The 72,089-nt window shown below is 39.1% G+C and overlaps 1 protein-coding gene across 1 annotated transcript; it reads left to right on the top strand.

The window, feature by feature from the left end:
- The first annotated feature begins 21,204 nt into the window (after window positions 1-21,204).
- On the top strand, window positions 21,205-45,455 carry Tmem168 (transmembrane protein 168). Its single transcript, XM_051175694.1, has 4 exons — window positions 21,205-22,454; window positions 30,563-30,705; window positions 32,384-32,658; window positions 43,477-45,455. The coding sequence occupies exons 1-4, from the start codon at window positions 21,327-21,329 to the stop codon at window positions 44,022-44,024; spliced, it is 2,094 nt and encodes a 697-aa protein (XP_051031651.1). The 5' UTR covers window positions 21,205-21,326; the 3' UTR covers window positions 44,025-45,455.
- The last annotated feature ends 26,634 nt before the right edge of the window (window positions 45,456-72,089 follow it).

Genomic DNA, 72,089 nt, shown 5'->3' with positions numbered 1-72,089 from the left:
TGGTTGTGATTTTCTGTAATGGGATCTAGCTGCTGCAAAAAGATGTTGCCTTGATGGGGACTCAGAACATAGTTAGGGATTATGCGGGTTTAGTAAAGTGGTTCTGCAAGGCACACATATGTGTGTGAAACAACAAAGCAAAATGAGGCCAAAGAGAGCAAAGGATATATGGGGACTGGGCAGGGGGTGGAGTATGGGGGGGGAGTTACTTGGTGACATTTGCTTGTAGGAAAGAGAAGGGGAATATGATGTAATTGTATTATAATCTCAGAAAGCTTACATGAACCATCAATCAAATAAACTTAGCAGATACATAAATGACACTCTACCCAACAGAGGATGTGCACATTCTCCTCAGTGGCATATAGTAACCTCTCCAAAATTGTTCATGCCATGGCATTAAATCAAGGTTAAGCAAATATTTTTGAATCAATAGTGGATCATTAAAGAAATCTAAAATTCCCTAGTGTGAAACAAAAAGGAAAATACAACTTACAAGAAGCTCTCCAACATAAGCAAGGCAGTCCATAAGAAGACAGGCCAGGTGTGGTGGCTCACACCTTTGATCCCAGCACTTGGGAGGCAAAGGAAGGCTTATCTCTGTGAGTTCAAGACCAGCCTGGTCTACAAAATGAGTTCTGAGACAGCTAGAGCTGTTTCACAGAAAAACCCTGTCTTAAAAAAACACAAAACAACCCTACATCTGACAGAGGACTGATCTCCAAAACATACAAAGAATTCAAGAAAGTAGTCAATAAAACACCAAATAACCCTATTAAAAAATGGGGTACAGAACTGAAGAAAGAATTCTCAATAGAGGAAATCAAAAAGGCTGAAAGACACTTAAGAAAATGCTCCACATCCTTAGTAATCAGGGAAACGTAAATCAAAACAACTCTGAGATACCATCTTAGTCCTGCCAGAATGGCTAAAATTAGAAACACCAATGTCAACTTATGCTGGAGAGGATGTGGAGAAAGGGGAACACTCCTCCACTGCTGGTGGGAGTACAAACTTGTACAGCCATTTTGGAGATCAGTATGGCAGTTCCTCAGGAAAATGGGAATCAGTCTACCACAGGACCCAGCAATCCCACCTTAGGCATATACCCAAAAGATTTACATCCATGCAACAAAAGATATGTGTTCAACTATGTTTGTAGCAGCATTATTTGTAATAGCAAGAACCTGGAAGCAACCTAGATGCCCCTCAACTGAAGAATGGATAAAGAAGATGTGGCACATTTACACAATGGAATACTACTCTGTGGAAAAAACCAATGGAATTTTGAAATTCGCAGGCAAATTGATGGAACTTGAATAAACCATCCTGAATGAGGTAACCCAGTCACAAAAGGAGGAACATGGTATATACTCACTCGTATATGGATTTTTAGACATAGAGCAAAAGATCACCAGCCTATAATTCACGCCGCCAGAGAAAATACGATACAAGGAGGAATCTAAGAGATCCATACAAGGTCCTTCACAGAAGGGGAAAGGGACAAGATCTCCTGAACATATTGGGAGGAGTGGGGGGGGGAGGAGTGAGTGGAGAGGGAACTAGGAAAAAGAGAAGGGAAGGAGAGAAAAGCACATGGGACTAGAAGATTGAGTTGGGAGGAATAGATGAGAGAGAGAGAGATACCATAAAAGAGGGAGCCATTATAGGTTTGAAGAGAAAACTGACTCTAGAGAAATGTCCTCAGACCTACGAGACTGACCCCAACTAACAATTTGAGCAACAGTGGAAAAGCTACCATAAATTCCCTTCCCTGATAATGAGATTAATGACTAACTTATCCACCATCATGGAGCCCTCATCTAGTAGCTGATGGAAACAGAAGCAAACACCCACAGCTAAACACTGAGCTGAACTGGAATCCAGACACAGAGAGGGAGGACAAGATCAGGCTACAGAAACCCACAGAGACAGCCGACCCAAACAAGAAGAAGCTAATGGCCCCCCCAGAATGATAGCTGGGAATCCAGCATGGGACTGACTCAGACCCCCTGAATATGGGTCTCAGTTAGGCCTAGGCAGTGTAAGGGACCTCAGACAGTAGAACCAGGATGTATCCCTGGTACATAAAAAGACTTTGGGAGCATATTCCCCATGGACGGATAATCCCTTAACCTAGAGGCAAGAGCGCAGGGCCTAGTCCCCACTCCAAATGACTTGTTTGCCCCTCCTGGAAAGCATCACCCTCCCTGTGGAGTGGGGGAGAGGGGGGAAAATGGGATGGGAGGATGGTCGGGGTGGGGGTGGGGGTGGGGAGGGCATGGGAGGGTTGGAGAGAGGGAGGGAGGAAGAGGGAGAGGGAACTGAGATCTATATGTACAATAAGAAAACTTAATAAAAAATTAAAAAAATACAATTTAAAAATGAAAAAAAAGCAAAACAAAACACAAAAGACAAATACACACATTCATGCCAAAACAGGCATCTCAAGTATACACCCTGATGATCTGATGATGCATCAAGGCTCTGGAACACAAGAAACCAATAATAATAATAATATATGAGGAAGAGGATGTTATAAATCTGGGAAGAAATTAATGAAATACACAAAAATCAATATATAAGGTCAACCAAAGTCTAGAGCTTTGGTTATCTGAAAAAGGTGATAAGATTGACAATTCCTTAGCCAAACTGGCAAAAGGGAGAAGGAGAAAGAGAAATTTAAAGAAGTTATAGGTGAGAAGAGCATTGTTACAACAGACTCCAATGAAATTTAGAACATCAGCAGGGAAAACTTACACACCAAAAGAGCCGGAAAACCCTATGAAAAGCATACAAATTCCTAAATACACAAGACCTGTCATAATTAAAGCCAGATGTTATAAATGAGCTGGCTCGTTAGAACAATTAAGATGATGGCTGTAATTAAGTCTCCTTGAAAAGAAAAAGAAAAGCCTAGAACCTGATTAATTCAGTTTTTATTTGTTTGTTTTGTTTGTTTGTTTTCTGGGATTTCCAGATAGGGTTACTCTGTGTAGCCCTGGCTGCCCTGGAACTAACTCAGAGATCAGCCTGCATCTGCCTTTGAGTACTGGGATTAAAGGTATGTGCTACCTCTGCCCAGCCTCACTGTTGAATTTTATCAAACTTTATTTTGTTTGGTTTTTGGTCTTTCTTTCTTTCTTTCTTCCTTTCTTTCTTTCTTTCTTTCTTTCTTCTTTTTTTGGGACAGAATATATCTATGTAGCTAGCCCTAGCTGGCCTGGAACTGAACTTTCTCTTCTGTATAAATCAGGCTGGTCTCAAACTCACAGAGACCCACCTGCTTCTGCATCCCGAGTGCTATGACTAAAAGTATTCACATACCTGACTACTATCAAACGACTAAGGAAGATTTAATAGAATTTAATACACTAATCCATAAAATTGAATGGAAGGAAACTAACAAATTTGTTCTATAAAGGCAGTAGTATCCTGATTGTAAAGTTGGATAAAGATACTACCCAAAAAGAAAGCTGTCAACCAGTTTTACTGATGAACACTGATACAAAAAATTCCCAATAAGGGGATGGAGAGATGGTTTGGTGGTGGTTAGGAATGCTTCCTGCTCTTCCAGGGACATAAATTTGGTTCCCAGAACTCACATGGGGTAATTCACAACCACCTCTAACTCCAGCTCCAATGCACCCAACACCCTCTTCTGGACTCCCCAGGTGCACGCACGCACACGCACACACACACACACACACACACACACACACACACACACACGAAGGCAATTGCATATTTGAAAAATAAGAGGGAAAAATAAGATGGAGTGATCATATCATCAAAAAAAATTATCATCTTGTTCAAATTACTACAAACCTTTCACTAGGAAGCCAGGAGTACTGTTTCCCAAGGCCCAGCTTTCAATCCCTGGAAATTGAGTAGATGAGTGATTACTGGAAAAATGCGACGTTTATGAAGAGGCCAAATCCAAGAGTCTACAAGAAAAAAACTACTTATGTGTGGTCCCTACTCCTCCCTGCTGAACTACTGGGTACTGGTGGGTTCCTTCTGTCCTGGATGAGCCTAGCAGGCCCCAATGGTCAGTTCTAAACCCATAGTCATACAAATGACTACATTTAACCTCAATGGGTCACAAAACAAGACACAAAGGTGAAAAAGGAAGGGGGGAGGGGTTTGATGGGTGGGAGGAAGAGGGGGTGATGGGGGTGTGAGCAATCAGAATGCATTATACACTCATATGTAATCATCAACAAATTTAATGGGAATTACATCCTTTAAAAAAGATGCAGAAATGGCTTACCTGGAAAGGGAGCTTTATAATCCGACTCACTGAACTGTTAGCACAGAAAAAGTTCCAGGAGCAGGGGCCTGAGAAGACAGTAGGAACCTGGGTTTGTGAAAGATAGAAAATACATGTTTAATGGGGAGGAAAGGGAGTGGTCTGGAATTTGTGTAACCAAAAGTATAAGCAAGGTAGTCTCCTTTGGTCATGAAGAATGTTGACGCCTGGAATGAAGGGATGCAAAATGAGACTGAGGTGTCCCACACCATCTTCTCAATTTTACTTCTAAGATCCACTAAACTGTTAGCATCTGTTTCTCACTTCAAAAAGTCAAGTACTTTAAAGTTAGGGACAAATGTTTTATTCCTCAAATGTTGCAATATAAGAAGCAGCATTTCATGTAGCTGGTGAGGGCTAGAGTTAAATATGGCTGCACAGTGATAATGCCATGTATGTGCTTCATTTCTAACTCAAAGTGGGGCTTGAAAAAGACAGTGTATGTGCCTGAGACATCATTTTAGATTGCTAGGTACCATTTCTTAGAACTTAAGGACTTATTTCCAGCAATCATTTTATCTTCTACATCTTCTTTTCCTGTTCTGTAAATATGAGTGCTAAATGCCCCATTAAAAGAGATGGGTCAAATGTTAAGAGTACTTGCTGCTCTTGCAGAGGTCCTGGGTTCAATTTCATAGGCACTGCACACATGTGGTACACATACAGGCAAGCGGGCGTACAAACATGCACATTAAAGAAAAGATTAAAAAGCCAATGACCTACAGTCTAAATTTAGATATGAAAGAGTGGCTACACTGGGATTTAACTGTGGACTAGCTAACTTCAAAGATCATATTCAGGGAAGGACAAGACAAGTGTCCTCCATAACCACTTAAAGTAAGCATTTTGAGGGGCATACTGGAAATTAGCAAGGAGACAGGAACCTTGGAGGACTCGGAAAACTAAAGTGGCTGTGATAAAAACAAACAAACAAGGACTCAGGAGCCTCAGCCTTGTCTCCACAGCCTGGACACTTCTAAGTGTTAGTGTGCCAATCTTCACTATAGTAACTTGAAATCTGTACAAGAGCCCTTGCTTTGGAAAGGGATCTTACATCATCTCTCTATGAAGATGCTGCAGCCCAGCAGTCTTTCTGAGAACATGGGCCTGTCTCTGTCAAAATGTTCTTGGGATCAGAAAGTGCCAAGTGAGCATTTTGTGACTCACACTTATTCCCCTGCACTGGACCAGAGGGTAGCCAACTTATAAACCCAACATGGTGAAGATGAATGACTATGACCCAAGCCCTGTGGGTACTCAGCCATAGAAAAAGGAGGCAGGACAATTTGTAGAGTGTCATAGTCAAGGGCTGTAAGGAGATTCTTCCAAGTGTCAGGACTAAAAATGGTCATCCAAAGGGTTAATGCCATCACCTTCCTCCCTGTGCTGCCCTCAGGGACCAATTACTGAGAGTGCATGCAAGGTACAGCATGACTCCAGCTAAGTGGGATCTAATAAATCTGAAGCTGCAGGCTTTGCCTCAGCCTTCCTGATCAGAGGCAAAGGGAACCCCCTGAAACAGTGGCTCTCAACTGTTCTAAAGCTGCAACCTCTTCATTATTTTTGCTGCCACTTCTTAACTGTAACTTTGCTGCTGCTGTGAATTGTAATGTAAATATTTTTGGAGAAAGAGGTTTGCCAAAGTTCCCGTGACCCACAGGTTGACAACCACTGGTCTAAAGGAGCTTTGCCCAGCAATCTTACTCCTGAGAAGGTGCTGATGGGGAAGAGAACAAAAAGAATTGTTAGTAGCCATAAATGTACGGAATATCTGGGAGAGTGCTTCAAGGGTGCTCTTTTATTTGGTATCACTAAGCAAGCTGGGGCCGCTAGGGGAGGGTCCCGGGAAAAGGGTTAGTCTGCAAGAGCTTGTTTTCGGTCTTCCGAAAGTCAGGTTGAGGCACATTGTGCTGTCTTTCTCCTAACCCACTGGAATTGGTTACAAATGGTGGCAGAAGCCAAAAGTCACCAGCAAGTGCTGATAGCTGTTAGGCTTCTCCACAGGACCTCTGCAATGCTGCTTTAACATGCATGGGATGACTTCTGTTTGCCATATTTTCTTGTTGAATTAGGGTCCTCGGAATGCTTGCTTATACATATGGATCTTACATTGAGCATGTGCAGGAATGAACCGGCCCCAAAGTGCCTCCCCCCATGTGAAGATGTATAGGTATCCCTAATAAATTTCTCACTTCTTATTTATTAGAGAGAGCATGTACTCTCCTTTCTGAGGCGGGGTTTAAATGAATTCACCAGACCCAAGATAAATGATACATAGGTGTTTTTTAGGGAAAAAAAGTACACAGATAAGAGTAAATAACCACCGCAGCTTTCCTGCTCCAGAAGATGCAGTCTCTGCTTTTCCCTTGCTCTCTGTGACCCAAGAGAGCATGTGCCCACAGCTCCTCTACCTTAAAATAGTCAGGTCTGCACCTGAAACCAAGCCCAAAGGGTGTGGCCACTATTACAAGTTCCCTGGCAAGGCAAGATGCCATTATACCTTTCTACAGATAATAACATACTCTTCATTCTTCCATGCTAGCTGTGAATTTTGGCTTTTCACTTACAGTTGTGAACCCATTGTGTTCCCTTAGAAAATTATAGTTCTTGCTGCTCGCCACATACAGTTCTACTACAGTTCTGTTTTCACCTTGTCTGACAATGCACAGTTGTCCTGCCTGGGCAGGACACCTCAAAAGGGGATCCTGAAATGTCAACTTATATATTAGGCCTATGCTGTGCATTCTTGGAACCCTTCTGATGACCAGTTCCGCCTGTGCCAAAGGTCCTGCCAGGAACATCAAGCATACCTCTATAGAGCCTGCAGAGATGCTTCAGTCTAAGCTCATACATTGCCCTTGCAGAGAACCAGTTTTAGTTCCTAACACCCAAGCTGTGTAGCTCATAACTCTATAACTCCAGCTCCAGGAACCCAATGTCTTCTTCTATTCTCCTTGTGCATACTAACACACGTATGCACAGATATAGACATAAATAAAATACCTTAAATCAATACCTGAGTAAATTCTGTTGTACCATCTCTCCTATCTTAGGAGCAGGCTATACACAAAGCCATCATTTTGCTGTCTGTACCACATCTGTGGAAACCAAGGATGGTGGTACTTTCTAGTCTTGACAGTAAGTGCCATGTCCAGGATCATTAATTGCAACTAAAGACTTTATTGAAAGGCTTCCCTGCAGGATCCAGCTCAAATTAAAACCAATGTTGCAGGACAAATAAACACCTCAAGACATATCTTCAAGACAAAGATACTTACTAAGAAGGCCATGTACAAGTGATAACACATTGTACAAGTCTCAGCATACCACATAAGAAACATTTAAAAATTGATGTCTTCAAAATAACATAACTCTCTAGTGATAGATTCCAAAGCAGCAGAAATGGATGAAAGGGCTGGTGAAGAATGTATCCAGTAGATATCATGGATCACACTTGTCAGCCTAGCAGGCTGCAGAGGAAGGCTTCAAGGCCAAACTCTGATCTCTAGTAAGTTTGAGAGCATCCTTTGGCACAAAGCAAGATCCTGTTTTAAGTAGATAAATCAGGGCTCAGAGAAATGACTCTGACTCAAGGCCCTTGCTACCAAGCCTGATGGCATTAATTTGAGTTCTAGGCTCACATGGTGGAAAGAAAGCACCTAGCTGTCCTTTTACTTCGACTCACCTTCACTCACTGTAAATAAATAACCTGTAATGACTAAACGAAGCAACTGATATCTCATTTGAGATCCAAAAGAATGCAGATAAGCAGTTACAAAAGAAAGAAAACAAACAACTAGAAAACAAGGCTGGAGAGAGGGCTCAGTGAGTTTTTTTTATTATTATTGTATTTTCTTATTTTACATATTGATCCCAGTTCCCTCTCTCTCCCTCTTTCCCATGCCCCACCCACTCCACAGGGAGGGTGATGCCTTCCAGGAGGGATCATCAAAATGTGGAAGTCATTTGGAGTAATGTCTAGCCCCCCCACCCTCTGGACTCTAGGCTAAGGAAGTATCCCTCCATGGGGAATGTGTTCCCAAAGTCCTTTTGTGCACCAGGGATACATCCTGGTTCCACTGTCAGAGGTCCCTTAGACTTCCCAGGACTTCTGAGACCCACGTTCAGGGTGCCTGAGTCATTCCAATGCTGCTTTTCCAGCTATCAGCCTGGGGATCCATGAGCTAGCTTTTGTTGAGGTCAGCTCTCTCTGTGGGTTTCTCCAGCCTGGTCTTGACCCCTTTTCTTACCACTCCTCCCTGTCTGCAACTGGCTTCTGGGAGTTTAGCTCAGTGTTTAGCTGTGGGTGTCTGCTTCTGTTTCCAACAGCTATTATATGAAGGTTCTAGGATGGCATATAAGTTAGTTATCAATCTCATTATCGGAAAGGGTATTTAAGGTAGTCTCTTCACTGTTGTTCAGATTGTTAGTCGGGGTTATCCTTGTAGGTCTCTGAACATTTCTCTAGTCAGTTTTCTCTTCAAACCTCTAATGGCTCCCTCTATTATACCATCATAGTACCTTTTTTTTTTTTTTTTTTTTTTCGTCTATTATTCATCCCCCGACTGAATTTTCCTGGTCCCACATGTTCCCTCAACTGAAGAATGGATAAAGAACATGTAGTACATTTACACAATGGAATACTACTAATCGGAAAAAAAAATGAAATCTTGAAATTTTCAGACAAATGGATGGAACTTGAAGAAACCATCCTGAGTGAGGTAACACGGTCACAAAAAGGTGAACATGGTATGCACTCACTCATATATGGAATTTAGATATAAAGCAAAGAATCACCAGTCTACAATTCACACCATCAGAGAAACTAGGATACAAGGAGATTCATACAGAAGGGGAAAGGAACAAGATCTCCTGAGCATATTGGCAGTTGGGGGGGCGGTGAGTGGAGAGGGAGTCAGGAGAAAGAGAAGGGGAGGGGGGCTCAGTGATTAAGAGCACTGGTTACTTTTCCAGAACTCCTGTTCAATTCTCAGTGGACTGAAGTGATCTGTAACTCCCATTCCATGAGATCCATTGCTCTTCTGCGCTCTACAGGCATCAGGCACTAAAGTGGTGCACAGGCATACAAACAGGCAAAACACCACACACTTAAATAAATGAAGACCCAGCACAAAACAATAATGTGTTATGCAGGATATGAATGAGTGTAGTGAAATTTTAGGGTAAAAATCATTAGAAATCACAGAAATGCAGAATGTAATCAGCCACATAAAAATAGATACAGTTAAGATCTTGAGCAGTTGAGTACAAAAATAAAGGATATTTGAACTTGATGCTAGGTCTTTTTGAAATACTTCAATCAAACAGAGAAGGACATGAGAGAGAAAGAGAGAGAGAGAGAGAGAGAGAGAGAGAGAGAGAGAGAGAGAGACTGAGTGGAAGAGAGAGACTGAGAGAATTGGCTTCAATAATTTACCCTTATATCGTATCATAGATATATCCTTCTATTTTCTTTTCATAAGAAGAGTTCTGAATCTAATTTCCGTTGTTCAGCTTTTTTCTTGACCATTATCAAGAACAACTTGTAAACAACCCCCCTAAACCAAAACAAACCATAACTCATTGAATGGTCCACCCATCTCACCTCTTGGGAATGTAGGTGTCATGTTCTTAAAATTTCTTACTGCTGTCTGGGGGGCAATGGTATCTTTAGGGGACCCTGAAAAAAATATGGGGTAATTATCAAGTCCTGGGAGAAATATCTATATCATTTGTTGTCCCTGTCTCTGCATAATGGGAAAATGCAGGGCTTAATCTCAAGTCCTGGATGGAGTAGTTTGTAAGGCTGGACCATCTCAGCTAGCCACTTTAAAATTGTACTGAGCAGTTTATAGTTCAAAGCTGATCTTTGGGTGGTGTTTGTAGGCTTAGTACTGTTATCATAGTCCTGATGGAACTCTTGTTGTGAGCCCCCATCATCCTTTTGGAGAGTTCAAAGATTGCTACTAGGTATGGTCATGATTCACTGCAGAAAACCTAAACTTTTTAAATGTCATATGCAGCAGACCTCAAAGAGGTTAAAGGATAAATATTTGTTATGTACTTTTTTTGGTAAAAATTTAAGTAAAAAAAATATTAAGTAGTATGAGCCTCATATCTCTGAATTTAATCATGGATCTTCCCTCAGTAGACCTGAGGATAGAGGACGATGCTTCCTTTTCTAACTGGTTCTGAGATGAGCTCCTCTGGGACCACACTCGGAGCACCACTATAGGGATGAAGGTAAGTTCTCAGTGACTTTGAGACTCCCCTTACTAGGATCACTTCAGAACACCTAGGACTTACTATAGAGTAGACCTGGAGTAGGGATGTAGTTTAGATTCTTCAAGATAGCACTAAGATTTTTCCAAGAGTAGCACTGCAAACTCTTTTCCTATTTACTATAAATTACAATGATAAGATTATTCCCCATTGGAACTGAAACCATCAAATGGGTTTAAGTTCATGGTATATGATGGTTAATTAGAAGGACCTGAAGCCAGGTAGTTTCTCTGGATCTGGATTGTGAATACTTTATTTCTAAACCAGTGGAGCCATTTACAGCAATGGATTTTTATAAAGGTTATATAATATAGATGAAAGCACTTTGCAACCAAAATGGTACTCTGCTACCATCCCATGGGAACCTGAACTTAACCTCAGATCCAGATTGAAGAATTAAAAGGTAGGAAATGGGGAAGAAATTACATAAGACTCACTTCTGGCGTCTTACCACACAGTATTGGAATACATGATGGGAACAGCCAGTCTTCCTGTGACACAGGTATTCCCTCTTGCTATTAACATTTTCAGCAGGTGTTTCTCATATGAATTAAATGTTCTGGGTGAACGTCTTAGCGTGGAGCATATAGACTCTGCCTGCAAAGAAGCATGTATGGGAGAACATCTGTCCCAGCTGTTGGTGTCAATATATTATCAACAATAACCATTAAAAAAAAAAGATTAGGAAGACAATAAGGACAAAGAAAGGGTCATATGCTAACTTAAAAAATGAAAAGATAAAAAATATATCAAAGGCCACTATCGCTTCCGTTGCTACTATGTGGTAGCTTAAAATGAAAGCAAGCCTCAAACTGAATGCTATTACACAATCCTTATCAGCCAGGGGACATGTAATAGTGCTCAAACAGGACTTTGTGGAAGTACTAAAAGTCTATCTATATATATATATATATGTGGAATCGTTCTGAAAGGCTTCATGATGCTAGCAGAAGATTTAAATTTCTAAAAAAAAAAATCAATTCTTTATATGTAAAAGTTTAGTTCTGGGCTTTTTAATTAATTTTTTTTTCATTCAATGTCTTCTGATCATGTTTTTCCCCTCCCCCAACTCATCCCAGATTCTCCCTACTCACCCAACCCCATTTTGGTTGTCTGTTTCTTCTTCTGTCAACAAAATAACAAAAAAACTTCAAGAAACCCCATCCTCCAAAAAAAAAAAAAGAAGGAAACCCACAAAACAAAAATAAAAACAGGCCAAAAACCAATAAGACAAAAGTGTCAAAACAAAAGGTAAAGAAATACTCCTGAGTTTGTTTTGTGTTGGCCAGCTACAGGGCATGGGACTTACCCTGGCATGTGACACTCCATTGGAGAACATGATCTTCCCTTTGCCAGCAGGTATCAAATGCAAATAGTGTCTTTGTAGGGGTAGGACTTTGTGTGTCCACTTCCCTATCTCAGGGATGAGACCCTGTCTGGCTTGTACCTGTGCAGGTCTTCTGATGGCTGCCACAGTCTCTGTGAGTTCATTAGAGCATCAGTAATGCTGTGTCTGAAAGACACTTTCTTTGGTGTCATCCATTATTACCTCTGGCTCGTAGTCTTTCTATCTCCTCTTCCTCGAAGGTGCTCAAACCTTGAGGGGAGGTGTTTGATTCTTGGGAAGGAAGAATTACCTGTGTGATGTTGTAGCCAGGTACTTACCTTGATTACTTCCAATTTCCACAGTGAAAAATCCCTTCTAACTCTTTATGTTAATTAATATAACTGTAGTCAGATTTTACATAGTGCCATGGAAAGAATACTTGTACACCCAATGATGCAAATTAACCACCCTGGATTGTACAGATTAAAGATTTATGTACTTTCAAACACAAAATATTCTGAAGTATACAGAAATGAAAGTTATCATCAAGAATGGCTTCAGGGTCACAAGTTAAGAGGGTCATGGTCATGTTTAAGGAAGAAGAGGTCTGTTTTAAGGAGAATCTTTGTACTGAGAAACACAAAACAGCTAGTGCTATTGAAGTAGAAAACAAATCTGTTAGAGGATGGTTGGTACCTCAAAGGACTTCTGGGAATCTAGTTCTGGAAATCCATGAATAGAAACTACAAATGGATAATTAGTATACAGGGTCTATAATTGGCCATGACGCTATTCACAGATGACTTAATAGCCCATAAAACCAACTGAAAGTGGGTATCAGAGTTATATTTGTCAAACATGGGCATCTTGCATCGTAACATAATAATGAATGCCAGATGCCATAACACACATACTTTTCAATTCTGTTGTAAGAACTTAGCTCAGTCCACTCCACTCCTTTGGCTGAAGCTTTTCTACATGATCAGCCTCCCCCTGGTGGTACTCACGAACGGATGAACAGATTCATGGGTGAGCAAGTGAAGTCCCAAGTGAATGTGTGTTTGTTAAAAGTGCACGTGACCATGTCAGGGATGCCAATGCTACAGACCCATGAGAAAGACAGCAAGTCAGACTCAGAGGAATGACAGACAAAGCCTTCCTTTGGTTTAAGTATAGATGGTGAAAAGCTATTGGCCTTTAACTAAAACTAGTGTATACAGAAATTATCAACCACAGCTTCCTCTTCTTAGATGCGTATACCCTGAAACTGTTCACCTACAGAGCCAGTCACCTAGGTTAGCCAACTGAACTCCATCTAATGAGTATACAATATGTCTACCCCATTGTTCAGAAGCATATAATAAATGCCCTGAGTTTCTAGGCTGCTGCGTGTTTCCATAAGAATATATGCCCTACCTGATCACAGTTTTTCTGTAAGTGTGTCTGTGTGTTTGTCCTTTCTTCCTGCCTTTATCACTCCCAGTGGGTCAAATCTGAAAGCCTTACAGGTCAAAGCACCAGGTTTTTGTCATTTTAGCTTCAGCCACTGGACTTCTTTGGTGGGAGTCTCTCTAAAGTGGTTTCAGATGGTGGGCATGAAGCAAATAAATGAAAAACATACAAAGTATCCACAAAAGACATGCTGTATTGGAAGGGAAGGATGGTGTCTTCCAGGTGGATGAACAAAAATTACAGATGTGGTAGTCTGGTTACAAAGTAGAATAAAGAGTCTAAAGGGCACCTAAGCCAATCTTTTTATTTCCATATGTAAAATCTGAACAGGAATGTAGTTCAGCCCTATAGATGTAGTGGCTGCCACAACCTCCAAGATTTATTAAATGAAAATGTTGTCATTCACACGTTATTAGTGTTACTAGGAATTTTGGAGAACTCCATGTAGAGTTTGATTTCTTACCAGGGAAATTGGGGTTCCATTTTGGGTTCCTTGTCAATAAAAGGATTTAAAAGTGGATTCAGGAGCTCAAGGACAATTTTATTAGCGTTTGAGAGAAAGCAATAGGCAGGCAAGCAGTAAATCTTGGTAGCCACTAGGAGGGGGAACAAAGAGAGAAAACCATGTCAACGAGCAGCCACGTGGAAGCAAATCGCTTGACATCGTCCTTGACAAAAGGGCGATGGCTTCAGAGAAAGAGTGAAAGCCCCCTAAATATTTTTAGGCTTTTGCAGTACTGAAAGAAAAAGAGAAAGAAAAACTCCTAACTCAGAAGAGCAGGCAAACCACCTGACAGGGCTATGCAAGCAGCTGAGATTTCTGGGAAGGAAAAGTCCATTATCTCATTAAGAGGATAATTATTCCTCCCATCTCTTAGCATGGAAGCTTTCCAGAGGGATGGTCTTTTGGTCAGATAATAACAGACAGGCCTATTCTACTGACTCCTAAGGGAGGAGATAGTGATATAAATGCTCCAACCTTTGATGCAGATCAGAATGTCAGGTCTCTAACCAGGGCAGCTGTAGATCCCATTCTTTTGACCAGGAGGAAAATAGCTTTTCCTTAATGTGTCTCCACAGAGCCCTGATGCCCTCAACTGGTCTCAAGGCAACTGTAACATTAAGAGACACAGGAAACAACACCACCAACAATAATAACAAAACAAACACACACACACACAAACCCACAGATAACACCAATATAAATTAAATGGTGAGAACTAGTTAGGGCCAATGATATTTGATCCTTTTGTTTTAAAAACATTAAAATGCTACCTCTATATCAGGAACTAAGCTGATGGAAGAGTGAGCAAAACTGGCTCTACGTTTGAGGAAATGAAAGCAGGCTGGAGTGCAGAGCAAGAGGGTGTGTGGGAATTTAAGCTAAAGGTAAAACGTACACAATTTGTTTCTATTTATTTTAAGACCCCCCCCCCCACCAATGCTTCCTCCAAGCCAGAACATCAGGCAAGCAAGGCAAGTACTCTACTGCTCAGATAACACCCATGCTCTACTTAAGGATTTTGAGCTTTATCTGAAAGGATGAGCCATTGTAAGGCATTTTAAAAACATACATTCTCCCTAAACCCATAGAAGAACCTTGCAGGATAGATGTTATCAGTTTTTGTTTACATATGAGAAGACTGGGGCTTTGAAATGGTTTGATCTCACTGAGACTTGCAGAGCAGCAAAGAATGGAAACAGAAGGCAGGCAGGAACTAAGGGCTTTTTGGAAAGGAAAGGAGTCTTCTTCCTTTATAGTCTGGCCAAACTTTATTCAGGTTTCATTCAGAACCTGTTTTTCAGGTCCAGTTGTGCATTCCCTTGTAAAATATAGTTTTTTTCACCAAGAATGCTATGAAGTCACTTTAGCTAGAATTTTCTTTTTTATCTCCCTATTTTCTAGGTAACAAGTAGTCACCCTTGGTCTTTTAGCAAGGATGCTGTTATACCTCTTAGTCATTGAGTCATTATCTCACATGTCTATACCCTGCTTCTTATCCTTAAATTCTCACTTCTACAAGTTCGATTTGGGTTAGAAAACATTATCTCCACCTCCACTTCAAGATGCAATTAAATTAGTGCCTGTATTTACTTATCGATGACTGTTTTAAATACAGCCCTCCTTAACAATGTGTTCTTACGGGTATTGAATATTTTTTTTTAAATCTCATTATATGCATGGAGCCACACATTGTTGCCCTGTATATTCACAATCTTGTGAGGAAGGTTTTGTCAACATTTATAGACGGAGAAACCAAAATTGCAACCAGATTTCAACCCCTAAGATTACCAGGTACCACAGGAGCTGTGAAATGCGGTTCCCACAGTATGACCATGTGAATTCAGAGTGCAAAAGCACCAGTGGAGTTTGAGAGTCGCTCAGAACCAGGGAGAGATAGTGCTGTAGAATAAAGATGTCCAGGATGTGGATTGATGGCGGACTTAATTTAAAAGGCAGGTTGAGGTAAGGAGAGAAGGGCTTTGAAGGCTTGGTCATCACATGTAAAGCCATATATTATACCAGCTACATGAAAGAGCTGCAACGCCTTCTGCACATATACAGTCTATTTGCAACTATCCCACCCAGGCTGGCCCAGTCTTGGTCCACTCCTAAGCGGTGACCTACAGGCTTTAGGGGATTGGTCTTCCTTTTGTGGTCTTCCGGTTTCCTGTTCTTGCTGCTAATCTCAGACGGGAATTCAGGCAGGGCCCAGGGTGGGGCCGCTGGCCAGCCTCACTTGCCTTGCTGAGGATCGCGAGGCGGCTGGGCGTGGAGAGTCGCTCAGAGGCCGGGCCAGGGAGAGAAGCGCGCGGCGCGGCTTGACCCTGGCGGCGATCCGTACGGCCCGGAGTCGGCGGAAACATGGCGGCCGCGTTGGCGCCGGAGAAAGTTTCTACCGCGGCCGTGCAGTGCTGGTGAGGCTGTCAGGCTCACGTCTCCGCCGCTCACCAGCTCCCGGTGCCGAGCCGCAGGCTCAGAGGCCCCACGCCTTTTGCGAGCTTCGCCACGCCAGGGAGCAAGGGTCGGTGGCGATCGCCGACTTAGGTAAGCGGCTCCGGGAGAGCCGCGGGGCGGCGGAGGGCTTGGGCGCCGTCCGGGGCCCGGCTGAGTCGGCCAGGCCCCGCCCCGCCCCGCCGAGCTCCGGCCGTGAGTGAAGTGAGCGAGCCGGGACGCCCGACCCCGGCCCGATCCCCGGCCCCGATCCCCGGCCCCGATCCCCGATCCGCGATCCCCGGCCCCGATCCGCGATCCCCGGCCCCGATCCCCGGCGTCGCGGTGTGTCGAGTGTCTCAGAGCTGACGGGTGGCGAACAGTCGGGGACCCCGGCCCCGTCTCCCCACCCTCGCTAGCATGAGGCCTAATGGGAGACAAGTTACTGTTGCTGCTTAAAAGGGAGGGATTTAGTAAGAGTTTGAGTGGCCATCCTTCGGGTCCAGAGGTGGGTCTGCAAAGTTGTTGGCAGGGACTCAGGAGAAGCAAGGTTGTAATTCTCCAGCCCTGACTTCTCGGTGTGGTTCTTTCAGGTTTTGATACTTCCTCTAGGTGGGACAGGAATAGATTTCCACTGAAATATCATGAAAGCGATACATTGTGTCTTGAGGCCCATTGCTTTAGACAGGACACCCGGAGGGCACTTTCCGTGTTGGAAGAAGTTGGGTGATTTTAAGTGAAGCAAACAAGCCAGGGGTTTCTGGAATCTCCCGTAACTTCTACTAGTAGCTGTAGCATATTCGCATTGATTTTATCCGTATTAGTTAAGTAATAATGTCTGTATTGGTCTTAAAACAAACAGATTGCTGACTTGCTTACAGACTTGGCTAGATAGTGAGCATGCATAGTGGATGTCAAATCTCACCAGAGACCTTGTGACCTAGTGAGGCATGCAGACACTGAGGTGAAGAGTACCTTTTTTTTTTTTTTTTTTCTATTTCAGAGGACCAGCAGGATCTGACTGGTGAGAGGTGATTCTGTTCAGAAAATGATTTAAGCCCAGACCTGAAGAGTTTGATAGACAAAGGGGCAGTTAGGACTGTGGCGGGGGGTGGGGGTGGTGGGGTGGTGGTGGGGGTGGGGGGGTGGTGGTGGGAGGAGTGGGGGGGAGTGTGTCTAGAGAGGGCATGGTATTTATGTAGTTCATAATTAAAATGTCCTATGTTTGGAATACAGAGAGGAAGAGCAGCATCAGACCGGGCAGGGAAATTATTCCTATCCAATACTTTATAAGGCACTGAAGGAGTTTAGACTATAGTCCCATGAGGGACGGAAAACCATTAGAGAAGTTTGCATAGTCGAGTAACAGTACAATTTGGTCGTAGGAACATACTCTCTGTAACTGTGGAGCCTGCCCTGGAACTCACTCTGCAGACAAGGCTGATCTCAGAGATCAGCCTGTCTCTAAAAACCAATACACAAACAAACAAATAAAAGAAAAACACACTTTCTAGCTCTGTCTTGGTGGTGCATGCCTTTAATCCCAGCAGAGGCAGGTGAGCCAGATCTCTTTGAGTTGGAGGCCAACCTGGTTTGTTAAACAGAGAAACCCTTTCTCAAAAAAGCAAAACCAAATTAAACAAACAAAAAACACAATTTCTATAAGAAGAAAACATTTAAGCATGAGGTCATGGTAGCCAAATTTGAGGTGGTAACTTTGAGGATAAGAAGTAGAAGAAATGTGAAAGAGATCTAAGAAGAAAGAAAAATCAAGAACTGGTGAAGATCAACTAGTGGGTAAAGAGGTGTGGAAGAGGGTTAAAGTGGTATATAGATTGAAGGTTGGGGTATACTACTGGGTTCAAACCCAGGGCCTTCAGATACTAACATGCTCTCTGAGTTCTATCCCTACTTTGAGATTTTGTTTAAATGCACTTTAGCTGTGCCTTGTTGATTGACTCCATTGTGCTCTGTTTGTCTCTGGAATTTTCTATGAAATCATTAGGAAAAGCAGCTCAAGTGAAAGGAATTATAATGCTTTTTTTCATATGTTTTCATTTCTAGTTTGGGCTGTCTTTTAAAGGAAGTCAGAATGGACAGAAACTTTTAAAACTAATCCCCATAAGAATGTTGTTGCATAATATTCCATGACAGAGATGTATTGTCTTCTATTAAATTATATAGTTAAGATATGAAAGTCATTGAGATTGCTCAGAGCCTAGGGTTGAGGATTGCATGTCAAAAAAGATGGGTTGGAAATGAAGAACATTGATGACAGCCAAGGAGAAACCACTGAGTTAGGAAGAAAATATGGATCCTTGGACTTTAGAAGTCAAGGGAAAGGAAGGTTTCAGAAGGTGATAGTACTCAACACTGTGAAGGCTTTTAAACAAAATGTTCAGGAACTTGCAAAGGTTCCATCATATTCAGGAACTTGCTGATCATTCCAGAAGTTGGCAGAACAGTTATGAGAGGGAATTGTACTGTTCCATGTTTTGAAATGAGTGTGTGAGAATTTAAACAACCAAACGTTAGCTGTCAAGAAGGAAGAAAATTGAATATGGTAGAAGAGATGGGGAGACCAAAGATTGATTGTTTTTGTTTTTGTTTTCTGTCTTTACCCCCTTTGTTTAGTAGTTTTTTAAAGCCAACCTACAAATGCTTAAGTACTATTGAATAAAGGATGAGCCAGTCGTGGTTTGGAGGGAAGAATGACATTCTGTAAATGGAAGGGTTTACAAAGGAAGGGGTACTCTTTGACTGGCACTTGGACTTACAGATAAAGGTGGATTTTTGATTGGAAACTTAAGTAAGTTCCCTTTTGATGCCCTTGTAGGAGGTAGTCATGTGTAAAAATGCAGTGAGATGTAGGTGTCAGATTTGAGGTGTAGATTGGAGAATAAATTAGTCACAGAGAATAGTCACAGAGTGAGTGACCAGGAAACACAGAAGAGATGTCTCATGAATGTGGAGTGGTACCTTACAGCATAGTGTATGGATTTTTCTCCCTTTAGCAGTGCTTATTCTGAGCCTATATTATATCATCACTATTTTGAGTCTCTCTTTCTCTCCCCCTTCTCTTCCCCCTCCCCTCCCTTGCTCCCTGTGTGTGTGTGTGAGTAGGAGTAATATTTTATAAAACATTTTTAGTCAGATTTTATCAGTTTCTTATACTGATATAAAAATCTGCAATATACAAAAAGGAGACATTTTCATTAATTTCACGTGTTAAGAAGTGCTTCCATGAAAACTTAATAAAGGAAAGTTGGTTTGAATATATAATGAATAGATTTTGAAATAAAAATATGTTTTTGAACCTAAAACAACAGTAGAAATAGTAATGGCACTTGAAATATGCTAGTGATCTTAAGATTGTACCAGAAACATTTTCTTCAGCCAAATGCTACTTAGGGACAAATTCTATGTTATTTCATGGTTGCAAAGTGTGTCTTTTAGTTTAATGCTGTTAGGAAAGTTTAAATAAGCTAATTACACTCACCCCACTATTAGTGTGTGTTTTATTCTATGGCTCAAGCCCAATGCCCTGTACATTTTATAGACCCACTCAAGCACTGTTAACCACCCCCAGAACATGAATTATTTGTTTTCTGAATACTTTGGGTTATTGAGTATTGTATGGTCATAATCTATTGCAGTAGACCAGTTTGTGTTCAAGTTTGTGTTTGCATGTGTCAGAGGACATTTTGTAGGAGTTGGTTCTTTCCAGCCTATGAGTCTCAGAGACTGGACTCATGTAGTAAGGCTTCACAATTGAGCTTCTCTCTCTCTCTCTCTCTCTCTCTCTCTCTCTCTCTCTCTCTCTCTCTCTCTCTCTCTCTCTCTCTCACACACACACACACACACACACACACACAGTTAAAATATTTTTAACCATTATTGGATTTTAGGTGAAATGCATGAAAGCACTTAAGGTTGAAATAATTATTTGGGTCCTAGTAAGTAATTGCTGTAGTGTAGTGACCTTTTGAAAAGGTAGAGCTGAAGAAGTTCCTCGGTTACTTTACCGTGACCTGGTAAGCATTTTAGTATATGGGTTTTGAGTAAGAAGTTCAGCAACTGATTTACTATATAAATAGTATTTAGATTTGAAGAGTAAGCAATAATCCAAGTACTTTATTTTGGTAGGAGTGAAAGTACAAGTTTTATGGCTCAGCTTTAGGTACTGAGTGAAATCTTACTTCTAGCTAAGTTTATTAACTATACCATATAAAGACTGAAATTTTGTAAGTATTTTTAGAACTGTCTTGTAAAAAGATGTAGGGAATTAAGACAATAATGGTTAACATCTCTGTTTACTAGTGTTTTCAAATTAGAAGTACTAATGAAGTCCTTCTTTCCATTTAAAAGTTGAGTGGCATTTCCTTGTGTCAAGCCAATGTAAGCTTGATGTAAGCTGAACTTCAAATAGGAAGATTCAAATAGGCAGATTCGGCATTAACACTGACTTCACTGATACTTAGTGATGCAGACTTAGCAATATGAATAGAAACCATGAACATTTTTCTTTGTGTAACTTGCAGAATTTGTAAGTAAAACATTGCTATTAAGGTATATGCAATTAGGTTTTGAAATAGATTTCAGAAGAGCCTCTATTTTTCCCTTATTCATCTGTTTAGTATAGACAGTGGTGGTGATACATGCCTTTAATGCCTCTCAGCACTTGGGAGGCAAAGGCAAGTGGATCTCTGTGAGTTCCAGGCCAGTCTAGTCTATAGAGCAAGTTGCAGGACAGCCAGGGATGCACATAGGAAACCATGTCTCAAAAAAACAAACCTAAGGTGTATATGTGTCTGGGGGGGGCATTTATCCAGTATGAAGATGGCACAAAATAGTATGTAAAATTAACTCTGCAATATTTTTTTCTTCTCTTCAGGTCACTATAAAGATACATTTGGAAAATGTTGGAGTAGGAGCTACCACCACATTGGATTTGTTGAATGAAGCACAAGAAGTTAATTTTTTTTACCGTGTGAGAAGCACGTGCATTGCCAGATTACATGTGTAAATCACTGCGTTACTGCTTTAGTCATTGTCTCTATCTAGCAATGACGAGGCTGGAAGAAGTAAACAGAGAAGTGAACATGCATTCCTCTGTGCGATATCTTGGCTATTTAGCCAGAATAAACCTACTGGTGGCTATATGTTTAGGTCTTTATGTAAGATGGGAAAAAACAGCCAATTCTTTAATTTTGGTGATTTTTATTCTCGGCCTCTTTGTTCTTGGGATCGCCAGCATTCTCTACTATTACTTTTCAATGGAAGCAGCAAGCTTAAGTCTCTCCAATCTCTGGTTTGGATTTTTGCTCGGCCTCCTATGTTTTCTTGATAATTCATCCTTTAAAAATGACGTGAAAGAAGAATCAACCAAATACCTGCTTCTGACATCCATAGTATTAAGGATATTGTGTGCTCTGGTGGAGAGAATTTCTGGTTATGTCCGCCATCGGCCCACTTTACTAACCACAGTAGAGTTTCTGGAACTTGTTGGATTTGCCATCGCCAGCACTACTATGTTGGTAGAGAAATCTCTGAGTGTTATTTTGCTTGTCATCGCTTTGGCCATGCTCATTATAGACCTGAGAATGAAGTCCTTTCTAGCTATTCCAAACTTAATAATTTTTTCAGTATTGTTGTTTTTCTCTTCATTGGAAACACCCCAGAATCCAATTGCTTTTGCATGCTTTTTCATTTGCTTGATAACTGATCCTTTCCTTGACATTTATTTTAGTGGACTTTCAGTAACTGAAAGGTGGAAACCTTTTCTGTATCGTGGAAGAATTTGCAGGAGACTTTCAGTGGTTTTCATTGGAATGATTGAGCTTACATTCTTTATTTTTTCAGCATTTAAACTCAGAGACACTCATCTCTGGTATTTTGTGATACCGGGCTTTTCCATTTTTGGGATTTTTTGGATGATTTGCCATATTATTTTTCTCTTAACTCTTTGGGGATTTCATACCAAATTAAACGACTGCCATAAAGTATATATCAACCACAGGGCAGATAACAATAGCCTTGATAGAATCATGGCATCCAAAGGGATGCGTCATTTTTGCTTAATTTCAGAGCAGTTAGTTTTTTTTAGTCTTCTTGCAACAGCAATTTTGGGAGCAGTCTCCTGGCAGGTAAGTTCATGTGTTTTTGTTGTTGTCTGTTTATTTTCTTATGTTAATGCCAACTGGGGATTATACTTAAAGACATTCTTAGATTATACTTATTGACATACTTACTTGAAAGACATAGCCAGAGTTACTGGTACTAGCCTAAGCCCATACCCACCTTCTGTATATATAGCATATTTATGGCATAGTCTTTTCTTAAGATTTTATTTGACAAGAAAATATGTATAGTACCATATTAGCTTCCGAAATAAAGATTAGGAAATCTGAATTTTAAATAAGAGAAAAATGGATTTTATGGTATATTTCCTGCCCAAAAATGTTTTTTAAAAATATGCTTAAGGACATTCAAACTGTGCAGTTAAGAGTTTGTGTTTATAGTAATGTTTTAAGTTACATGTGTGTGATTTTTTTTTTTAAAATATGGGTATGTATTGTGTGTCTATGCACATGCATGTGTATGTTTATGTGCATGCATGTGGAGGTCAGATGTTTGTGTCAAGTACCTATCTTGCTCAATCACTTCCACCTTTTTTTATTTTTCTTGTCTTTGTTTTCTTGAGGCAAGTTCTCTCACTGACGTGACCTTACTAGCTGGCCAACCAACTCAGGGATCCTCCTGTCTGTATCTATACGGCACTAGGGTTGTAGATATGTGCCACCACACTTGGCTTTTTTCATGAGTTCTGGGGATCCATACCCAAACTCTCATGTTTTCACTGTGTTATTCATCAATCTGTCTTCCTGTCTTCCTTTCTTCTGAGTATTTATTCACATTTAGCTAGAGATGGATGGTGATGAATGTTGAAGAGTTCAGGACTTTGCCCTTAAAACGGATAACTCTGTAATGAGAGGAAGAGGCTAACATGAAAAGTGTTTGATTATAAACTGATTATAATGTGACAAAGTGTATAATTTGAGTACCTCAGGCTGGGAAGTGGGCATATAAGAGCAACTCTTCTTGGTTCAATTGCTTTGCATCAGTTTGTTGCTACTGCTTGATTTCTAGATGTGAGTGTTAAAGGGCATTAGACATAAACACTTTGAGTGTGGGCTGCCTCAAGGAGTCTGTGCCGGAGTCAAACAAATGGGTGTTGCATCGTGCTAGCTTCCTCATTTTGCCTACTTGCCAGAGCTAGGGACTTTCAGGGTTACAATGATGGCAGAACTCTATCAGAATTTTCCTCCCTTTCCCCTCCTGTGTTGGCCACTTTCCCAGTCTTAACCAGTTTTTCTTTTCCAAGTCATCCTCATTCATGGACGATGCCTTTCCAGGTCATGAAATTCTGTTAACCAGATATTTTGTTGGCCACTAGATTTTTCTATTTTGTATATGCAGTGGTCTTCAAGTAAAGTGTACACACCGATGGGGGGTACACAAAAGTTTTCTAAGAAATCTTTCAAGCAAGATTATGTTAGGAGAATCAGTCTCCGTGTTTTAACTTTTGATGGACATGTTTTAAAGTTGATTTACCTGAGAAAATCACTTAAGTTAGCCCTCAAGTAGTATCTCATTTGGGTTGTAATTTACAGGTCTTTAATGAACGTCTATTTCCTTTTCATGAGTATTTAAATAGCTCATATTTTTCCCCCTTTTTTATTTGGGTTATTTTGTCTTGAGTTTTAGGAGGTCTTTGTGTATTTGGATCCAAGTCTTTTATCAGATAAAGGATTGGAAAATTTCTTTTTGCTCAGGCTTATATTTTAACTTTGTTATTGATACTTTTTGAAGAATAAACACTTTTGACTTTATAAAATGCAGTTTATCAATTCTTTCTCTTATGAACTGTGTGTTCAGTATTTTGTACAAGATTCTGCTCAACACTAGGTCATCAAAATTTTTTCTTCCATATTTTTTGCCAGAGGCTTTACTATTTAGCCCTCATATTTTGGTTTCTGTTCCACATGTTCCATTTGTTTCTTGTTTATAGTATAAGCACCTTAATTTTGTTTAGTTTGCTTCAAAACCTTTACTGGAAAGACTGGTACCTGACATTTACCCAACTGAATTGCTTTTGCATATGTCTACCATAATTAAATGTAATTGTGAGACTTCACATCTGAGCTGTTGTTTTATTTTGATCTGTTTCTATCTTTCAGATACTGTTATACTGTATTTCAAGGTATTTTCTAATTTTCCTTGTAATTTTTTCTCTTTGACCCATGGGTTATTTATATTTTTATTGTATAAAAGGCTAATACTTGTGGATTTCCAAACATCACTCTTTTTTCTTTTTCTTTTTTTTTTTTATATCTGGCTTATCTTTATGGTTAGAGTACACAATTTGTATGTTTTAGTTTTTTGATGAAGACCTATTTATGGCCTGGCATATGTTTTAGTCCATATTTACTTGGCAATAATCTGAAAAAGATCACAGTATTACTTGGCAGAGTATACTATAAGTATAAGCTAAGTTGAGCTGGGCAGTGATTTTGTTCTTGTATTGATATCCTTGATGATTTTCTGTCTAATTTTATCAATATTAGAGATACTAAAATATGTATTTTCTCAATTAAGAAATTGAGTGTGTGTGTGTGTGTGTGTGTAGCTGCCGCTGCAGGGGTATCAGATTCCTTGAAGCTGGATTTGCAGGCTGTCATGAGACATGTGATGTGGGTGCTGGGATCTGAACCATGATTCTCTGCGAGAACAGTAAGCACTCTTAACTGCACCGCCGACCCCTCTCCAGAACCTCAGTGTTTTGTTTTGTTTTGTTTTGCGTATTCAAGACCTGTTTATAAATGTAGAAAAATATTTTAGATCTCCTTGGCCTTTGATTTTTATCATAATAAAAATGGTTTAGTGGTTTCAATAAAAACCCTGTTACCTGCTTCTAAAGCTTAACATATTAACTATAGAACAGGCTTACCAAGCCTTGTTCTTGACATCTGTTCATTTGATTCATGCAGAATTTGTTGAAGTTCTGAAGACTGGAATTCAGTAATTTGGGGACAAGCCTAGAATTATGCTTTGCTAATGTCTTGTGGCAATCCTGTTAAGTGGTTTATTAATTTAGCTGTTCAAAACTAATGTAAATCTACTCGAATTTATTTATAGTCACCAATTGCGGGCTACTTGATAAGTGTTGTCTATGATGTTGGCATGTTCTTTGCAGGAAATTAGACTTTGTAGCTTAATTTTTATTTGATTGATTATAGAAAGGTTTCAAAAACTTCTGCCCAGTGTTCTGTGAAATGTAAATGAGTATATGGGGGGGGTGAGGGTGGGGAGACACACTAAAAGAAAATACTCAAAGAGCATCATTTATTTCTATACTCATCTGTCTATGAAATCTGTCTCTAACCCTCATTAATCCATCACCCTCCTCACCAGCTCATACACCCTTTAACTTCTGTGTGATCTCTCCTTTGACTTTTGCTGACAAGCAAATGTAACATTCATATGATACATAATTTGGGAATCACCGGTCCAAGTCTATTCTCAGCTATCCCAAATTCATTAAATTGGATTTTAATAGATATCGAAATTGAACTGTTTTTTACCTATGTTTCTAAATAGTGATCTCACACACACACACACACACACACACACACACACACACACACACACACACACCACATTTCTATAAGAATGTAAACTTTTCCTTGTGTCTCATTATCCTTCAGTTGATTTCTACTGGAAAGCTTTCCCACGGATTGCATGGGTACAGACCTAATAGGACGAGGAAAAACAAGAAATTAAAGACACTTTTGCTGTCTGTCAGCCATGGTCAATATAGATAAAATAGATACGGCATAACCCATCCGTTATTTTTCCTTTATGAATTTTTTTTATGTCATAGCTAAGAAGTTTTCACAAAAGTGGACTTTTTAAGTACCTTTGTTTTTGTTACTTCTTCCACTCTAATGTTGTCAGAAGGAATCAATGGTTTCATTAAAGAGTTGGAATTTCACATTAACTTCTGTTGTGCTCATCATCTCATTCTGACTTTAAAGTGCGTCATTACAGCCTTTGTTTCCCACAGTTCGTATTACGTTCACTGCTTGCCGTTTGCTTCCATCTTTTAAACTTTTCCCTTAAATAAGTTAATTGGAAAGACACAGTATTTTAGCATAGCTTGTGTTGCTTTGATGGGAATTGGTAATTCAACAGAAGGCCGAAAGGGAGACTGCATCCCACTTAGAAGCATACCCCAAGGCATTTTCTTGTATAGAGACATTCTTTCTGAAATCTTTCACCTGAGCTTCTATATGCCTTTCCTAGCTAACCATTGTAATTTGAAGATTCCATGGAGACTTGGTGCAGCTTTTTGTAGAAGCCCCTTTTCTTTCTTTCTTTCTTTCTTTTTTTTTTTTTTTTTTTTTTTTTTTTTGCCAAACAAGAAAAGTCATTATACAGTTAATTTCAGGGTAGGTGAAAGAGATGATCCCTTGGTATGGTAGAAGTTTTCGTATCAGTCTCACCTTCAGTGAAGAGATGAAATCTATTAATGTGGCATGACCTCACTTCTAGCACGATGGAAGGACCACCTTTCCTTCATTTGGCGTGGGGAACAGGGAGCTTTCCAATCTGCTGCTGAATTAGAAGTGCATAGCATTCATTTTTCCTTTTCTTTTGTTTCATTTGTTTCCCCCAGCTTAGATCCATTTAGTCTAGGTTACAGAGGGGGACATTATTTCAGCTTGAAGCTAAAATTTTATCACTTTTCCCAGAACACTATAAAAATGGGATGATGTCCTGGTACATTATGTGTTGCTGTGACAGTAACATGGAGTAGGTAATTTATAAAGAAATGGCATTTATTTTTTCACAGTATGAAGATTGGGAAGCTCAATTTCAATACTAAAAGTTGGGATGCATAAGTAGGGAGGTAGGTAGATAAATTGAGAGAGAGAGATAGATAGATGATAGATGGAGGGAAAAGGCTAAGAATCATGTTTCGCAGCTTTGAAGCCTTACATAATAATCATTATTTCCTTGTGAAGGCCATTTATAAGTTCCATGTCCTTTTGACCAATACACTTTCCATTAGACACTATCTTGTTATATTGAGAGTTAAGTTTCCAGAGCATGCTTTGGGGGAACATATTGGAACCCTTCAAAGGAGTAGATACTCTTTTCCCATTAAAGCACCAAAAACAATGGTCTGAAGAGCATTTTCTTCATGAAGGATGCATGTGGTACAGTTCACAACAGATTGAGTTCCGGTCAGTACACAGTGATCATTGTAGCATGTACTTTCACAAATCGAGATTCTCTCAGTCATTCCAACTGGCCTCTGGATGCAGTCAGTAGACACACAGTGTGGGGTTGTTGCTGGGTAGACATGGCATACCACTTTGCATGAACTTTGTAATGTAGAGGGAGTATAGATAGTAAATATGTAAACCACTAGCAGTCACTTACTGTTGGCTGTGTGCTGTACATGACCATATGACTGACAGGGCAGTCTTGTTTACATGTAGCACAACAGTGTATTAATGCATCATACTATGTTACTAGACAGTAGGAAACCTTCCGTTCAGTTAAGTTATATGGGATCTGTTCACATGCACACAAATGGTACATATGGTTCATAGTTGACTGAAATATTGTTACATTGTGCATGTGCATAACTACCTTCTTCACCTGGTTTTCCAGCCTTTAAATGAGGTCCATGTGGTGATGCATGCTTTTAACCTTCAAACTTGGGAGGCAGAGGCGGGTGGGTGGATCTCTGAGTTCAAGGCCAACCTGCTTAAATGACAATTTACAATCAAGCTAAAACTACATCCTGAGACCCTGTTTCAAAAACAAAAACAAACTAAAAAACCCACTAACAAGAAAAAAAACTACTAGATTATCCTTTATTTTATTTTAATAAGACCTACCATTTACCAACTGTTCTTTGTGTGTTAATACTCCATTTTCTGTACTGTGTATGTATAAATACATTGAGTCCTCACAGTATTTGAAATAGTTATCATTGCTGTTCTCCTTTGCAGGTCAGAAATGCTCTTGAGATACTAGGAACCTTGATGTCTAGAAAGCCTCCACTCACAGCCTTTACTCTGTTATTGGCCATTGTACAGTTTCATGCTTTTAGATTTGGCAAGACCCTAGAATTTACTTACTACAAACTCTTTTTGTTGGTTACAGGGAAATGTAAGATAGTAGATTTTCCTGAGTTCATTTTTGTAACTCTGTTTTTGCACTTATAAGGGTTGTGGCTTTAATTTTTTGTGGTTTTGTCTCTTTTGAGAATACTCAGTGACAGGATAGATTTCTAATACTTGTATTAGAACTTTGATGACTATACATCAAGATCTCTTAACTAGTATTTAGATATTTTAAAAATGTTTTAAAAGTAGACTTTTTTTTTTAAGTTCTCTAGATTTCTATTCTTTTGCTTCTGAAGTCTTCATGAGTTTTGTTGGGGACTTAGTTATTAAAAATGGTTACTATGCAACCATGAAAGCCAGAGTCCCAACAACCACATAATAAATACAGTGTCTCACAAACTATAACTCCAGCTTCAAGTGATCTGACTTACTCTTCTGGTCTTTGTACATATCAGTGCATGTAATTGCACACACATGTGCACCTACACTTATGTAGACACAGGTACACATAAACTAAAAATTTTAAAGGATAAGTCTGCCTTTTTCTTTTAATTCAACAAGACTAAGTACTTTAATTCATAAACACAAACTCTTGAAATTATGTGACATGCTACATAAAATATGCACAAGTTATATAGCAGTTATATATAGTGTAGCATATTTACACTGAAAGGATTTTGGATACCATTAAGCTGGCAAATGAGAATGTAAATATATACAAATATAGATATGTTATATATCATCTGTTTTAGTAAAGAAATAGACCTATGTGTACAAATATACATTCATGATGAAAAAAAATTTTAAAGATTTACTTACTTTATGGGTGTGTTGCCTGCCTGCATGTTTGTGTACCATGTGTGTGTGTGTCTGATACCTGAAGAAGTCAGAGGAAAGCATCCGATTCCCTGAAACTGGAGTTAGAGACCATTGTCATCTGCTGTATGGGTGCTGGGAATCAAACTCGGGTCCTCTACAAGAACAAGTGCTCTTAATCAACAAGCCGTCTCTCTAGCCCCTATATTTGTGACTCGTGTGTGTGTGTGTGTGTGTGTGTGTGTGTGTGTGTGTGTGTGTGTATAGTATGAAGTGTGGAAGTGATTTTACTACTTGAAGTGATTTTAATCATCAATTGTCATATTTTTCAATGTTCATAAATCGATTCTTTATACTAAATAATTATAACTTACTATAATTTATATTATAATTGATAGATTAAAGTATACTAAATTGGGCAATGTATCTGTTTTTTCATTATTTCACTTTTGATCAGATGACCACTCCTTCGTGTTGACATTTGTCCCTGCATGTAGGCCTATTATTTGTAGTGATGCAAGAATCTGGAATAGTGCCAATATTAAAAAAGCTGCAGTACAGGATTAATAATCATCTTTCTGTTTTCAATTTAAATGACCACTTTTAATTTTTTTTCCTGTGTTTGTTTTATATGCTTCTTTAAAAGGTATTTAAATGTCCTTAACATTTTTTTTTTTTTTGTTATGATCTGCAATTTTGACAAATTGAGTTTGGGGTTTTTAAGAGGTAAATTGTTATATAAAAATGAAATTAATTTTTTAAACTTAAGGTCTTGATTTTCCTTACGGTTTTATTCTCATAGTTGCTGGACTCTGGGTTCCACATGGAATGGGGCAAGTGAGTCCTTCTTCAAGTATCCTCTTTTATAAAGTAATAATCATGGTATTTGGAAAAATTGATGCATATGTGGGTTGAACATGGAAAGATTTTTTTTTCTCTTTCATGTCAGAGTTGTTATATTTTTGTTTTCCATTTGGATGGAAGGGTTTTAAACAACTTTTTTTTTCTTTAAATATGTGCTGTGTTTTGTTACAACTTCCAAAAAACTTAGAGATCTGTTTAAGGTTCATTATTCCAGTAATTTATCTGTGTCTACAAATGTGCGCTTTTCCTTATTACTGTTTTTAGATTATCAGTTACCACTTGTACCCTTGAATGTAGTGGTAAAAACTGAGTCAATACACATGCATGTAAATAGCCACAAACTTTATAAATGTTTTTTATTTTTCTTCCAGCCCACAAATGGAATCTTCTTGAGCATGTTTCTCATTGTTTTGCCACTGGAGTCCCTGGCTCATGGGCTCTTCCATGAACTAGGTAACTGTTTAGGAGGAACCTCTGTTGGCTATGCTATTGTGATCCCCACCAACTTCTGCAGGTACTGTGGTCTGTTGGACTTGAGAGTAACCACTTGACTGTCAGAGTCTCTTAATGATTATGGTAGATTAATTTTTCACAACTTCACTTCCAAAATGTAGTGCTCTTACACTTCATCCCTGTGTATAAAAGTTGACTTTAAGTGATAGGCTCATTTTCATGATTAAATATAAATATGTGAACAGATAAGTTTAGCTTATATGTTTGCTAGGGCTCAGGAAGTCTAGTTGAACTTTTGAAGGAAAGGCCCTTTCTAAAGGAGTACCATGAAAGTTCCTGTGAACGATGTGATAATGGAATGAACCCCAGTGTCCTTATTTAACACAATAATGCTAATATCACCCCTCTTGGAGGAACATTCTAGAAAGCTGGTAAGATATAGGATGTGGAAATACTCTGTACCATGAACAATTCTATACAAACATGAAATGAAGTTTATTAAACATTTATTGTAGTTTCATTCCATATAATTTTGTCCCCAAAATATAGGAGAAATCTGAAACTGTAAATACCACTACTTTAAAATATTTTAATAGTGAACTTTATTTACAATAGAAAAAATAATTTCTGTCATAATGAGTCCTGAAGACTAAATGTTATTTATAGTTTCTTTGGTTAGGGTGATATTTTAAATATAATTTTTAAAATCTGGTTTCAGATATTTGATGGGAACCCCTAAATAAATTTGTAATAGTGCTTCTGTATTGAAGCCTTGATGGAAGTAGAAGATCTCATAAGAAATGAATGTGTTTGAGAAATGTCTCATAAAGTAAGATGTAGTTCTGAAGAAAGAATTTGTGGAAATAGTATTATGCACAGTTAATTTTTGCCCTGGTTACCAATAAATGGCAGAATATGTAAAAGATTTTATTTTAATAAACATTTAAGCATTACTGGGATAGGATTAATAGTACATGAAATAAAATTTAGAGTTTTCAAATTTTCTGATAGAAATTTCATTTTGGAGAGGAAAGTAGTGATGATTTTTGTTTCTTTATACTTTATTTCCATTAGTTATAAAACATAGTTTAGTGTGTTTCCCATGGTAACTTTTTTTTCCCCCAAGATTAGTGTTAAGTCTTAATAATGATTTTTAAGTTATCTTTGATGAATGATAATTTCTTCTATTTTTGGACTGGGCCTTAAGTTAGTAAATTTTGAACACATTACAAAGATCCTGTTTTTCACTATAGAAATTAAATATATAATCATTTTTGCTTCCCATGTTTTCTGTGTGAATTTAGTTTTCTCAACAATAAAATGTTCTTTCTTTTAATTCCTACTCAGGTGTTCTTGAGACATTTAGTGCAATCTTGATTTTAAAAGGTCTTCTTCAGTATCTGTCATTCAGTAAGAAAATAAGAATGGGAACAAAAATATTGCTATGAATTTCATGAGATATCATTTCAGCCTTTGCTGTTTTACTGATAAAAAAACAAATTTTAGAAAACAGATTTTGTGTTTTCTAAAATTAATTGTTAGCATGAAAGGAACTATAGAAGAGAAACTGGCCATTTAGTTAGCATGACTGATTATGGTTTTTGGGTAATCAATTATAGATGACACATGAGAATTTAACATAGAATAATTACTACTTTCTAAAAACCAGAATAATTGTTTTTGGTTTGTTTGTTTGTGTGTTTGGTTTTTTTTTTTTTTTTTTTTTTCTCCTTTTGTAGTCCTGATGGTCAGCCAACACTGCTTCCACCAGAACACGTCCAGGAGTTAAATTTGAGGTCTACTGGCATGCTCAACGCCATCCAGAGATTCTTTGCCTATCATATGATTGAGACCTATGGATGTGACTATTCCACAAGTGGACTGTCTTTTGATACTCTACATTCCAAACTGAAAGCTTTCCTTGAACTTCGGACAGTGGATGGACCTAGGCACGATACATATGTTTTGTATTACAGTGGGCACACCCATGGCTCAGGAGAGTGGGCTCTAGCAGGTAAGTTCACGTCTGTGAATTCCAGTGTTGTGAAATATATGTTTATGCATGCAGTGTTTACATAGAGACATTACAGCTCTCAGCTCACTGCTTCATAGATGACCAAGGTTAGATTAAAGGCTTTCAGAGCCATTTCACACAGTGATATCTTTTAGAAGCCCAGGAACTGTTGACTAGCATGTCTTAGTCTCCAAGCATCATAAGCAGAGGTAACAGTGTTGCACCGGGCTCTAAGCATCAGGCCAAGCTACAGTGTAGCAGTGCCTGGTCAGGAGCTGGTGTCCTACTGTCTTCACTTTCATATCCCTAAACAAGGGAAGGGAGGGAATGACCCCTGTTTCATTGTGAGCTATAAAGTTCTTTGGTGTTGTTTTAGATTTTTGATGCATTTATACGTCTTAGAGTCTTGAGGAGGGAAAAGCTTAGGTTTATCTGCATAAAGAAAAATAAAGCATTTTTTTTCCAAAGGAAGTTCTAGAGAAGTGAGATCTTATAGTATTACATGAACTTGTTAGTCTCCCTAACTATAATAAAGATTGGATTAGTTTGAGGCTTTGTTCCTGTGTTAGTATGTGCCCAGGACCTAGAAGAATATGGTAGGGGCAGCCTTCCATATAATGCCTAGGTAAAAAAAAATCATGGACTATACCATAAAAAAGTAAGATAATTTTTTTTTTTTTTACTTTAGATTGAAAATAGTTACTTTAGGTTTAATTATATCCAGCCAGATCAAAACAGTAATAAGTAGCCATCAAATGTAAGTGTAAATGTGGTGTTTGATACTCATTGTGGGTTGTTTTGATTTAGTGGTAACCAGGAGACTAGTAAAACATACACCAGGATGTATGTACTTGATGGCATTTCCGGGGAGGATTAGCCCAGGGACCGGGAGAACTTTCCTGAGTATAGGTGTGCATTCCGACGGTCTGTAGGGCCGATTGAAGTAAAAAGGGAAAGATTTGTACAGGTTCCCTTCCTGTGCTTTTCTGCTGCCATGCATGAGCTGCTCCTCCCCGCTGCACCCCTGCATGATCACTGACAGTCTGGACCCGTGAGCCAAATGAATGAACCCTCATGCCCTTATGTTGTTTCTGTCAGAAGCCTTGTTACATAGATGAAAAGTCGATTAGACTTACACTCCGGTCAGAGAAGCCAAGCCAGATATTGATGGATCTGTCGTGTAAGAACCCCAGAAGGAAGCAAGCTCAAATGGCAGATGGTTTTAAGCCAGCTTGAGCCTGCTAGTTTCAGGTCTGAGTTGTAACTGAGGCTTTATCATAAAAAGTAGCTTTTTTTTTTTTTTTTTTAATCATTTGTTTGCAGTTTACTATTAAATAGTTCAGTGGCTGTTTTGGGAATAAAGGCAAATGTTGGGCATATTTTAAGTATCAGCTGCTATTTGGTTAAACAATATTAGATTTGATTTTCATGTGTGAAGTCCTCTGATCGCCTCTGTTACTTCCAGTATTCGGAGGATACACTGGAAACTGAAGGCCGAATGTAACTTCCTGTGATCAACCCCAGGTGTGCCAGACCCCTGACACATTTTCTCCCCTCTTGTTTCATGTTACCAACGTCAGCAGGGGTCTGATTGCAGAAGGAACATGCTGTGGTTAAACAGAGAATTGTTAGCGTGGATCACCCATTTTCAAGAAGAGTAGGATATACACAAAGGGATGCAACAAACTCCTTAAACATAGGTTATAAATTTGTTTCCTTAATCTATAGCTCTTGAATGACAATCCAGAAGAGAGCCTCTATGGCTATTCAATTCTAGGTAAGGAGCAGGCTTCTACACATTCTAACTCAGAGCCCTATAGAGTAGTTCTAGTCCATTAAAAACACTTTATAGAATAAAACAACAGACTAAAGGAAGGACTGATTTTTGTAAACGCAATATTTATAATAAACTTTGCGGACCAGTATGGAAGGGACATAATTTTATTGGATATTCACATATCCCTGTAATTTAAAACTTACAAGTCAGTATTAGGAATGGGATCAGTTTTCTGTGTTGTTCAGGCTGGACTTGAACTAATGGCCTCAAATGATCCTCCTGGCTGCCCCTTCCTGGAGCCTGGGACTATAGTGTGCAACTTCACACGCAACTAGCTAAGAATAGAAGTTGTGGAGTAACTCTTTTGTGTGTACTTCTATTAAGGACTTATGCTTAATATAAATGTTTTTCAGAACACTTATGTTTTCTTCTAAACTATTTTGAAATTTATTTCAAGTCCTTCTCTACACATCCAGCTTACTAATACTTATGCCACCTTTCTCTTTTCTGGAAAGCAAAGGTAATAATAGACAGTGTCTAAGTTTGCTGTTCTTAAGTTTTATGAGGACCTAGGAACAATTCATGAAAACTTAACTTTGATAAATATCTAGATCTAACATTCTAGAGTAATATCTTTGAAATATACAACCAGGAAAAAAAAAAAAAAGAAAGAAATATACTACCAGTAGATTGGCCATTATGTAATTTCTTTGTTAGCCAAAAATTCTTGTGGTTTTATAACTGGTCTAGAGTTTATTATAGAAAGTAAATTACAATGGAGGCTGGGATATGACACTACCTGTCCTATCTTGTAGTTCATGGATGCATACTGTCATGGGAGCCTGGCCTGAGGAACCTGCCTCATTTGAAAGTAATCAGAATGAACCAGGGCTATAAACACTCTTGAAATACAGTGCCTGGACCTGCCTAACACCAGCCTTGCACACTGATTCTGCTTTGAAATTGAGTAGAACACCCCTGCTCTGTGGGAAGTGCTTTACTTTGTTCCAAATCAAATGACAAGGAGCTCGTAACTCTGATAATTGATTAATGCCTATCTCTTCCAGCAGCCTTGAACTGTGACCCATTAGCACTAGATTTTACTTGGGTTAACAAATTAACACCAAGTTCAGAACAATGTTACTTTGGGAAAGAGAATCTCAATGTGCCTTTGTTCCTTACTTTAGCACACACTACTTAGAATTTGTTGTCTTTAGCCAGGCCCATGCCTTTTATCCCAGCACTCAGGAGGCAGAGGCAGGCAGATTGAGTTCAAGGACAGCCTGGTCTACAGAGCTAGTTCCAGGACAGGCTCCAAAACAATACAAAGAAACCCTGTCTTGAAAAAAAAAAAAAAAAAAAAAAAAAAGGAAAGAAAAGAAAAAGAATATGTTGTCTTTTTAGATTTATGGAGTTTTAATATATTAAACATGATAATTTTGTCTCTTTGCTTTAGGGCAGTGATTCTTAACCTTCCTAATGTTGTCACCCTTTAATACACTTCCACATGTTGTAGTGACCCCCCAACATAAAGATATTTTTATTGCTACTTTATAACTATAATTTTGCTATGGTTATGAATTGTAATATAAATATCAGTGTTTTCCAATGGTTTTAGATGACCCCTGTAAAAAAAAATCGCTCAATTGCCAAAGGGGTTGCAACACTCAGGTTGAGAACTGCTGCTTTAGGATAAAAAACAATTAGTATAATTATCAGAGATAGAAAGAAATAAAAAAAATGAAGCTACTTTATAAAGCAGTTTATCATAGATATACAAGGACCTTTTAAAAGCAGTCTTGGTTGCTTGAAATGTATTGAATGGCTGAATGGCTGTTATTGGAGATAAATGTTAAGTGCTTTGTATTTGGGCCAAAAGCCAAGAGTATCACAGAGCCTACAGAAAAGCAGAACAAAATAAAACAAAGTAGAGAAATAACTCACAAGGCTTTATTGCTGCTGTAAGTGTCTTGTTGATATTAAAAGAGAATTAGGGTTGAATATGCTGAAGAATATTGAAATAGTTGAGTGCCATGCTAAGCAGTGATATTCTTTTTTTTTTTTTTTTTTTTTTTTTTTTTTTTGCATATAGAGTATTTTTTATTTAATTTTATATAACAAAGTCCAATTAAATGAAAACAAACATTTATACACAATATTTGGGAATTTGGGCGTCTTTCTTTCCAAACTACTTCCTGCTGGTAAGGGGCGCTGTCTTGGGGGATTCGAAGAAGATTCAGATATCCTAGCTGTAGTCTGTAGGGCTGTTTTGTCCAGCTGTTTGGAATGTAGGATCAGCTTGTACTCTGTTTCAGGCGGTCTGGTGTGATCAAACCACATTAGTCTGGAAGGAATCCACATCTTTTCATTTTCTGTGGAAACAAAAATAGAAATACTTTTCCCCAGTAACTTGTTCTTCAACTTAAATTTTGGAGTCAAAGCGTTTTTTTTTTTTTTTTTTTTTTTATTATTATTTTACATGTCGATCCCAGTTCCCTCTCCCTCCCTCCCTCCCTCCCCCCAAGTCCTCCCTCCCTCCTTCCCTCCCTTTTGCCCTCTCTACCCTCTCCCATGCACTCTAAACACCCTCCCCTCCCAACCCCCCACCACAATACAATATGTAGGGGAATGCCATCCAGTTGGGGTCATGTAGATCTGACAGGTCCTGTGAAGTAGGGACTAGGGCTTCTCTCCTATCTCTAGAATAAGGCAGTTATCCCTCCATGGGGGATATGTTTGCAAAGTCCTTTTGTGCACCAGGGATACATCCTGGTTCCACTGTCTGAGGTCTCTTAGACTGCTCAGACCTTCTGGCTGAGACCCATATTCAGGGGAGTCCGAGTCAGACCCCTGTTGGCTTCCCAGCTATCAGTCTAGTGGCCCTTAGCTCCTCCTTGTTCAGGTAAGCTGTCTCTATGTACTTCTACCGCATGGTCTTGTCCTCTCCATCTGCTTCTGGGTTCTAGTTTGACTCAGTGTTTATGTATGGGTGTTTGCTCCTGTTTTCAACAGGCATTAGTTGAGGACTCCATGGAGAAGTTAGTTGTTGATCTCACTCTCCGGGGAAGGGCATTTATGATAGCCTTTCCACGGAAGCTGAGATTGTTAGTTGGGAGCAGTCTTGTAGTTCCTTCGACCTTTCTTTGTGTTCAACTTTATCTTCAAACCAATATTGGCTCCCTCTTTTATGTTCTCTCTCTCTGTCTCTGTCTCTCTCTCTCTTTCCTATTTTCCATTCCTAACCAGGCTCAATCCTCCTAGTCGCACATGCCTTCCTCTCCTCCCTCTCATTTTCTCCTACTTCTCTCTCCATTAGCTGTCCTCCCCCACTATACCTGAGGTCTGGGGGACTTGTCCCTTCCCAGTTCTGTGAGGGACTTTATATGAATCTCTTAGAATACAACTTGTATCCTAGTTCCTCTGGTGATGTGAATTATAGGCTGGTGATCATTTGATCTAGGTCTAAAATCCATATATGAGTGAGTACATACTGTGTTCCTCTTTTTGTGACTGGGTTACCTCATTCAGGATGGTTTCTTCAAGTGCCATCCACTTGCCTGCGAATTTCAAGATACCATTATTTTTTTCTGCAGAGTAGTATTCCATTGTGTAGATGTGCCACATCTTCATTAACCATTCTTCAATTGAAGGGCATCTAGGTTGCTTCCAGGTTCTTGCTATTACAAATAGTGCTGCTATGAACATAGTTGAACAGATGTCTTTGTTGCATTGATGTGAATCCTTTGGGTATATGCCTAAGAGGGGGATTGCCGGGTCCTGTGGTAAACTAATTCCCATTTTCCTGAGGAACCGCCATACTGATCTCCAAAGTGGCTGTATGAGTTTGCACTCCCACCAGCAGTGGAGGAGTGTTCCACTTTCTCCACATCCTCTCCAACATAAGTCATCACTGGTGTTTCTAATTTTAGCCATTCTGGCAGGGGTAAGATGGTATCTCAAAGTTGTTTTGATTTGCATTTCCCTGATAGCTAAGGATGTGGAGCATTTTCTTAAGTGTCTTTCAGCCTTTTTGATTTCCTCCATTGAGAATTCTTTCTTCAGTTCTGTACCCCATTTTTTAATAGGGTTATTTGGTGTTTTGTTGACTAGTTTCTTGAGTTCTTTGTATATTTTGGAGATCAGCCCTTTGTCGGATATAGGATTAGTGAAAATCTTTTCCCAGTCAGTGGGCTGCCGTTTGGTCTTGTCAACTGTGTCCTTTGCCTTACAGAAGCTTCTAAGTTTGAAGAGGTCCCATTTATTAATTGTTTCTTTCAGTGTCTGTGCCCCTGGAGTTATGTTCAAGAAGCGGTCTCCTATACCAATTTGTTCAAGGGTACCTCCTACTTTCTCTTCTAAGAGGTTCAATGTGGCTGGATTGATGTTGAGGTCTTTGATCCATTTGGACTTGAGTTTTGTGCATGGCGACAGACATGGGTCTATCTGCAGTCTTCTACACACCCTCATCCAATTGTGCCAGCACCATTTGTTGAAGATGCTGTCTTTGCCCCATTGTATCATTTTAGCTGTTTTGTCGAAAATCAGGTGTTCATAGGTGCGTGGATTAATATCAGGATTTTCAATTCGATTCCATTGGTCTACCTGTCTATTTTTATGCCAATACCAGGCTGTTTTCAGAACTATAGCTCTGTAGTAGAGCTTAAAGTCAGGAATGGTGATGCCTCCTGATGTTCTTTTATTGTATAGGGTTGTTTTGGCTATCCTGGGTCTTTTGTTTTTCCATATAAAGTTAATTATTATCCTTTCAAGGTCGGTGAAGAATTGTGGTGGGATTTTAATGGGGATTGCATTGAATCTGTAGATTGCTTTTGGTAAGATTGCCATTTTTACTATGTTTATCCTACCTATCCAAGAGCATGGGAGGTCTTTCCATTTTCTGGTATATTCTTTAATTTCTTTCTTTAGAGTCACAAAGTTCTTATTATATAGATCTTTTACTTGTTTGGTAAGCGTTACACCAAGATACTTTATGTTGCTTGTGGCTATTGTAAAGGGTGATGTTTCTCTGATTTCTTTCTCTGCCTCTTTGTCGTCTGAAAAAAATAGGGCTACTGATTTTTTTGAGTTTATCTTGTATCCTAAGCAGTGATATTCTATGGAGGGCAGAATTTGTGTCATTGCTTGTAGTCTGTGTAGTCTGATTCTAGAGATATTTCATACATGTGGAAATTATGAAAAATTAACCTTTGAACATTTTTTTAAAAAAGTGGAAGAACACTAGTAGTACATTGCAGCCATGTATTGAAGTTATTCCTCTAAATCAGTATGCATAAGTGTTAGAGAATTGCATAAAATAGTTTTTTTTCCCTGCCTTTCTCATAAAGAGCTGGTGAATAAATTAGTTACACAGAGATAATGTGACACAGCCTGGCTTCTGAGGTCCTATTACAAGCAGAGTTGCAAATTGCAAAAGATACTCTTATTAGTTTGGTAGTTTAGCAAAGAGGATGTTTTCTCTTAGTAGAAATACATATTTTGAAATTAGTTTGTTGGATTTTTGCTAGTAAATCCCAACATATTAAAGCCTTTGCTAATTGTGAAAGTAACCGTTGCTCTGTAGAGGGTTCCTTCAGGCTTTATAGCCAGCAGGGAAAGGTCCTTGAAAAGGCAAGAATGAAACTGGTATTGGTGCAGGGCCAATATGTCCAGAGTTTGACATTAGCTCATATATTTTTGCTATATTTGTACAACTTTTGAAAAAAAAATTCAGATAACAACTAACTCAGCCCTGTGAATACAACAAAGCTGAAGGCATGTTTACATTGACATTTTTACAAAGTATGTGTGACTTTCTCCATAAGATGGTTTTTTGATCTAGAAACAATGATCAAGATAAGGTATAGGTAGACTTTTCAGTCCTGCCTACCTGGCCAGCCAATAGCTTGGGCTTGTTTTTAGCTACCTCTTGGAACCTAAATTGACCCTTTTCTATTAATCTGTGTGCTGCCCAATTCTTTTTTACTCATCTACATACTGTCCATCTTGGGCGCTCTGTGTCTCATGGCACAGGACTCTGCCCTTCTTCTTCCCAACATTCTCTCTGCCTGGAAAAACCTGCCTAGCCATCAGCCAGTCAGCTCTTTATGAACTACTGAGAACAATGCATATTTACAGTATACCAAATGGTTTTTGCACAACAGTAAGGGTCTAGGGAGACTGAGTGAGGTAAACATAATCCCTGTGGGAGTCAGGATTTGGCGGGGCCCTAACATAGAAGTCTATTAGGCCATTGGAAAATACAAATGACACCACTAATAGGGATGAATTTTAAGGCCTAGATATAATGCTCAAAGTTTTAGGGGGAAAGGGTCTAGAGTAAATAAAACATAAATTCCAAAAGATAGGGGTGGAGCCAGGGTCCTTAGACAACAAAGGACCTCCAGGCTATAAAATGCATCCATTCCCAGCATTCTAGAAGGACACGTTGAATATCTCCTTTCTTTGAAGGATGCCTGCGAGTTTTACTTTCCTGAACTATCTAGTGCTTACCTGTATGCACATGCACTTTTTACCCTCTTCAGGTAAAAACTGTCCATCTGAAAACTTATGGAAAATAAAAGAAAGTATTTTTTTTTTGGGAAAGGCAACAGATTTCCAAATACCCAGTATTCCTACTGCTATAATTTCTATAGATAAGCTTCTGTGTTGTGTTTGTTCTCATGATATAAATATCCCCCAAATTTGTTTTAATTATTATAAAATAACCTGATTATTCTATCGTTTATTTCTATTCCCCTTGTTTCAGTTTTGTATTACCCTAGACACTAGTAGTAAAGAAATATTTCTAAGTTTGCCTCTACTTCTGTTCTTTTCTTGGGACAGATTCCTAGAATTAACATGCTTGTGTCCTTTGGCCTTTGAGACAGAGCCAGGGGTGGGTTGACTAAGACAATTGCCTCAGGCACAAAATTGAAGGGGGAAGTGTGTAATTTCTTCATTTTCTATACTTAGAAAGACTAAAGACTCTACCAAAGGACTAATAGATCTGGCAAAAAGTTAGCATAATGGAAGAATACAAGTATACAAAAACTTTACTTTTTGTATATCAGTAGTGAAGTCAATCAGTAGTGAAGTGAAATCAGGGAAGCATTCCACTCACAATAGACTCAAAGAAAAAAGAGAAACAACAAAAATTTAGGAATAATCCTACCCAAGGAGGACAAAAATCACTATAGTAAAGATTATAAAACAAGTAAGAAAGCAGTAGATTGGGATTTGCAAAACAATCTACAGACTTAATGTAATCCCCATTAAAATAATGACATTCTTTACAAATAAGGAAAAAGAAAGTATCCTGAAATTTGTAAGTGTAGGCCCTGTGGGCGAAACCACAGATCTAAAATGTAAACTAGCTTTGTGTGTATAGTAGTGAGTGCACTTTATCACTTTGTGGGTAGAACTCAGGCTGCCAGGCTGTTGTGGGGTGGGCAGAGAGAACAGCAAATGGCAGAAAGAGCATTGTGGATTTTGTGGGGAGCAGGTAGCAGTGGGCTGATGCATGTGAGACAGAGGAGTTTGGGAGTTTGAGTAGCTGTAAGTTGGGTGGGAGCCAGGACAGCCTGGGATCTAGCTGGGGACTTTGATCTGTTCCAGTTTCGTTTCAGTTAATTAGGAACCAGGTGCCCTTGTTGGAGGTAGTTGGGGGTGGTGGTGGCAAGGAATAAGGGAAGTAATAACTTTTCCTGACAAGCGGAAACCCACTTTACAAGGTTTCTGATGAATGCTGAGTTAGCTTTTGTTTGACTGCTAGCAGTTTTTCTGTGTACCTGGTCAAAGTCCAGCCTGAGATGAGCCCGGCCTGGTTCAGTACATTGTCAGCAGCAGCACTGCTATTTTGGGGTCTGCTTTGGACCTAACAAAATTCATATGAGCAAGAAGTGCAGTGCCTCTGGGTGCTGGGAGTGTAAACCAGCTTTATATAGAGTAGTCAGTCGACTTCATCAGTGTCTTTAAGAGTGTTACTTTTCCATGGCACTTTCCTTCTCCTCTCAGTAGTTAATAGAACTTACTGGTTGTTTTCTTTCCATCTTACTCAGCTCCCTTCTTCCCTCCCCATCTCTCCTCCCTTTCTTCTTTCATTCCCATAAGCCTTACTCTTAGTGGAATACTCTGGATGGCTCAGCACTTTTTGTTCAGGTGACTTCAGCATCTGAAAGACCTGCAGGACCTCTGTAACCACAGTAGCTATGAAAGCAGTCAGCCATGAAACTGAAAAAGTGGTTTGGTTCCAGTAAAGTATTATTTGTGGAAACAATTATTGAGTTATTAACAATTAGTAATAGTAATAATTCAATTAAATTGAATTTCTGTAAATTTTAAGTTTCACAAAGCCTTCTGTTGATTTTCTACTTTGTAAGAATGTGGTATCAACTCTCGGGTCATAAAAGCCAGGTGGCAGCTTTCATTAGGGAGTATGAGCTGTCATTTGCTACCCAATTTTAGAATGTTTGCTTTTCTGTACAATTTTACTTTTCTTTTATTAAATTTATCTACCGTCTCTAACTTATAGCAGTTCAGCTTAATGATTTTATCATGGCTCAAATGTTAGATGCAGTTAATGCAAAGCATACTTTATGTTTTGATACTTTCCCACCAGCAGGGTGATAATCTTGGGATGCTGGGCAGTGTCAGCCAGCTATAGATCCGAGCCAGCCACAGTCACAATGATGGGCAGCTAATGCTTGAATGTACTGTGTTGGTAGGCTTTGGTGTTTGTGTTTAGTAGGTGCTGTATGTTGAATACAAATTCAGCTTACATTGCTTTCCTTTTAAAATGATTTTTATCTGTATGCAACCCTATTGGAAATCAAAGAACATATGTTTAGAAATCAATTTTCTTTAGTTATCATAGCATATTTGTATGAAAGTTATAGGTCTAAAGGTATTTTTTTTAAAAAGTATCTCTGAAAGATACTTTGAAACTATCTTTCATTTTTTGATTATTGGTTAGTATTCTAAAAACTTAAAGAAATAAGAGACTTCAGGAATCACCACTGACGTGCACTTTTTCTTGTTCACAGGTGGAGACATACTTCGCCTTGATACTCTTTTAGAATGGTGGAGAGAAAAGAACAGTTCCTTTTGTTCCCGGCTTATTATCATACTAGACAGCGAGAACTCAACTCCGTGGGTGAAGGAAGTGAGAAAGATTAATGATCAGTATATTGCAGTTCAGGGGGCCGAGCTGGCGAAGACAGTAGATATTGAAGAAGCTGACCCACCACAGCTGGGGGACTTTACCAAAGACTGGGTGGAGTACAACTGCAACTCCAGTAACAACATCTGCTGGACTGAGAAGGGACGCACAGTGAGAGCCATGTATGGTGTATCGAAGCGGTGGAGTGACTACACCCTTCACTTGCCGACAGGAAGTGATGTGGCCAAGCACTGGATGTTACACTTCCCTCGTATTACCTATCCACTAGTGCATTTGGCAAATTGGTTATGTGGTCTGAACCTCTTTTGGATCTGCAAAACTTGCTTTAGGTGCTTGAAAAGATTAAAAATGAGTTGGTTTCTTCCTACAGTGCTGGACACAGGACAAGGTTTTAAACTTGTCAAATCTTAACTTGGACACCAAGGAAAGCTATTATTGAGCATTCATGTCACCATTTATCACTAACTTGCCATTTTTTGTATACTGTATTTTTATTGGTGGAAAATATCTTGCTACTTTTGTAGCTATTCTCACTTTGTCCTTTCTTAAGTAATTATGGGATATGTAAGATATTGGGAGTGAGCATGATCTTATACTAAAAGTATACAAAGGGTCATAAAAATGCTGAATGTAAATGTGTAAGAGATGTTGAAAATAGCAGTGCACTTTCAAGTCTGTCTCCATTTCTCTGCATTGAAAGGAAAAAGTTGTCTATGCTCTGCAGTGGCCAATGAAGAATTTTTAATGCCTTATTTTCTAGGCATACATTAGAGAATGTAGAACAGACAAACGTGTTTACTATTTTAAGAAAACTACCAATTTACTTAATAGAAGATTCCTTCATGTGTGTGACTCACAGGTTTGACTCCAGGACTGTTTGCAGAAGAATAAACTCTTGAAGCAGGAAGAGACCTGCTCATAGTGACTGCAAAATGCCCTTCTCCATCACACCCAACTGTCTTGGCGATGACCTTTGCCAGTACAGCAGAGAAGCCCAAAATGCCTTTGAAATGAAAACATTGTCAATGTAGGTAACAATAAGAGTTTAGAGCCTACAAACTGTTTATGCATTAGTAAGGGACTCTGGAAATACTGGTAATTTTAAGAGTCTTTCTCAGGGTAACTCTTGTGTTTTCTTAATGAGTAGGATTTCCAGCTATAATTCTTCCAAGTAAATTGCCATTCTTTTCACAAAGTACTCTTGTAAAGGTGAATGTAGCAATTTCTCATTGACCAGTTCATTCTATTTAAGTATCTCTGTGGAATTAGTGCTCTGCCATGAAAATTATTTTTCACATCCTATTGTAAACTTTTTTCTGCTGAAGGTCAAAGGATGGGAACAGATCATTTTTTGTTGTTATTGTATACCTGTATTGTATTATGTAAAAAAGTATTCATGTTGGCAATTGTAGATAAGCATAATGGTGTGGTTGTAATTTTTAAACTTCAGTGTTTTGTTGGAGTAAAGTAGGCACTGATCAGGATATCACCTAAGAGGTAATTCAGTTCTTGTTCCCTTCCAATAATACTTGCACTCTAAATTTTCATCTTTGAAAGACGGAAATATAATTAAATTGGGAGATTAGTTTCTGTTAAAGTGATATGACTTCTAACCACTGAAGCCATTTCTCCATCCCAAGAGAGAAGAGGTAATGCATCTACCATGTTCTACCAACTTGAAAACTGAAGTTTTATTTAGGAAGAAGTCAAAGCATCAGGGAACTCATATGCCACTATCTATGCAGCATTGCTACAGCCTGACTATTTCTATGTTTGGAATATTGTATTCCTAGTATTTTGAATAAAATTTTGTTAAAAATTAAATTTTCATCTAATGTGAAATTAAGAGTTCCTGAATATTTTTACTCTATTAAAAGTGGAGGTTATGCAAAATGCGTGTTTCATGTTTGGTGGCAGGTGCATATAGTATATTGTTTATATTTATATAATCTAAGTGCACTAGAATACTGTTTCATTATTGTTCTGTTGAATAATGATGTAGAAAATCTATGAGCTGAAATTATTTAGTCCATGGCTTCTTAAAAGCGTTCCTTCTCATATTTCTCACCCAACAGCAGGCAAATTAGTTTAGGTAAAACTTATTTCTTACTCTGAGAAAGCCAAAGGTAAAAGTCTATTCTTCACTTTTTATAAAATAGTATTATTTAAATGACATTAGAATTTCATTCAAAAGATGGCAGCCATTTAAAACCAAAAGCCATGCCTGTGTGTGTGGGCGTGCGCGCGCACACGCGTGTGTGTGTGTGTGTGTGTGTGTGTGTGTGTGTGTGTGTGTGTTCAGTGTGAGAACAATCAAGAGAAGCCTTTGGAATATAAATGTGACTTGGGCTAACTTAATTAAAAAATTATAGTCTGTCCACTTGGGTTAATTTTACTGCCCCTCAAAATAACAATAAAACTTAATAACTCTGGGATAGAATTCTAAATGAAAGCTGCTAAATCTAAGTCAGTAATTCATTGTGCAAAGAGGAAACTTAGCAAGAAGGATAAAATATTTGCTTACTCTGACCTAAAATTTTGGAAGAATCAATGGACAATGAGATTGTTATTCCTTCACAAGATTCCATTATCTGGAAGCTGTTATTTGGAGTGAAGGTAATTCTTTTAGGCCAAAACTTAAACTTAACGCAAAACAGAGATAACATGGGGATAGTTTTCAACAGAATTTGTCATATTTGCATCGGTTCTGAAATCACAAAAGTGCTTGACCTTCAAAACATTTTTAAGCTGGACCAGTTGTAAGTTGGCCACTTCCACAATTTCTGCACCACCTTTGCCCCTGCTCATCTTGGAGGTGTAATAAATTGTAGATCAAAGGTTTTTAGCTGGGTTGGTGTCCATGTCCCTCTAATGGAAGTCCTGCCAGGCAACAGGAGATGGCCAGTCCAGGGTTCCTACACCCCACTGATCATCCTCATAGATTCCTAAACTTTACTTTCACTAGGTTTCTAGTTTTTTTCCCAGAAATGCCCCCAGACCCCAGCTGTTTCTCCCAGTACTCTCTTTCTTCATCTTTCTCCCACCTGATTCCTTCTATTCCCATCCTTGCCCTTTTCCAGACCCCTACTCCCATGATATCTATTCTGTTTCCCTTTCACAGTAAGATTTATGTGGCCCACCTCCTTGAGCCCTCCTTGTTACTTAGCTTCTGCGGGTCTAAAAGTTGTAGCATGGTTATCTACTATATGGCTAATATTCACTTACAAGTGAATGCATACCATGTTTCCCTATTCCATGAGAGGGAGCTCACCTCCACACTGCCTAGAGGGCCAGGATCCAAAGGTGGGATAACCTAAAGACCTAGGATAGAATCACACAGTACTTGCATCATCATAATAATGAAATGATTCCTAATGATATTTTGCTATGCTGATAGCCTGTCATCAGAGAAGCTTCCTTCACCCAGCAACTGATGGAAATAGATACAGATGCAGAGATCAATAGCCAAACATTAGTCAGAGCTCAGGGAAACCTGTGAAACGGGGAGGAAGGATTGTAGGAGCCAGAGGGTCCAAGGACCCCACAAGAAAACTCACAGAATCAACTAACCTGGGCTCATAGGGGCTTACAGACACTGAACCAACAACCAGGAAACCTGCAGGACAGTCTTTGACTTCTAGCCATTCCTCATTTTTTTTTTTTTTTTTAATCAAGAACTATTTGCAAAACTTCAGAAAAGCCATGCAATTAAAAACATTTCTCATTCTATGACATTAGTCACTGTTGCCACATTAACCATGTCAGAGTAGACAGATAGTTCTTATGAGTTAAATCTGGTACAAGGTGGGTTTTTCCATACCCTGTATGAATTGCAGCTATGAATCCAGCAGAGGTTGTCAGAGTAGATGACAGACATGAACAGCAGTTAATTAGTATAACAGCCTGAATGATGAATGTAGTGTCCTTAGTACTCATGAAATGTTGGAGATGGAAGGATCATGATTGGGGAGGGGAAGGCCTTGGATCTTGGTGGAGAGCTAAGTAGATGTAGAGGTTTAAACTTGGTCTACAAAGCTATTCTGCACCACAAGTCCCATTTTACTATAGGGGCAGGAACACATTCCACCTGAGCTCTACTGGAACATACAGTAATATCTATTATCCAGATTGTGGAAAACAGGACAGAAACTAACAAGACTATGGGGGAAATAGCCCACTTGCAAAACCATGCTTGGAAATTTTTCTTCGCCATCTGTATATAGCTGTGTCTCAACAAAGTACAAGGTTGAAAGACATGGCCAGCATCTGTGAGATGCTAAGTAATTCTCACATGGGCTCATACACTCAAGGTGAGGCTTGCCAGTTCATAAAATCATAGATTCAGGGGATGTGCAAGTTAAATGGGATTCTTCCCACTCCATGTAACTAGATCTCAAATTCCAGAGTGGATGATCTAGTCCTTACTCTAGATCCTTTAAGAAGTATTATCACAGGCCTGAGTCATCCAATGTAATCAAGAAAAAAATCCAACTCTCAAAGAAGGGAATCCTGCCCCACCATGTCCTTCACATGGTATTAGCAGTTACTTCCTAGAAACACAAGCAGATTTGGAGTTCAGGCCAACCAGGAGCCTTAAAGATTTAGAGATGCCTCCATGTCTCTCCAGAAGACTTCAGACTGAAACCATGCCTTGACTTCTTCTACTTTGTGGATTTGATTCCTAATAGAGCTATAGCATTTTTTTCCCACTGTCTTTTCAAATCTAGTTGATAGGCCTAATTCATCCTGGGTGGCAGGATGAAAAGTTAAGTAATTGCATGTTTTCTTGTTCAATTTTCCTAGGCATAATTTGAAAATACAGTTTCAGTGTAGTCATGAAATAATGATCAAAGATCTCAGCTTTCATCAGATTTCTAGTTAGACCTACCTTCTTTAGTTAGGTAAGGGAATAAGATGAATGTTTTGTATAATCTTCATTCTTGAGTTTAAATTTCGGACCATTTGTGTGGGAGGGAGGGAGGTGAGGTAGAACTAAGGCTCTGTGCATCTGGGCAGTATTTATAGCACATTCTGCATTGTCCCTCCTTTACTGGAGTAATGTCCCACCTGCTTCACTTGCCTGTTTTCCTTACCCTTCCTTTGGGAACGCATCAGGCACTATATCAGGTCTGCTTGCTCTTGTGGCATAGACACTTAACAGGAGTGACCTATTTGACCCCACTGAATCCTGTGGTCAAGGCCTTCCTTTAGTCAAGGGAAAACCCTTCACAACCTCGCCCTGACAAGTCTGGGCATGCATAGAAATCTGAAACTACCTGTCAGCACATTCTCCACTACCTGCCCTTTTCTGCTCTACTTCAGCTTTCTCAGACATGAATCAACATGAAACAATGGGCTGTAATCAGCCATAAACAAATTTCTTCTAGAAGTCCAATTCAAGCCATTTTTGTTTAGTCTCTTTCCATCACTGCAACAAAATGGCCAACAAAAAATTTAAAAGGAGGAATGAATTCATTTGTCTCCTGGTTCCAAAGGTTTCAGTCCCTAGTTGGATGGTTTCGTTTTTTGGGGGGCCTTTATTGAGACAGTCATCATAGGATAAATGTAATCTAGTCATTATTTCTGTGGGTATATATTTATGTATTTAGACAGGGTCTAAATACTAAATACTAAATTATTATGCATGCTAGTCTCAAATTCCTAGAGATCCATAATCACTAGGAACTAAAAGCTATGGCCAACCTAATTTAGACATCTTTATGATCATTCCATAGCAAGCCCTTTTCATTTGAAGACTTGTATCTTCATAGAGATGAAAATTGTAATGTTTTCTTTCTATAATTTTCTGCTTACTCACTTTGTTAATGTCCTGATATGGGGATGTAGAGCCTTGTGCATTTCTTCTTTTTTGATGTTCTTCTGTAGTTTAGAAGAATTCCTTAGGTTTATCTTCCAGTACTTCTCATGATACTTTCCCCTTGGTTATCACATTTTTAACTTCCAAGAACTCTGTTTACAATTCCCCTTTTACAATATTAATTTAATGTCTTAGACTTTTCTAAATAGTAACTGAGACTTTAGAAAAATGTTTGGATTTCTATAATACTTCTTCTGGAATTTGACGTCATTCTTTTAATCTCGATTAGTCTCCCCCCTTTGCAATCCAGGCTTCCTAAGACATCTGAACGCTATTGGCTGCCTGTCGGTATTTAAGAAGGGGGTAATATAAAGTGATTGCTTTCAGTTTCCTGGTTCATGGTAAGAACTGATGATAGCCATAGAGTTTCATATTTAAGTGAAATGATGGAAATGCATCATATATATTTTGGTGATTACCCCCATGGGAGGAAAAAGAATGATTTAGCACTTAGGTGACCAGACTCCCTTTATGAAACTGTTTAGGTTATTTTGCCTAAAAGTCTGTCTATGACCTATATCAAAGGATCACCAGCCTATAATTCACACCACCAGAGGAACTAGGATATAAGGTGTATTCTAAGAGATTCATATAAAGTCCCTCACAGAACTGGGAAGGGACAAGTCCCCCAGAGCTCAGGGGAAGTGGTGGGGGCAACGAATGGAGAGAGAAGTAGGAGAAAACGTGGGGGAGGAAAGGAAAACATGTGTGACCAGGAAGATTTAGCCTGGTTAGGAATAGAAGACAGGAAAGAAAGAGAGAGAGAGAGAGAGAGAACATAAAAGAGGGAGTCAATATTGGTTTGAAGATAAAATTGAACACAAAGAAAGGTCTAGAGAACTACAAGACTGCTGCCAACTAACAATTTGAGTTTCCATGAAAAGGCTACCATAAATGCCCTTTCCGGAGAGTGAGATCAACAACTAACTTATCCATGGAGCCCTCAACTAATGCCTGTTGGAAACATCCATACATAAACACTGAGTCGAAGTAGAACCCAGATGCAGATGGAGAGGACAAGACCATGCAGCAGAAACACATATAGACAGCTTACCTGAACAAGGAGGAGCTAAAGGCCACTAGACTGATAGCTGGGAAGCCAGCATGGGACTGACTCAGGACCTCCTGAATATGGGTCTCAGCCAGAAAGACTGAGCAGTCTAAGGGACCTCAGACAGTGGAGCCAGGATGTACCCCTGGTGCACAAAAGGACTTTGTGAACACATCCCCCATGGAGGGATAACTGCCTTAAGCTAGAGACAGGAGAGAAGCCCTAGTCCCTACTTCACATGACCTGTCAGATCTACATGACCCCAACTGGATGGCATTCCCCTACATATGGAATTGGGGTGGGGGGATGGGAGGGGAGGGTGGTTAGAGTGCATGTGAGAGGGCAGAGAGGGTAAAAGGGAGGGAAGGAGGGAGGGAGGAAAAAGGGAGTGAGGGATGTTGGGAGGGAGAGGGAACTGGGATCAACATGTAAAATAATAAATTAAATAAAAAAAAATGCTTTGACTCCAAAATTTAAGTTGAAGGACAAGTTACTGGGGAAAAGTATTTCTATTTTTGTTTCCACAGAAAATGAAAAGATGTAGATTCCTTCCAGACTAATGTGGTTTGATCACGCCAGACCGCCTGAAACAGAGTACAAGCTGATCCTACATTCAAAACAGCTGGACAAAGCAGCCTTACAGACTACAGCCAGGATTTCTGAATCTTCTTCGAATCCCCCTTGACAGCGCCTCTTACCAGCAGGAAGTAGTTTGGAAAGAACGATGCCCAAATTCCCAAATAATGTCTATAAATGTTTGTTTTCATTTAAATGGACTTGGTTATATAAAATAAATAAAAAAATTAAAAAAAAAATCTGTCTATGAGCAAAGAGGAGATGGGTGATTGGTCAATATAAATACAGACCTTAACTAGCAACTGCAGAATGAGTTAATGAGCCCCACTTATTAATCCCTCACTCAATTTATCAATAGTCTGTGATGCTAGGCAGTAGTTCTCAACCTTTGGGTCAAACCTTTGAGGCTTGAACAACACTTTAACACAGGTCAAAAGCACAGATATTTACATCGTGATTCATAACAGTAACAAAATACAGTTATGAAACAGCAACAAAAATAATTTTGTGGTTGGGTGCTCACCACAACATGAGGAACTGTATTGAAGGGTCATAACATTGGGAAGGTTGAGAACCACTGTGTAAAGCCCTTCTAGAGTTATACTGAATGCTGGTGATTCTCTCAAAGAATCTTCTCTGCGGCTGCTCCTCTCTGAAATATCCCTCCATGCTCTTCTGTTTTCATGGCCTACATATGCATTGAAATCCCAGGTGTGATGATAGACCTGCCTATTCCCTACATCTTGATGGTACAGTCAGTTTTTATTTCCCTGTTAATTTAATGTGAGCTAAAGGAGACAATTTACAGTCACATGGGTGCATTGTCTTGATATATAAATTGATGTCATTTTCATATTTTCACAAAATGTGGTAAAAATAGATCTCCACTCCTAGTCAGAATGTGAACCACCGAAGTGCTCTACGTCAGTGGAAATGTTAGAGAAATTCCAAATGAAGTTAATGCTCTCTTTAGTGGAGCTGTCTTTAGAGTTGTTTGTGTAAGCAAGCCTGGGTGAAGTAAATGAAGGAGGGTTGGTGTCCTCATCAATAAGTGGGAGCTATAGCAACAAACAAACAGAATTGACTCCCTGGCAATTTTTCTGAGAACTGAAATGGTGAAATGGGTTTGTATATGCCTGTTGAACCACCGGTTCTGCTTTCTCTCTGAAACACAGGCAAGATAAGCATAGTGGAGACAGACCTAGTAGGCAAACATTCCGTGCAGCTTTATGTGCTCTCATGTTGCTTGGATTCTAGTGTTTTCATTTCTGCAGGAAACTAAATATGAATCAAAACTACCTAAAACTGAGGCCCCACTCTTCCAGTTCAAACACTGAAAAGAATAAATTGCTCAGTATCTTGACAGTCAAAACATGGAAGGTTAGAGTCCAGGCTTGTTGAAGGACTCAATCTATTTCAAGCTGTAGTCTACACCTGGTTTGTTTCAACTTGAAGGGCATTCTGAAGGGTAAATCTCTAATTCTAACCACCCAGAATGAAATGTGTGGTTCTGCACAGACAAATGTATACAATGCACACACATTCATATGGTACTCTGCAATGTGCTTGTACAGTCAAGGAAAATACACTTAATAAGGAGAGAAACTGTGCCCATTATCAAGAATATAGAGTTTCTTCTGTTGAGAATTCTCTGTTTAGATCTGTACCTTATTTTTTATTTGTGTTATTTCATATTTTGGTGTCAAGAGTATTGAGTTCCTTATATATTTTGGAGCTCAACCCTCTGTTAGATGTGTGGTTGGTGAAGATGGCAGTTTCTCAGGGAATTGGGAGTCAATGTGCCTCAAGACCCAGCAATACCACTCTTGGGCACATTGATACTACAAAGACATTTGCTCAACTAGGTTTATAGTAACATTATTCATAAGAGCCAGAACCTGGAACAACCTAGATGTCCCTCAACAGAAGAATGGATAAACAAAATGTGGTACATTTGCACAACGGAGTATTACTCAGCAATAAAAATCATCTTGAAATTTGCAGGCAAATACATGGAACTGGAAAAAAACCCACCCTGACTGAGTTAATCCAGACCCCGACAGACAAACACGACATGTATTCACTCAGAAGTGGATATTAGATGTAAAGCAAAGAGTAACCAGGCTACAACCCCAGAGAAGCTAGGTAACAAGAGGGACACTAAGTGGGACACACATGGAGGGCCCCAGAAAGGAAAAACAGTTAAGATCTCCTGGGTAAACTGAGAGGAGGAAAGAAGAGAGGGGGACTGGAGATGGGAGCATGAGTTATCAAGAATACTGAGTTGGGGGAGGGGAGGAGGGAGAGAACAGTGAAAAAGATATCTTGATAGAGGGAGCCATTATAGGGTTAGAGAGAACCCTGGTGCTAAAGAAATTCTCAAGAATCCACAAGGGTGACCTCAGCTAAGACTTCTAGAAATAGTGGAGAGGGTTATCTGAACCAGCTTTCCCCTTTAATCAGACTAATGACTACTCTAATTGTCATCATAGAACCTACATCTAGTAAATGATGGAAGCAGAGGCAGTGACCCCATAGCCAAGCACTGTGTTGAGCTCCTGGAGTTCAGTTGAAGAGAGAGAGAAGGGATCATATGAACAAGGTTGGGGAGAGGTCAAGAGCATGATGGAGAAAATCATAGAGACAGCTAACCTGAGCTAGTGGCAGCTCATGGACTATGGACTGACACCCGGGGAACCTGCATGGAACCAAACTAGATCCTCTAAATGTAGGTGACAGTCATGTGCCTTGAACTGTTAAGGGGGACAGATGGCAGTGGCACCAGGACCTATCCTAGGTATATGAACTGGCTTTTTGGAGCCCATTCCCTATGGTGGGATAACTTTCTCAGCCTTGATACAGGGAGGAGGGGCTTGGTCCTACCTCAACTTTGTATACCAAAACCTTGTTGACTCCCCAATGAAGGCCTTACCCCCCTCTGAGGAATTGGATGTGGGGTAGAGGAGAAGCAGAGGGAGGGGGCACTGGGGTTGTTATGTAAAATGAAAAATATTTTTTTAAATAAAAAAGAATACAACAACAAAAATAAAAACAAAAACAAAAGCATATCACATTGAAATTAGACAAGGCAAACTAAGAGAAGGAAAAGACCCCCAAGAGAAGCCACAGGAATCAGACCCGCTTGTTTACACACTCGGGAGTCCCATGAACATCCTGAACTGAAAGCTTTATGTATGTACTGAGGACCTGGTCCAGACCCGTGTAGCCCTCAGTGCTTCCTTCTCCAGTCTCTGTGAGTTCTTAATGACTTTTGCTCAGTTCATTTAGAGGTTTTGTTCTCCTGTTGTCCTCCATTCCCTCTGGCTCTTCCATTCTTTCAGTCTCCTCTTCCTCGCAGTTCCTGGAGCTAAGATGGGAGGGATTTCATGGGGATACCCATTGAGAGCTGTGTGTTCCAAGGTTTTTCTCCCTCTGCATAGTGTGTGGCTGTGGGCCTCTACATTAGTTCCCATCTGCTGCTGTAGGAAGCTTCTTTGATGATGACTGAACAAGTCACTGATCTATGAGTATAACACAATATGATTAGGAATCGTTTTATTAATACTTTTGTTGTTTTTTAGATCAGTAATGTTTGATTTTTCTCTAGATCTCTGGACTGTTTCATTAGTTTTGGTATTAGTTACTCCAGACGTGTTGGGTGTTGGCTATGTTGGTTACCAAGAGACTCCATCTCCTGGGGTGGGGCTTAAGTCAAATCAGACATTGGTTGGTTACTCCCATAAGCTTTGTGCCACTCCCTAGCACATTTTGCAAGCAGGACAGTGTTGTGGATAAAAGGTTTTGTGGATGGGATGGGGTTTATATTTCTCTTTTGGTAGTTTGAAGAGTACCTTCCCATACCAAAGACACTAGAAAGACTAGCAAGTACAGATTAAGGTTCTGTGTAGGCATCACCATGACTTCTTCATGAATACTGAGTTGTGTGCCTGTTGTCTTTGGGAATGGACCTTGCTGTCAATTTATGGAGGGCAACCTATTGTCTTGGAAACAGCTTGGACTGTTTTGGAGTTATGACCCCTTTGCCAGAAAATCAATTGGATATAACTAGTCCTATTACAAGAAGCTTTGTTTGTTTACAAGAGATGGCCACCTGGGACTCTGTCTTCCTCATTATATTAGGATCACCTTTATATATTTTAGGATTTTTCCACTCACTAGTTTTCCATACCACCCCTCATTTCCATAAACCCATTTCCTTCCCTCAAGCACATCTTCCCTCCCTCTCCTCAACCTGATAATAAGCCATATTTTCGTTATATATTTATCAGTTGATAGATATCAAAGCTGTTTACAATGAATAGAGCAGCAATTAATATGGAGAATTTGTTCATGAAGTAGGAACATGTTTTAAATAACTAAATCATAAGATTTCTTAAAGAATTAACAGATAAATCTAATATAATTTTTCAAATCAAGGGGCTCTGGGGTCTCCCTTCTGGAGGATATAGTTTTGAAATATAAAATCTCTACTTCTAGAAAGAGCATGGACCCTAATCACATGGAACCATTCTCATTAGTATGGATACAGGGTGATGTTTCAAATGAATGTTTAAACTGATGCTAGGGTGCTATGCTTCAGCAGATAACAGTCAATGATGTTCCTTGACCTAACAAGACTGTTGCTCACAGAGTTGTACCATAGCTTGTTCTGATATTTCAACCTTAGACATAAATTACAGCTTTGTATTGAGTAAAACAAATGGCTTCATTACAAAACTTCACCAAATCCATGATTGCCTGAGTGCAATAAAGCACTTGTAGTCCTCGTTCTATTCTTTACATCTGGTCTGTGCTAACTGTTGCTTGGATTCTTAAACAGGAACCCTTCTGAATATAACAGATATTCAGTTACATAGCCCGAGGAGCCCAGTTGCTTACTCTCTTCTTAGTCATAACCTCTGTAGAAGACTGAAAAGAATTTTTTCTCAGCTCAAGCAGGTTTTAGATAGTCAAAGAAGTTTGCTAAATCATCTAGCTGATGTCCTTGAGTCATTGGAGAGCTTTCATTTTTCCTTACACTGATATGAATGGAAAATTAAAGCAAGTAATAATTACCTTTCATTAATTAGAAGATATAAAATGAAGAACTTGGTGTCCAATAATTGTTTCTTCTTGTGTGTTTATATGTGCATAGCCAGTGTTGAAGCTTTATTGTGGCCATGACTGATGCTTTTATTTTTGGTGTTTTATTTGAATAAATACATTGTTCATACCTAGTAATGAGTCTGTACATTCACCTGTGTGTCAAAAGAAATAAAAGACAGTGGCAAAGTTGTGTGTGTGTGTGTGTGTGTGTGTGTGTGTGTGTGTGTGTACTTACTAGAGCGAAACTAGAAAAGACAAAGGCCTAAAGTAACCATTCATTTTCAACTCAAAAAAGATTGTCTTAAAAGAGGTAAAAAGTATCCTACCAGCTCTGTCTTATTAATAACTGCAATAAGCACCACAAACAACAGAATTAAAACTAATATATTGTAAACATACAATTGTAAACATACAATTACCAAAAGAAAAAATCCTATACTTTGAAAAGTGCTCCTCAGTGATGACAGTAAAATGTAGCTACTCAAAAGCTGAAAAAAATGCCAACAACAGATATTCTAGAAGGAAATAAGCATTTTCTTTGGGAAAAAAGTAAAATAATATCAGATTGAAGGATAGCTGTACTGTTACAAATGAGTGACATCATCAACAACAAAGACTCATAAACAAGTTGGTAAATCTGAATAAATATTGGTCTTCTAAAACAATACTAAAACTTGTATAGAGAATTCTCAATGGACAAATCTAAAATGTCTGAAAGACACTTAGGACAGGGCTCAACATCCTTAGCCATCAGGGAAATACAAATCAAAACAACTCTGAGATACCATCTTACTCCTGTCAGAATGGCTAAAATCAAAAACACCAAGGACAGTTTATGCTGGAGAGGATGTGGAGAAAGAGGCACACTCCTCTGCTGATGATGGGAGTGCAAAGTGGTACAGCCACTTTGGAAATTAGTATGGCAGTTCCTCAGGAAAATAAATATCAGTTACCACAGGATCCAGCAATTCCACTCTTAGGCATATACCCAAAAGTTGCACATTCACACAACAAGGACATCTGCTCAACTATGGTCATAGCAGCATTATTTGTAATAGCCAGAACCTGGAAGCAACCTAGATGCCCCTCAACTGAAGAATGGTAGAGAAAATGTGATAAATTACACAATGGAGTACTACTACTCAGCAGAAAGACAAAACAAACAAACAAACAAACAAAAAAAAAAAAAAACCCACAATGGAATCCTGAAATTCGCAGGCAAATGGGTGGAACTAGAAGAAACTATCTTGAGTGTGGTAACCCAGTCACAAAAAGACAAATACGATATGTACTCACTCATAGATGAATTTTAGACATAGAGCAAAGGGTTACCAGCCTACATTCCCCACCAGAAAAACAAGGAAACAAGGAGGACCCTAAGAGAACATGGTACCTTGGAGAAGGGGAAAGAGACAAGATCTCCAGAGCAATTTGGGAGCATGGAGGGAAGGGAGAGGGAGTTAGAAAGAGAAGGGGAGAGGAGAAGGGGAGAGATGGGCATGAGGGAGCAGGAAGATTGAGTCAAGGAAAGAATAGAGGAGAACAAGAAAAGAGATACCATAGTAGAGGGAGCCATTATAGATTTAAGGAGATATCTGGCACTAGGGAAATGTCCAGAGACCTACAAGGATGAACCCAACTACCAATCTAAGCAATAGTGGAGAGGCTGCCTTCAGTGTCCTTCCACGATAATGAGATTGACGACTACATTATGTGCCATCCTAGAGCCTTCATCTAGTAGCTGATGGAAGCAGAAGCAGGCACCCACAGCTAACCACTAGCTGAACTCCTGGAATCCAGTTACAGAGAGGGAGGAGTGATGATCAGAAGGGTCAAGACCAGGCTAGAAAGACCCACAGAATCAGCTGACCTGGACAAGGGTGAGCTCATGCACCCAGGTCTGATAGCCGGGAAACCAGCATAGGACTGACCCAGACTCCCTAAATGTGGGTGTTAGTTAGGAGGAGTGGGCAGTCTATGGGATCTGGTAATGGATCAGTATTTATCCCTAGTATACAAATGGACTTTGGGAGCCCATACTACATAAAGGGATACTTTCTCAGCCTAGACACATTGGGGGGGGGGCGCCTAGGCCCTGGCCCAAGTAATATGACAGACTTTGAAGATTGCCCATGGAAGGCCTCAATCTCCCTAGGGAGCAGAAAGGGAATAAGCTTGGGTTTGGTGGGGGTGGTAGGGGAGTATGGGAGGGTGAGGGAACTGGGATTGACTTGTAAAACAACTTTTTTTCACATTTAAATAAAAAAAAATAAAGAACAAAAGAAAAAACTTGTATAGAGTTTCAAATATGTAGAACATCAAAAAGCATGTTAAACAATAGTTTGTCAGTTATCTCTTCCTGTGGTAACATTAAAGTACTAGTTTGTCATTTCTAGAATAAAAAATGTAAACCTTTCAGGAACAACAGATGGAGAATTAATGGAATGAAAGAGACTACGGAGTAAGAAAGCTGGAGAGGGAAGAACAGTGGAAAAGGCAGGGTATGCAGAAGGCACTGCAAGAAAGCAGATATGGACCCAAATCTACTGTCTGAATACTTTTGAGACTAATGCAGGGCAGGGCGGCAATAGGAAAGAGGCAATGCCTTTTGTGTCGTCTTAAGGAGTTCCTTCCAATAAGTTTAACTAAACAGCTGGTCACTTTGTGGGCACTTTAGGTACTAAGTGTCTGGGAAAACATTCTGCACCCACCATGTCTTTTAGTCCTCACAACCAACTTTCATGGTAGATTTGGAGGCCCCCAGTTAGAGGTGAGGTTTGCCTAATATTGTTCTGACAGTAAGTGAATAAACAAAACAAAAATCAGCATTCAAACCAGATCTAAGTTACCCCCAAAGCACAACACATCCCACTGGAACAATTGTGCATTTAATACCATTCAGTTTAGACATACCCTAAGTTCTTAATTATCCAGGAGAAACAGATGGACAAACCCTTTGCCACAAACCTACCTTATTTTAAATGCAAAAAATGGAAATTTCTCGTTATAAAAATACATCTTCAAAGTGAATATACTAAACTTAACCTATATCTTGTATATAGCTACTTATCTTCATATTAGGTATTCATGGCCTGGCTGTGCATCCTATTTTCTCATCTGTGGTCCACACTGTGTATGCATTTTGGGCTCTGCTTCGATCTCCATATAATTCTGCTAAAAATCAGGCATTCAATTCTTGGTTAAAAAGTAGAGTTTTCAATCCTAAAATGATTTATAATAGAAGACAATGTAATTACATTTGGAGACATTTTAATTTACAACTTTATTTCCAGCTAAAATTTGTGCAAAATCAAATCTAATTTATTCTAAAGAATATCAAACCTGCTAATCAATTTTTTTTTAATGAATTCTCAGGACGAAAGAAGTGTTGGCTATGATTCCTCACAGAGCACAGCTATCGTTCAACCATATTGCTTTTTTAAAGTATTCAATCTATTTTTATGTTCTTTCAGGAGTGAGAACTGCATTACCTATTTACCACAAAATGAGAACTTTGGAGCATAAACTACAAAAAGGGAAAATGTTGGTTGTCTTCCTTTTGGTCTTTATATTCAGGTGTATTCATTTACACTCCATTCCCATTTATTTATTTACTTATTGCTCAGATTCTAATAGTTTCTACTAGTAGAAGTTTCTAGTGTATCTGTATTTTAATATGCAATTTCATGGTGGTATGACCTTAGATTCCCTGAGGGCCATTAAAACAGTACAAGTTGAAGAAAGAAAAATTATCCCAAGGGGGGGAAAAATAAATGGATGACAGGATGGTCTGAAACTCTGTTTCTAGTGGAAAATCCCATATAAGAGATGAAGAGTTACCAGAAAACATGAATCAAGTCATTAGTTTTATGCATAGATCCCATCAGCAATTGATGTTTAATACTTGTGGTCATTATCTATGAGCCTCAGAGCTCTTCATATACATTTTAAATTAAGCTTAATAACATGAACTAGTAACATCATGATGCTCACTGCATCATCTATTTAAAGCATCTCAAAGAACAATCCACAGAGGAGAAACAGAAAGCTGATGAGCCAGGGTTGTTTTGTGATGCAAATTACTAATTCTTAAATGTCAAATGTGGCAGCTATAATTGCCACTTTATTTGAAGTGACCTAAAAACTGCAGCATACTATGAAGTATACTTTTGGAAAAGCAAGTCAACATTGCTTTTTAGTGAAGTTCCACAATATCCTACAGCTTGGGTTCCTAGCAATAAACAGATATGCCATCTGAATAAAAATGTATTTATTACAGATAGAAAGACACATATTTGTGAGTTGCTGGGTGTCTAAGCAAAGCAGGTTAAAGTGAGCCAAATTCATAAGTTTTCAAAGTGGATCCCAGAAATGATAATTCTGTGGCACTTTAATCAACCTATTTAATATTATAAAATTGTTGCAATTAATTAGTCATTTCTAATGGGAAGCAATTTTTAAAACACCAAGTATAGAGATAATTTAAAACATACTTGATTTACTATGTGTATGTGTGCATGTGTGTGTATGTCTATAGGTACACATAATGCCTTGACACACATGTGATGGTCAGAGAACAATTTGCAGGAGCTGGTTCTCTCCTTCCACCATGCAGGTCTTGGGAATTGAACTCAGGTCTCCAGTCTTGGCAGCAGGCACCTTTAACTGCTGAACCATCCATTTCAGTGGCCGAAGAGTAAGGTTTTTAAACAAGGTTTTATAAGTCTGTTCATCATCAGTAGAGTAAACTGTTAGAGCTAGATGTGTTGTTTCAGGAACTAAGTTAAAAACATAGGTTAACCTTTCTGACTTTTTCATATTATTTTAACTTTTGAGATACAGTCTCCCTATGTAATGTAGGTTGGCCTCTACTCACTATGTAGAACAGGTTGGCCTTTTAAAAATTTTCCATTTTTCTTTATTTTTTTTTAATTTTGAGATTAATACAATGAGCCTCTAAATTCACAGTCCTTAGTACTGGGATTACCAGCATGCACCTGCCAGCCATACTTAATTCTATAACTAAACACCTAGCATAGGCCAGATAAATCCTTCTAAAAACTCTATTATTATTGTCTCTACTTTGTGGATGAGAAATCAGGCAGAGGCAAAATGAGCTAATACATCAGGAAAGGTTAGAGGGAAGTGGAGAATGAAACCCATGTGGTCCAGCAATGAGCCACAATTTAAAGCCTGTGCTAAAACATCTCACTTCAGTTGAGTTTCCATTGAGTGTACGTGCTCTCATTGAGTAATGTGCTTTCTTATATTCAAGGCTCAGGCTCAGAAGAATATTTGGAGGAACACTAGTGTGTGCAGGAAGACTTAACAGCTTTGAAACAGACCTAATTCCCTAATTCTTAGGTAGTGTCAAGTATAGGATTTTGTTTGTTTGTTTTCTTTTTTTTTTTTTTTTTTTTTTTTTTTTTTTTTGTCAACTTGACACAAGGCTAGAGTTATTTTGGAAGAAGAACCTCAACTGAGAAAATGTTTCTGTTGTTGTGGCATTAGAACCCACTAGGAAAGGCCAACTACTTAGACCCAATTCACACTTAGATTACATGAATTTATTCTTATTACTAATAGAAGAATGGCAGCCTTAAAACTAGACAGCATGCCCTGCTGAAGTCGACTAAGGAAGGGTTTATAAAGGTGGACACCAAAGATGGATAAACAATTATATATGGAATCCATAGCTGGGCAAAAACATTGTTTTGCTCTCCTTAGTTGTTTTTCTTTCCTGTTGTATAGTAATAAAAAGACCACTTTATCCAGTCCCACAATCATAAGTGAGTTTACAAAAGAAGAAATCAGGAATACCATTATCATAGTTTTATTTTTTTTTCTTTTCTCATACACTTTGTCCACAGTTTCCCCTCCTTATGTTCTTGCTAGTTCTCACTCCTACCTCCCTTCTCTAGATCCATTTCTCCTCTACCACCCCCCCCCCCGCAAAAAAGAGCAGGCCTCCCAGGAATATCAACCAAGCACAGCGTAACAAGTTACAATAACACCTCATGTTACAAACGCTCCTATCAGTCCAGTAGGAGGACGGATTGTAGGTCAAAGGTTTTGTGGCTGGGTTGATGTCCCAGCTTTGAGTTTCCCTTCCTTCCTTTTCTTCCAGTTTCTCTCCCCAACACCCCCTCTGTTCCCACTCCTAACCAACTACTGCATTTCTGACCAGGAAAGGGTAGATATCTCATGGAAATCATCAAAACATGTCAGATCAAGTTGCCCTAAGACTAAGCATCTCCCTATGTATTAAGGCTGGGCAAGATGACCCAGTCTGAGGAATATGGATCCAAAATCTACTAAAAGAATCAGAGACAGTCGCTGCTCTCACTGTTAGGAGACATACAAGAGGACCTAGCTACATAGCTGTAGCATGTATGCAGAGTGTTTAGATCAGTCCCATGAAGGCTCCCTAGTTGTCAATTCAGTATCTGTGAGTCCTTAGAGTCCAGGCTAGTGGACTCTTTGGGTTTTATTATGGTGTTCTTGACCACATTAGTTCCTACATTCTTTTCTTCCCCTAATGTTTGGCTGTGGGTTTCTGTATGTGTTTCCATCAGTAGCTGGATAAAGTCTCTCTGGTGACAATTGGACTAAGCATCAAACCTGCATGTCTTCCTGGGTTTGGGTTACCTTACTCAGGATGGCTTTTTTTCTAGTTTTATTTGTTTGCCTTCAAGTTTCATGATGTCATTTTTTAAACAGCTGAGCATTACTCAATTGTATTTATGTATCATATTTTCTTTTCCATTCTTTGGTTGAGGGACATCTACGTTGTTTCCACATTCTGGATATTACAAATAAAACTGCTATGAACAAAGTTGAGTGAGTATCCTTGTGATATGATTGAGCATCCTTTAGGTATATGCACAAGAGTGATATATCTGGGTCTTATGGTTGGTCAATTCTAGTTTTATGAAGCTGACATATTGATTACTCACTATTGTCGGGATGACCTGTCCATTAGTGACAGTGGGGTACTGAAGCCCCCCACTATCAGTGTGTGAGGGTCAATGTATGATTTAGGTTTAAAAGTATTTCCTTTACAAATTTTTGTGTTCTTGAATTTGGGGCATATATGTTGAAAACTGAAAGATCATCTTTTGGATTTGTCCTTTAATTAATAAGAAGTGTCTTCTCCCATTTCTTTTGATTAATTTTTTGTTTGAAGTATATTTTGTTAGATATTAGAATGGCCACACCAGCATGTTTCTTGGGTCCATTTGTTTGGAAAACCTTTTTCCATCCCTTTACACTGAGGTAATATCTATCTTTGATAAAGAGGTGTGTTTCTTGTGTGCAGCAGAAGGGTGGATCCTGTTTTCTCATCAATTTTGTTACTTTTTTTTTTTCCATTGGGAGAATTTATTCCATTGATATAAAGAGATAGCAAAGCCTGATGGTTGTTAAGATTGTTAATTCCTATTTTTTTGTTGTTGTTGGTAGTCTCTCTCTCTCTCTCGCTCTCTCTCTCTCTCTCGTGTGTATGTATCCCTTTTTTGGTTTTGCTGTTGTGAGATTATTTATTTACTCTGTTTTCATGGATGTGTAGTTATCCTCGTTGGGTTGAAGTTTTCCTTCTGTACCTTTTGTAGGGCTGGGTTCATGGACAGACATCATTTAAATTTGACTTTATCGTGGAATATCTCATTTTCCTCATGTATCATAATTGAAAGCTTTGGTGAGTGTAGTAGTCTATGCTGGCTTCTGTGGTCTCTTAGAGTCTGTAGGATCTGTCTAGGCCCTTCTGGCTTTTAGAGTCTCCATTAAGAAATCAGGTATAATTCTTATAAGTTTGCCTTTATATGTTACTTGATCTTTTTCTCTTTCAGCTTTTAATGTTCTTTCTTCTGTATGTTAGTGTTTGGTTATTATGTGACATGGGGATTTCCTTTTCTGGTCCAATCTGTTTGGTGTTCTGTAAGCTTCTTGTACCTTTTTAGGTATGTGTTTCTTCTATGTTTTGTTAGAGATTTTTTTTTTCTGGGTCTTTGATCTAGGATTCTTCTTCTTCTATTCCTATTATTCTTAGGTTTAGTCTTTTCATAGTGTCACAGATTTCTTGGAGTTTTGTGTTAGGAATCTTTTTACATTTAACATTTCCTTTGACTGATATACACTTATTTTTCTATTGTATCTTCAATACCTGAGATTCACTCTCTCATTTCTTGTATTCTGTTATTGATGTTTGCACCTACAGTTCTTGTTTGCTTCCTTATTTAGATTTTCCATTTCCAGAATTCACTTGGTTTGTGTTTTCTTTATTGCTTTTATTTCTATTTCAGGTCTTGGACAGTTTTATTTGTTTCCTTTAACTGTTGTTTGTTTATTTATTTATTTTTGGCTCTTGTCTTATTGATTTCTTCCAACTTTTTGTTTGTCTTTTTCCTTGATTTCTTTAAGAGGTTTACTCATTTCCTTTTTAAGGACTGTAATCATCTTCATAAAGCTGATTGTAAGTTAATTTTCTTGTGCTTTAGCTGTGATGAAATATTCAGTGCTTACTGTAGTAGAATGTCTAACTGGCTTCTGGTGGTGACACATTGCTTTTGCTGTTGTTGGTAACATCTAGGTTTGGGGTGATTATAGGTCTAGGTGTTGAGTTCTGAGTTTGTCTTTATTGGATGATTGTTTTCTTCATTGGTTTCTGTTTCCTGTTTGGTCTTTTACTGTGTAGGAAATAAGATTCTGGGACACAATATAGGCTGATGGATGTTATTCTGGGAGAAATCACTTACACCAGAAACAGATGATGGCTGTGGGTTCCCACTCCAAGGATGCCCCCGTATGCTCTCTGTCTCTGACCAGGAAGTAAGAGATTGAACTGGGGTCTGGGATCCCAGACCTAGCCCCCACCAGTCATGCCCACCCCTGTCTCCTCGCCCTAGTGGGTGTGGTCAGTGCAACAGGTTCAGGCAGGGTGGATATCTCACTACAGTCATTTGTCTGAGTGGTCTGTGTAGAGTGATGGTATCTACCTGACTTGGGGGTCAGAGTTCTAGTGGTATGGTTATTGTTTCTAGTCCAGAAGGAGTTCTGGCATTGTGTTTGGCCACTGGTGGAGCAGGGGGCTCCAGCTGGAGTTGTGGGTAGGTATATGTTGATGAGGGGAGTAGTGGTGGTTTGGGGTAGGCTGGGCAGGCACTGAGTGACTGGGGGTAGTCCCTGGATGGGGGGGGGGCTAACCTGAATTCCTGGACCCAGCATGACCTCTAATGGAGCTAAGAGTTGTTTATTATCTTCTCTCATCTGCAGGACAGAGGATCCCACAGGCACTCTAGGGCAAAGGTCCGTGGCCTTTACAGGATGCTTAAAACCACGTCTTCTTTAGCCATCGCAAGCAATTTATGTATATAAATTATTTCATAGGTCTGAGCACTCTTGGGAAATTGTCACTCGATTAGAGCAAGCCAGGTTAGGGCTGGCTGTCACATTCCTACAGCATCAGACCACATGTAGCCAAGTCTGGAGTACATTTTCTTGAGTAGTGATTGGTGTGGTATGACACCCCTGGACAGGCAGTCTGGAGGTATATAAGAAAACTGGGTGAGCAAGGCATGCAGAACAAGATAGAAAGAAGCATTCCTTCATGGCTGTGCTTCAGTTCCTACTTCCAAGTTCCTGTCTTGAGTTCTTGCCCTGACTTTCTTAGATGATGAACTGTTATGTGGAAATGGAAGCCAAATAAAGCCCCTTTTCTTCCCAAGTTGCTTTAGTCATGGTGTTTTATCACAGCAGTAGGGACTCCAGCTAAAATACCCAGATTTTTAGTCTAGTTGTCTAAAAAGGCTCTATACCTGAAGACTTTCTGCCCCTGGCATTTACGTTTTGCTTTGTGTGCTATTCTGTCTCATGAATGCTTACAGCTGCTCTGTAGGTTACAGGATTTCATTATATCTATTTAAGTTTGCACATGGCATGGTCCTGTGGTTTGAGTTTTAAATATCTCACAAAGGTGTATGGGTTCCTTTTGTGCCATGAAAGGTTGTGGAAACTTGAGGAGGTGGAGCCTACAGGCAGATATTTAGTCATTGGGAGTATGATTTCAAAGGGATATGGGATCCTTGTGTCTTCTTCCTGTCTTTCCCTTTCCAGCTATGAAGTGAGTGGTTTTTCTCTGCTACATTTGCCCAACACGACATACAACCTCTCGGTTCCACCAGCCAAAAGCAAAGGGTCCTCGCACCCTTGTAATCATGGGCTGTGTCTTACTTATGGTTACTGTTGCTATGATGAAACACCATGACCAAAGTAACTTGGGGAGAAAAAGATTTAATTGTCTTATGCTTCCATATTACTGTTTATTATCAAAGGAAGTCAGGACAGGAACTCAAACAGGTCAGTAGAGTTCAGGTTTGGCTTGCATTTCCACATAACAGTTCATCTAAGAAAGTCAGGGCAAGAACTCAAGAACCCAAATTAAGACATGGAGGCCTATTATTGATTATGAATGCTCAGCCTTAGCTTAGACTTTTCCCACTAGCAACTTTATTTAACCTGTTTCTATTCATCTACATTTTACCTTAGGAGTTTTTACCTTTCTTTCATTCTGTATGTCCTACTTTCCTGCTTCCTCCATGTCTATCTGTCTGGCCCATGAGGTCTCCCTGTCATCTTTTTTTCTTTCTTCCCTGAGCCTGCCTGGAAGTTCCATCCGTACCTCCCCCTTCTCTATTGGCTATTCAGTTTTGATAAGACCAATCAGGTGCCTTATGTAGGCAAGTTAAAACAGCAATATATCTTTACACAATTAAAAAAATGCAACAACATATTTTCATAGTTGAACAATTGTTCTGCAACAGGTGAGAAACCAGAGTCAGAAACTGATGCAAAGTCCATGGAGGGGTGCTGCTTACTGGCTTGCTCCTCATGGCTTGCTCATGGTTCCTCATGGCCAGTGTCATACTACCCAAAGTGGCTGAACCCCCTCCATTAATTGTGGGTTAAGAAAATGCCCTATAGACTTGCCTAAATCTTACGGAGGCATTTTTCAAGAGGAAGCTCCCCTCCACTCTGATGACTCTAGCTTGTGTCAAGTTGACATAGAACTATACACCATAAGATGGAATCTCCGAATCTGTGGGTTCAAAATAAACATTCCCCTTCATAAGGTGAGCATTTCTGTTATTTTTTGCTGTTATAGAAATCTGAAAAACACATAAAATTTTATAAAATGAAAGCAGGGTCAGATGTTAATTCTGACATTATTAAGGGCTTATATCATTTCTATATCCTTTTATAAATTTTTTTAAAAGTAAGAAAGTTTGACCTTAAAAAGTTAAGGATACAAATTGTAAGTAAAAGTTATGTTGATAGTCTGTTCCCTAATATTTTTTAACATAGATAAGTTAATATAAAAGATCTGTAGGTGGTGATGTCCAGATAATGTGGAAACTGGGTTGGGTTATAAACTGCTTTTCCACATAAAGGCATCAAATAGAAATAGAAATAGGGGTGATTACAAACCATAGCAAAAAAAAAAAAAAAAAAAAAAAAAAGGCCTGGGTCAATGACTTGGCAGCATTAATATTTTAGCTGTATTTTAGGAAAATCAGATCCCATGCCAGGATATTTCTTTTAATTCAAAGTAAAAGTGTCCTAGCTCTTTGCTCCTGGCAGAATCATTATCTGTTTTGCCTATCTTTGGAGAAATCTCATGGCCTCTGATCCATATTCACTGGCCTTGCTTCAGCCCCAATCAGGCTACTTCTGACTGTTGTCAGCTTGCCTGCTGTGGAACAATCCTTTTCTACAATATGAATATGCATTAGTTAGTTAATGAAAGGCTTACAGGCTGGGTAGCTGGGCATGAAGTTAGGAAAGCCAAACTGAGGAGGATGGGAAGAAGGAGGGAGGAGTCAAGAGCGATGTCAGCCAGCTGCCTGGAAAGAAAGACATGCTAAAAGACAGCCACGTGGCACAACATAGATGAATAGGAATGGGTTAATTTAAATGTAAGAGTTAGCTATTAAGAAGCCTGAGCTATTGCCTGAATATTTGTAATTTATATTCATCCTCTGAGTAGGTTATTTGGGGCTGGGTGGTCCTGACAGGAAATTTCTGCTTACACATACCTATTTGTCATTGTGTGCAATTTCATGTTTCCACTGACAGGTCTCACTCACTCTGAGCAATTAGCCTTTTTATGTTATTTCAATTCTCAGATACAAATAATTTTCTTTTTAGTTGTTATTGTTCTTGCTAGTTCTTTACTTATCATCATTTAAAGCTAGTTTATGACATTAGAAGTAAATAATATTAAATATAATTAAGTATAAAATATCATTTGGTTTTTAAATGTTTCTTGTTATATATTTTATGTCATAGAGGATTTCATCATGGTATTTTCATAGATGTGTTTCAATAATATTCACACCCATTAAGCTGTCTTGTGCCCTCTGCCCTCCTGCTAATCTCCAACTAGACACCTTTCTATTTAAGGTGTCTGCTCCCCTCCACCCCCACTGTGGCCTAGTGAGTTTCATTAGGTTTGTTTACAGGAATGGAGGTGAATGCCCCAGCAGTGGCTTTACCACTTTGCAAAATGTCTCTCCCCCCAAGCAGCCATTAAACATACACCCTCAGGGGCGGATGGAACCCCAGAGGCCCCTCCCCAATTTCATAATATGGTTTCGATCTTGTGCCTGTAGTTACATCTGCTTTGAGCTCAAGAGTGCAACAATCACCAGGCAAAGGTGGCGCATGCCTTTAACTGAAGCACTCGGGAAGCAGAGGCAGGCAGATCTCTGTGAGTTTGAGGCCAGCCTAGTCTACAAAGAAAATTGCAGGACAGCTAGAACTGATACACAAAGAAACCCTGTCTCGAAAAATAAAACAACAACAAACCAAAAGAGTGCAACATCCATATCATGCTCTGATGTCAGAATTTTAATTATTCAGCTGCATTTTACTAGATGTTCTCTGGGCCTTGTAGGCGGGCCATACAAATGTTCTCTGCGGCTAGGCATCCCACAGTCACTTATTTTCACTACTTTGACAAGCTGTCTCCACTGACCACTGTAAAATGAAACTTCTCTGAGCGAATCTGGTAGAACAACAATTCTACGGGCATAAGTACAGTTATTTCTGAGGCAATTTGGCAGGCACATCATGTTCATTTTGTAGCAGAAGAACAGTGACATCTTCCACACTGGACCTGTGACCTCCCTACTCATATAAAAGACTTTTAAAATATAACGTTTTTATATTGCAGTTTTATGTAGTGATATCTCTATTATGTATCTCCTGTTAATTTGAAGTGAACAACATACGCATTGCACACACACACACACACCTACTTACCTACCTATGTACATTCTTACAAAAGCACACAAAACCATAAAGAAATGAAAAGTAATCATTTTCATCTTTCTTCTCATCCCTATGTCCCCTTATCTTCTGCAATAATGGAAAGTAAACTTCAATTTTGATTCAGCCTTGGTTAAAATAATATGAAACTACAAGACACTGTGATATTTGATTATTTAATTTTATCGTCATTTCAGCATACTCAGGTGGCAGCAGGTGTATGGGAGACAAAGAGACAGGGTACATGCAGGAAGAGTTGCATTTGGAAGTAAATGAGTGTGCTAGTTACTAAGTTTTGTATCTCAGCTCCAAGTGTCTCCTACAGTCTGCGAGGTGATGCTGAAGCTGGCACTTCACAAACCACATTTATATGTTACCAGCTGCTTTACTATGAAGCTCTGTCCGTTGTGGTGCAGATGATGGTAGTGGTGCAGGGTGGTGATTAGAGGGTAAGTACCAGGTATAGGGAGGAGGCAGGAACTATCTGAAGCTTTCCTGTCTGCTTCCTATTCCTGGGAGCATCAGCCTTACCTCCTGCTGCTCTCTGAGATGGCAATTTCCTCCTATCACATCACTAGCAGAATCTGTCTGCTTGTGCCTTTCCAGAGATGCCAGGACCAGCTTGCCTGGAGACCTCTCTGCAGAGGTGGGAGTTCAAGCTCTGTGGGGTTTCTTCTCCAGGCTTCTAAGTTTTGCTATGACCAGCCTCTTTTCATTGCTCCCCCACAAAGGGTGGCAGCTGTTTCTGGCAGTTGCTATTCCATGTTCTGGTTTTGCCTTTTCCGTGCCTAGTTAACAATTCCTCATGTTATATTTTCTCTGTTAAGTATCTAGTGTAGAACAGCTGTATCCTGACAGGATCTTACTGTAGGCAATGGATACAGACCAAGTCTCTTCTTATGTTCCCTACGCCTCCTAAGTCAGTCAGTCAAACTCTTCCTGGGTTCCTGAGTTACTAAACATTTTCCCATCACATTTCATTTTTTGTTAGACCTGAAGTTTCTTTTAACAACAAGAATGGAAACCATCATTTTATACCCAACCTTTATTGGGGAGGGGGTAAAATATGCTTGTTGTAAAGATTGTAATTTTCTTTCTTTTGTGGTAAAAATGGTTAGACTCATTCCTGCATGAATCATGTGTCAGTTAGAAAAAAAAAACCCAGACAGTAGGGCTCCTTTCTTTTATTCTGATCTTGGTAAATAAGATGACAATGGTGGTGTACAAAGCTAAAAGAAAACAATAAATAAATAAAGTCTCCTTCCACCAGAAAACGCAAATCAAAATGCACACAAAACAACAACACTGGTCCTCAGTTTGTGTCTGATGATTTGCTATTAGAAAGGTTAAAAGGCTTAAAAGGATGGCGAGAAGACAGCTAGTTCTATAAAGAGAACAATGGCTACTTTGGGAGCCAATGATGCTATTTTCAAAGTAGACTTAGCTGTTGGCTCTCTGCAAGCAAAGCAGTAATCAGTGCTTTTGTGAACAAGTAAAATAAAGTTGACCTTTTCTTCCACGTGTCAGTCCTATAATAAAGGGAACATGCAATCATCAAGACCCAGGTGTTCCAGGGCTAGTAGGAAATGTAAGGCTAGGAGAGCCAACCACAGGGAAATAAAAGGGGTAAGAGCATGAGGCAGAAAAACACTTGAACTTTGATCTGAAGAAGGCACAAATCTATTCTGCTCAGGATTATCTTAAGAATGGAGAGGAGACAACAATATTCTAAGTACTAGAAGAAAGAACACCCATCAACTAAGTATTGTACATCTAGGAAATCATGCAATAAATTAGATCTTCCTTACAAGAAACACTAAAAGAATTCTTTGGCTAATGGGAAATAATACAGAATGATAACTTGAATCCCTAAGATGAAGTGATACAGTAAATATGTAATTATTTGAAGTTGTATAAATAAATATTTTTGTGCTTTGAACTCTTAAGAGACATGCAGTTGTTCCAAGCAGTTGTTACGATGGCATTCTGTTCCGAGACTAGTGTTAATTGTGAAGTGTGTGGCAATTAACACAAAGAAGGAGGAAGAAAATGTCCTATACTGGAGAAAATTTCCAATATTTTGCTGGATCTACCCCCTGATATGGAGAGTGATAAACTATATACTACTGATGACAATACAGTTTTCTATAGCATAACCCTAAAAAAATAACTCAGAATATAAGCTTATTGGTTTGATAGAAAGGGCCGAGTGAGGTTGATATATGTAATCAAGCACATGGGAGGCTGAGGCAACATGATTTTCACGAGTTCCAGGCCAGGCTGGGCTACATATAAAACCATCTCAAACAAAAACATTTTGAGACGACTCAACAGGTAAAAGTTCCTGTCATATTAAAGCTGGTGACTTGAATTTGATCCCTAAACCTCACATGAAGGAGAAAGGAGAAAATGAACTCTACAGGGTTGCCCACTGACCTCTACACAAAAGTGTGTGGCCTGTGCCCCTCCCAGCATGTCATGTGAACACACACAACAATTATGACATTTTAAAATTGACAGGTATTGAAATGACACACCAAAA

The sequence above is a fragment of the Phodopus roborovskii genome, unplaced genomic scaffold (genome assembly GCF_943737965.1).
Source record: "Phodopus roborovskii unplaced genomic scaffold, PHOROB, whole genome shotgun sequence".
In the NCBI taxonomy this organism is placed as follows: domain Eukaryota; kingdom Metazoa; phylum Chordata; class Mammalia; order Rodentia; family Cricetidae; genus Phodopus; species Phodopus roborovskii.
Note: the sequence above shows the minus strand (reverse complement) of the source record. Positions and strands in the feature narration are given on the sequence as shown.

Coding starts and splice junctions, on each gene's coding strand:
- Tmem168 (XM_051175694.1), top strand. CDS start 21,327: ATGTGTAAATCACTGCGTTACTGCTTTAGTCATTGTCTCTATCTAGCA. Junction 22,455..30,562: donor TGGGAGCAGTCTCCTGGCAG/GTAAGTTCATGT, acceptor TTTTTCTTCCAG/CCCACAAATGGAATCTTCTT. Junction 30,706..32,383: donor ATCCCCACCAACTTCTGCAG/GTACTGTGGTCT, acceptor CTCCTTTTGTAG/TCCTGATGGTCAGCCAACAC.